The following is a 72,089-nucleotide window of genomic DNA, read 5'->3' on the forward strand; positions in this document are numbered from 1 at the left end:
CTACGTCCCAAAACATAATTTACATTATATAAACTGCATGAAGAAAAAAAGACGTAAGCAAGAAAAAATGTTTTGGATGACAAGAAGAAACCAAAATGGATGTATATTTGCTCCCAGCAAGCTTATTTTGGCAGGTATCGTGGGTGACTGCTTATGTGAGGTTTGGCAAAAACCAAGACATGGCAATGTTTCTAAAATCTGAGGAATATCTATTTAAACTCTTAGCTTTCTACAGGTTCTGGAAAAATAATGAATTTTCAAATGATATAACATGTTGGCCTAGTTAAACATACTTTCCATTTCCTCAACTACACCAAGAATAAATATGGAGTCTGTAACATGCTATTTTTTAACCCAATTTAAGAGCAGAAGAATCTGTTGCCTTCCCTTTAATTGCTACTTTGTTGCAATCACACAAGCTGATTGAATTTCTTTAAATTAGAAAAAAATGTTGCCTTTTTAATACTTTGATACTCAAGTTACGCGAAATATTTTAAGGTCTTTTGGAGTGTTCATGGTTCTGTTTTTAAATTGAGCTCAAAATACTCTTCCAGTTAACCTGACTCTAAATTAAGTGAAAATATTCATCCAGCCCACTGTAATTATAAATGGCATTATTCATATAATATATAATTATTCTATGTCAGAGGCCTGTACTCCTTGCCGCACACAATAATTCAGTCAGGAATTAACATTGTCATAGTTTTCTTGTTCATATCTTCCTTTCTGCCTATTCTGCTGGTGTTTACTGTATGAAATCAATATCCTTTAAAGGAGTATCATAGAGATAAGTAAGCCTAATAATTCAAATTAGCAGAGCCAGGACTAACAATCTGTAATAGAAAAAAAGCTGAGCCTTATTGAAAAAGGTTAACAGAATCCATCAGATTACACAATTGTACAGCTATAGTTAAATTTGTATTATACACATTGTAAATCACGGGTGTCAAACTCAATCGCGTCACATGACATATTACGATTTTTTTGGCCTTTGCAGAGCTGGGGTAGGCATGGCCTGCGTGTGACACATCCGGCCACCCAGTTTGACACCCCTGCTGTAAATGAATCATTTGTATCCTTTGAGATACAAGAGATCACTACTCATCTCTTACTATCTTCTGCAATGAAGCTTCACTTTGTCTTAACTAAGCCCTAATTGCTAACTAAGCCCTGATTAATTGACAGTGCTTATGCAGCCTCACTGCTCTGATCACGAAATAAGGGGAAATGCTCTTTATACTAAGGCCCTACTCATATATATAAAATAGCAGTTTTATTCATGAAGTTAGTATGGCTCGTAAAAAGGATCTTAGCCTGGCAGAAAAGTGGATGCCTGATAACCCTCTTGTGTGCACCCAAATTCCCGCAGCTTTCCATGCAGGGTACTTTGACTAACCCAAAAGTTATGCAAATATCCTTTCAATGTCTTCTCATTCAAATTGCTGATCATCATGGGAATTTTGTAAAATCATGAGCGATCTGACAGCTGGCTTGCCATGATCTACTGGCCTTCTTGGAAACTTTTTGCTAAACAAAAGATGGAGCCTGGAAAATCCTAGCAAAATTAAGACTTTTGTTTCCTCAGCAGAAACAAAGTGGAAAAAGATTTGAGCCAAATCAGACACATGGGATGGATATCCTAACAATCCTTTGCCTCTCTCCCCTATAAAAATGAGAGAGAGAGAGAGAGAAAAGGGAATTTGGCTTCCTTGTTTTGCTTGGGATTCTCTTTCCTGCTTGGGTAGCATCTTATGCCAGGAGGGCAGACTGGCACTGCCAGAACTAATAGTTCTTCTTCCTGTCTTCCTTTCCTCCTTTATCCAAAAATGTGTACTCCTTGTTCTTCCCAGAGCCTCACCTTTCATTTTCTTCTCTTTTCCAAGCAAAGCTGTTCCTGTTTCTAAACATGGCCACATATGTCATGCATATGTGGGCATGTTTACATAGGAGTATGTATTTTAAACCTCCAGTCTTCTACGTGTATCTGGAAGCCTCAGTTTTTATTCTTCTTAAAGGCTCTTGCCTTGATCAGAGGCATTGCAGTGGATTTAATCTCTTTTTTATTATTTATTTTACTGCTATCCTTTTAAGGGGAATTCTATCTATGCTCCATTAAACTTAAAAGTTTATTAGTTCCATTGCCAGCTTCCTTCTTTCTCTGATTTTCCTATCTGGTTGTCTTTTTCCCCTTGCAATTATTTTAATACATCAGCTGCCATACTGCATGCCATTTCCTTTGGGTTATTATCCATCCATCCATTCCTTAAACTTGTACTTTGTTGTAAGCCCATGACTCTTGGCAATCTATAGCATATGTAGGATAATTAAAACTTAAAATATCTATGGTATAATCTTAAAATCAGTACATTATGAAACCCCAGCATAAGCAGGAGACAATGAAACAAATGAATGTATCACAGTCCATTGAAACCAAGCATTGACTGAAAATCAGTGCCTTGTAACTTCCCTCACCTCCTAGAAGAGATCAAAAGACACTGTTCCCTATAATATCTAATGTGTTGGGTTGATTCTGACCCTGGAGGTACCCAGCTTGTTAAGATGTGCTCACTGACAATTTCTTCATTGCTTAGCCTTTAGATATTAATTGCTTAAGACTGTGTTGGCTTGTTGATTGAAGGTTTTGAATATTAAAACGCTGTCAAATTGTCTTGTATACCACTACCTCATATATTCTTTAATATTGATTTATGGATATCTTATCTCTTCATAGCAAGATTATAAGAATTATGATCTAATGATCAAAACCCAATTTCACTTTTTGGGATACCTAATAGGAACCACTTTAGTTTCACTAGTATGCCTGTTTGAGTTACCCTATTTAAGTTCTCAGAGCAGTCCCCAAGCTTTCTTCCTGTAAAAAATAGAACTTTCCCTGTCCAGTCATGTCTGACTCTTAGGCATGGTGCTCATTTCCATTTCTTGGCTGAGGGACCCATTGCTGTCATAAGATATTTTCCATGATCCTGTGGCCAGCAAGACTATGCACCAAAGGGGCACAGAATGCTGTTGCCTTCCCATCGAAATGGTACCTATTTATCTAGTTGCATTTGCATGCTTTTGAACTCTAGGTGGGCAGCAACTATGGCAGGAACAGGAGTTCAGTTTGTAGTGCAGTGCTCGGGTCTTGAACCTGAGCTGTCAGCTTTCATCTTTAACCATTGAGCCATCACGCCCCTCTTTCTTCCTGTACTTCTGTTATAAAATAGAACATTCGCTAGAATTTTTTTTATTCAAATCTCACATTTATTTCATACTTTTTTTTCTGAAAGAAGCAAAATGTTCATACATCTAAAATAACAGACTCAGTCATTACAGTTGGCCATCTATCACTCATATCCTATTAATTTTATTACAATGTTAACTAGAATGTGTCATGGAGCTTTGTCTATGTGGTCATCAAGAGTCAATTACCTCTGTTGTACATAAACTAATTAGCTGCATATCTTATAAAAGTTGCACTTTTTGTAGTATCTGGTTTATATTTGACCACTGTATAAAATATACCATTTATCTTTTATTTTTTATAGAATAAGTATCCAGATGTTGTAGCACTTCCTGAAGGATTACATGGAGATTACATGGTCTTAAGAAGCACTCAACTTCCCGAGTAAGGCAACTTAACTGATTCATATTGATCCGTGGGGACAGATATCTATAGAAGCTGTGGTGCAGGGGCATAATAGCAGTAGCCATATTTTTCTCTTTCAAAGACCCCAAGGATATTAAAGCAATGTACTTAAGGGAAAGCGAGAATAATTGTGAACCTTGCTGAAAACCAGGTTCTTTTACAAGCCGTAAAGAAGCACATTTCATATCTTGTATTTATCAACCGTAGTATAGCTTAAAATATTGAAAAGCCATGGGGGAAAGTGTAATATTTTTCCCCCCCCAATAAAAAATAAATTCAAAATAAACCTCTCCCAAACATTTTGAATTGATTATTTTTTTAAAAAAACTATACTTTTTTAAGATGCTGAAAAGAAATCAACACAATCAAGAGAGAAAAGCATCTACATATCTACATATAAATATAAATATAAATATAAATACATATAAATATAAATATATAAATATCTACACTATCTAAAACATCCAAAACAATAAACTTAGAACATAGAACATAAAGAGTTGGAAGGGACGTCAGAGGTCTTCTAGTCCTGCTCGAGTAGGAGATCTTATATCATTTCAGACAATTGGTTGTCCAGTCTCTTTTTGAAAGCTTTCAGTAAAAGAGCGCCTACAACTTCTGCAAGCAAGCTATTCCACTGGAATAGCTTAGTTCTATCTATCTATCTATCTATCTATCTATCTATCTATCTATCTATCTATCTATCTATCCGTTCGATTTATATGCCGCCCTTTTCCGGAGACTCAGGGCAGCTTACAATGTGTTAAGCAATAGCCTTCATACTTTTGTATCTATCTGCTTAGTAGGGCTTTCGGGCCCCCCTAAGCGGTGTTCTTTTTTATACAAAGTCAACTTCTAGGTTGCTTCTCTCCTTGGTTAGTTTCTAACCATTGTTTCTTGTCTTGCCTTTTAGTGCTTTGGAAAATAGTTTGACACCCTCGTCTTTAATATAACTTGATAATACCATAGAGACCATTTGGTTTAAAATACTGTTGGTGTCTACTACTGTCCACCCAAACTAGGACATGTAGAAGCTGCTCTCTAAATACAACTTATAGATCCTTTTGAAAAGGAAATAGTAATGATGATGGGTTTTATTACAGCATCTGTAAAGAGACCATTTTTCCAAGCCCTTCCAGAAATTCCTATTTCTTCTTAAAGCATGAAAGAATTCAATAAGAGTAGCAACTATCCTTGATTTGGTATCATTTAATAGGAAAGATTATATCTTGGATATTAAGAGAAACTATATTTATTCAATTTCTATAGCCACCTGACTCAAACAAGTGACTCTGGACAGCTTACTTATTCTAAAATTATAAAACTATTAAAAACAGTAAAGCAGTAAAAACATTCACAAAAAATAAATACAAACAGTTTATTTTAATAAAAAGAAATAAATAATTCCATGGCAGGACAAGCAAATGGGAAATAGAGCTCAACATAGATGGGAGTTCTAAAAAAATAATGAAACTAAAGCAATCCAAATAAAGCAAGGTAGGGAAAGGATCCATGGCATAACTTGTGGATTCTTTTCTTTCCCCAAGGGGTCTATGTTGTATCTGTGTGAATCTTAGGAAGTTCAGGATAAGACAGAATCACTTTCTTGCTACTCTGTTCATATGACCAGGGGACTTGGATGGCAACATTCTGAACCCCTGCCCAACTGCCTCTCTCATAGGGAGAATTGGGAGAAAATATTTTTCTCCAGAGCCCCTGGTCTCACCCCATCCTCAAATTTGGTCCAATTTTGTTGAGTATGCAGAGTTTTTGTACTGACACAGATACCAATCTCCTTCACACAATTTCTTTCTAGTTGTCTTTTAGTTACAACTTTATTAGGGAAAAAAAACCAAGGGAAATCAGAAATAGCCAATATGGCTGCACCAAATCTAATTGTGGAACTGTCCTTTTTCAACCATTTTCAGGTTTTCATCCACCAGAAAACGGTACCACTATATTTTGTACTACCAAGTTCCAAATTGCCTTTGCATGAGATGAGAGTATTTAAAATAAAGTCTTTTATGCAGCTAATTTTCTCTACTTTGTGAGAGTATGTCCCTCTCTATCTGTATGCACTTGTTTTAATTATGTTTTCTGACTTTTATAGATTTGAATTAATGATTGTTTGGAAGATACAGGTAGATGAAAAAGGAAATGTTATACCAGTTTTGGATCTTTTGAACAAAATACCACTACAAGGTAAAACTTTGTCACAACCATCTTCTTCAGTTTTGTTTTTATTTTGAAAATCTTCTATGTTTACATTGTTGACTGCTACTCAACAGTCTCTCCTTTTGGAAAAACTCCAAAGATACAAAAAGATATAAAATAGTCCCAGTGGTTTGAACATTTTCATTCTTGTCAAGCCAGAGGCAGCAATTTTCATGAGAAAATTCTCAGAGTATAGCTCTGCGTGTCCCAAAAATGCTTTTTCAAAAGGCAACTGGACTTTGTTTTTTTCTTGAGGATGTTTCGCTTCTTATGCACAAGCTTCTTTATTTCTAACTGAATGGTGGGGGGGGGGGGAATGAAAGGTTTGATATTCCTTGCTGTCATCAAATCATTAGCGCTCTCTCTGAGAGTCATCAAGGTCACTTGGTTTATCTGTTCCTTCAGGGTCACTTGAATCAGAGTGCAAATGGTTGTGGAATCTTCTTGGAGCTGTTGAAAGGACTGTGTTATAAACAGGAGATAGGTGGTGTCTATCTCTTGCCTGCTGTTGGGTGAGGGCTGTTCAATTTTAACACGGACGGTCTCTTTGACCCCTCTTTCAAACCAGTGGTCGTCTCTGTCAAGAATGGGGACTTTGCTGTATTCAAAAGTGACCTTTATCTTTCTTAGATGAGAAGTGAAAAGTCTTCAAAGAAAAAACAAAAATTTCAATTGCCTTTTGAAAAAGCACCTTTAGGACAACTCTGACATGGATGAGCATCTCCATGTAGATATAGCTCTGCATCCATTAAGATCTGGGCAGCAGTTAGGCTTTTTTCAACACAATTTCTGACACCAATTGCTGACAAAGAAGAAAGCAGGGGTTTGAAATTCCAAGGTCAGATAATTTGTACTTGAAATAAATTTTAACTCTCTATTTCATCTCCTCTTATAGGCACTCTAGCTGACAAATTTGCATCAGATGCTCCACAAGGTTTCAGAAGTCTCTTGCATATGGTTGGGATACAGACCTCCATTGAAACTGTGATCAATTCAATTTCTGAAGGCAAATGAGTCCCAGGAAAGCCAGTTACGCATCTATCATTTTATTGAATATAAACATTAAGTTATTTTCCATTTAGAAACCATACCCATAAAACATGCTATCTGTACAATTATGGCACATATATATAAATTGTCATGACAAATAAATACAGCTTTTTAAATACAAAACGTCAAATCAGATACAAGTAGAATGCATTTCATTAAAAAATTAACTTTCTGAATCAAAGTGGTTTTTCCCCTTCTACATCAGTTCCTAAAACCTCCTCAGATCAGCCTGATAAATTCAAGTCTAAAAAAAGTGGCAGTTTCAGTTCACAGCTGTATGTATATATGTAACAGTGATTCTAGAATACAGAACAGTTTGGTAGTAATTAAAATTAAGCTACAGGAGCATCATACAGTAGCACACCTACTACTTCTTCCATAAACAGTGATTGAAGGCAAATCAGGTTTATCATACTCATAAAATAAAAATGAGACATTTTAATTTACAAAGCATAAGCTGAAATTTATTAACCACATGCTCCATGAAGAATGAGTACAGAAAAGAGCAAAAATGATGGCACTGATCTGCATATAACTTGCCTATATATTCCAGTATTATCTTTCCATATTTAGATTTCCTAGAATCAATTGTTTTAAATGCGACCCAAGTAGATAAGTAGCTATGTAAAGTTTTCACTGTTCTTTTAAAGTGCTGTAATAGGTTTTTTTTTTAGAAAAAGCGAAGTTTATATCAGTTTTTAAATACAAACACTCAAATTGAGCATTTTAATCAATATTTGCATCCCATGCATTCCTAATTATAGACAGTAAGATATAACAATCTAAGTTAAAAAGCTTGGTTAATGAGCACTCGTCATTTTATATCTGCCAATGCAGATTTAATTAAACTTAGCAGCTTACCATGTCAGCCCAACCCAAAATGGTTCTATCTTAAGTTTGCCAAAAGTAGAATTTCTACTCAAAATTACAAATTTTGTTTTCTGGAGGTAAGTTTTGGATTCACACATGGAATGCCACAAAGACTTGCATAGAACAGTGAGCAAAACAGCATTATATGCAAGATTTTTAGCTTATCTTGCCCTATATGCATTTTCTAGATGCAGAGTTTGATCGATTGCTGATTGCATATTGCAGGTGATATCTATCAAAATCAAATGCCCATTGCTACACAGCTGTTTGTCATTTGTTATTATTTCAAAACATTTTGAAATTTCAAATGCTTCGCGTATCTCTAGTTACTACTAATTGCTTTAAGAATGGTAGCCTTTCTGGAAAATGCTTCATATTATAATGTGAATATTTCAATAAAATATTTTTGAACAATTTTAGCAACATTCACAGTTACCAATAAGTTTAAAAGTTGTGTTCATTTAATTGTGCATTACAAATTTATTGGATTCAAATTCCAGAACTATGCCCTTACCTGACATCGACTGACTTGCAGCCCACAAGCTCAGGAGGGCAAGATTTAGAATTAAGATGAATAAATATCACAAAATACAGGGTTTTTTTAATTAATAGATCTAGGAGCAGAACTTGTGAGAGATACTCATAAATATTAACATTAAACTTAATATCATAATAGCAAATGAATTGGAATCCACACAAAATATCATTATAGATTTTTAGGGATACTTTCCGACAGATACATATTTTAGTGATGATACTCGACAGTCAAAAGATAAGATTGTGCCACTAAAAGCCAGGCTGTAAAAAGTGGTAGGCATCCAAGAAGCAATTGCAGAACTCGTTCTTACAGAAAGGAGGGCAGGGGTGGGAGAAGACTCTTCTTGCCCGCTGTCAAGCCCACCAAAATCACATCTACAGGAATTTGCATCACTAACATAATTCAGAGAGCCTGTGATATACAGCTTTCTCTGGTGCAAGACACCTTTGGCGCCAATCCAGCGATTTTTCAATAGCTGAAGCAGCTTTGGTTTCAAGTTTTTCACAGCATGTAAGAATCCTTTGTCTACCTACGTTAACATTTAACTTTTACCATTAGACATTCTAGAATTTCTCTTCCTGCTTTAAAATAAAATATAAGTAGTTACCTAGAATCCAAAATTCTGAATTCAGAGGTCCAATTACACAGTCTGCATTAGAAATGACATGGCATTGCCTCTTCAAATCACCCTTACTGCCACTGTGCAGCACAGCAGGGAAAGACTAGGCCTTCCACTGTAAAACCCAAGGCATATTTCACTATTTTCTCTTTGTGTGTGCAAGAGGTGGTTTTTTAAAAAACCCTAACAACTCTTGCACAGAGAGAGAGATCTCCCTTTGCTGAGAACATTTAATACCTCAATAATGTTGAGCTCAGGATAAAAAAATCCAATTGCTACTGAACTTGTATGCTCTAGCAAAGCAAATGGCTGCTGTTGAAGGTCTAAAGAGAAGCCAAGCAAAAATGCAGACAGAAAAATAAAACTATTACCCAGAGAAAATTTATGGCAATATTTTGAACTTCTCAATTGTTACCCATTGAAGCCTCAGAATGGCCCAGGCAACTGAAAAGGATATTAATGAGGCATCTAAATATTAATGAGGCATATGCAGCAAAGAATTGCTGAAAATGGTTAATTGTAATAGTAACTGTTTACATTACATAATTTCTAAAACCTCCTGTTTAATAAGGGAGCTAATTTGCTTTCATTGTTTTTATCATTATTCAAAAAAGGGGGGGTTCTTTATACATTAAATCTTTTTAATAAGTTTTGAACAATTCGGAGAACAACTACATAAGATCACTTTGAACATAAGAGACAATACATATGCAAGCAGCAGTCTAAGAAGCATTAATCTAGAATTATTTCTAATCAAGATTTTTGGAATTTGATCAGATCACCTCATTTATTTTAAACAAGTGATATTCAGCGATTCATATATAGTTATAGCTGCATTTAGAATTTTAATAAGGATACTGGTTTTCTGCATTTGAATAATCAAATTCTCTTCTACAGTCATAGAATAGTCATTTCATTCAAACTAATAGTACATGTCTCTCTTACAATAAATGCATTCTTCAAGGCAATCTCGGGGTTTTTTTGTGTTTCTGAAAGGTAGATAAATTGAAAGCACAACTGAAAATAATAATAAAAAAACCATAACTTAATCTTCCTCTGTGTTAAATATTTAGCCAGTTACATTTTATGGAGGACTAGTGTGCAGTCTTCATTTTCTTTTAAAAGATTTGACATTACTGAGTCATCTTTGGCTTGTGTCCTCTTCAGATAATAGTTCACTATCTTCCCATCAAGCTTATATTGATGACGAATGCTTTCATATGGCTTCAGGTCTAAATCCAGGACAGAAACTGAAAAGGTAAATCTCGATTTTGATGTTAGAACCACTGGCCTCTGCTCAGAGCTGAAATTTAAATAAGAACAATAATTACGATTTGGTATTCCAGAGAGGGAAAAACCATCTTTTTCTGTTCATCCTCATATATGAGAATTCTACCTATATCCTAATGGTGACAAGCTATAGCTGATGTTGCATTTTAAAAGTACTTGTGGTTTTAAGTAAAATACAGCTTTTCCAGTAGGAAATGTACAAAAATTTGTTTGAAACTTTTCCTACCATTTTATTTCAAACTTTCCTAAATGATTATTGCTTTCAGAACTGCTTTGTGAATAAATTACATGAGAGGTTAACCATAAGGTTATCTTAAAGTAGCAATTTTCACATAGCTTATTTTGTCACTGACAACCTAGGAATAAAGAAAGTTATTCTGATTCTCTAATAAATGCATCTATATTCTAAACTTGAATAAAGACCTAGACATTTGTGAACACAGCAACGTACACAACTTTGCATCTATTATTGAAATTATATCTTGGAATTTCTCATGTTGTTGGAATTGACTGTTTCTAAAGTTCTTTGGAAAGTAAAGACACTTATTTCTGTTACTGTTATACAGGACAGGAAATATGCCAATTTTCTTATTCATGTGCTTCCAAAATTTAGCAGTTTGAAAACATACAATTAATAATTACACCCCCAGAAAGCAACTTGACTGCTAATACCAATTCCAGAGGTACTTCCCATGTTTTGAATGTCTGGACTTCAAAATTTACAGTAGTAGCAATAATACAAACTAGATTGAAAAACCAAGCACTTCTCATGTCTGCAATATAACACCACTGCTGTGAGAGCTACATTGGTTGCTGGTGTGTTCCAAGTATAAAGTTGTAAATGGCTCAAAACTAGGGGACATGACTCTTTATCTTTTCCAGACAGATTTTGTCCACTTGGTCCAAATGAGGTCCCTACTTACTGTGAAGGTCAATAGGAAGGGGCATAAGAGCAGGTACTCATTGTGGGGTCTTAATCCCTCCCAAGGAAAGGGTGAGTCCCACTCTCACGGCCTTCAGAAAGCTTGATAAAGCTTGCTTGTTTCAGAAGGCTCTTAGAGGCTGATTGGTTTTGCTTTTATTGACTCTGACATACAAATGGCTCAATTCTTATGAATGCTTACTGTTGATATTTATGCACTATTGTTTTACTGTTGCTCTTTTAGTATACCACTTGGAACCTCTTCAAATGAAGTATATAAACAGTAGAAATAAATATAATCTTAATTTTTAATAATGTGATTGTGTTTAAATCAAAGATGAATATGCAGATAAACCTTTCTAGTTTTATATTTCTTCCATTTCCTTCAGATTATTGCACACACAGAGATATAAAAACTTACATCTATGTATGCAATGGACTATAAATAATACCAGTAAATGAGAATATTTACAGCTCAGGATTGAAATGAGGGGTTCTTGGTGCTCTCCGAGCTTGGTTGTTTTCTTGAAGACGTTTGATTAACCCAACTAGCACTGATGCTAGCACTGATGACATTACCCAATTTGGATAATGAAACATCTGAATTTAAGTGAAACTGTACTTTGCATACAAAAATTATATATTTCCTCTTGAAAAGCTGCAGAGCAGAATCACTACCTTTTATCCAGATATCAAACAAAGGTTTTTGAGGAGAGTTCATCTTTCCACTGTGCAACTCTTAAAACATCAGTTGACCGAAACATGGCAGCCATCAAAAACCAGGGCTTCTATGATGTGCTAAAATTAATGGCCATCATTCTAAAGATTGCTAAATCTCACAAAATTCCAATATCCCTGTGTGACCCCATGTGAGTAGGGCCATGAATTAGTTGGTCCAGGTTAATGGCTATCATGGAGGCTGTGAACTACCTCTAACCCTGGGATCAGAGATGGCAGACTGAAATACCCTAGAACCATAAGCCTGGGGGACTCTACTGCCAGCTCAGTCCCAGTGGGTGGGCAGGGATACTGCTACATTGCAGGGAGGAAAGGACGTGAGCAGTAATCCTCACTCATGTTACTTACTTTCTATCTTTCCTGTGTGGAGGATTACTATCAATATAGGCAGTGACTAATTCAGCACTTTCTGAATTGATACTTGTAGACAGGTAAATATTGGGTTTTTTAAAAATAAATTATCTTAGACATTACCATTCATCTTGTTGACAAGGTGAAAGCACAATCATTATGGAACAGTCCTTTGCTGTCATTGCAACTCTGTACTGCTGAACCTGTAACAAAAATCAAGTCTATAGTCACCTATCAGGCAACAAGAACTGAAAAACTGCATCCAGCCAGCCAGCCATCCTTCTCTTATTGTCTGTCTGTCTGTCTGTCTAATCATCTAGCTATCACCTATCTAATCACAAAAAAACCCTTCTCACTCTTATGGGTAGTTTGTATCTTTCTCAATCTCAGATCATCTATCAGAGGTCTGGGGGTCTGAGGGTTCTGAGCAGTATTTCAGCTGTTCCTAGCACTACATTCTTCTGGACAGAGAGCTCTAATGTCGCTCCTTGGTTCTGTTGGAGCTACTCTCCCCACTTAGGAATCACAATCCTAAGTGCCTCTATTACCACTGGGACCACTGGTGTTTAGTTTCCACATCCTCTCTAGTTCCTCTTTCAGACTCTGGTATTTTCCAGTGGACCTTGTTAATCTACGTGACATCCGAACTGACACAACTCTCCTAGTTCTTCTCACTTTAAAATTTCAGATAAACTGGTGAAGTTTTAAGGGTTAGGGTTAAGTAGGTGCCAGCTGGGATTTGGACTCCGGTCTCTCAATCAAAGGGTGTCACTTTAACAACTACACTATCCAGTGTATATATACCTATGTATATTTGTGTGTATGTGTGTGTAGCTATTACCCTATTTAAGGATTTATATGAAAACTACATTGTAAGTTCAGTTAGGAAAAACTAATTAGAGAAAAAAAATCTGGTTTTAATGCAAAGGGTTCAGGATGTTGCTTCTTGTGAATAGAGGTTATTAAACATATTTCTATCTCAATTTTACTTGATATATTTATATTCTCAAAACAATATACAATATTTGAAAGTAAACGCAGTAAAAGCTTACACAAGGATAGGATTAAATTGAAATGGAAATAAAAGTATTACACACAATACAAAATCAAGAGTACATGCCTAGATAGTCTTTTAATTTCCTCCGCTTTATCCCACAGTATTTTGTTGAAGAGGGTAACTGGTGTTGGTGTTAGTAGACAGCGATAGCTCAACAAGGCATCTGTGTTGTTTCTATTTTCCAAAGGACAATATACAGTATGCTACTAACTTTAGTTTAGTTCCATCATGCTACATTGTAATCTTCCTGTGTCTTTAGCAAAAGCGTAATGCTTTTGCACACGAAATTGTAAATATGTACAATTGTATATATATGATTGATTTAAAGAACTTGATTAAAAGAACTGAGGTTGTCTTGTCAAAATAAGGTACCTTTGCCAACGCATATGCTATTGTTCCATCATCCTCACTTGAGCGATCTAATAATTTCTCATAGAATGATTCATTATAAGGCCCATCAATCTGTAGTACGTTCCTAAAAAATACATTCAGAAAATAAAGTAAAATGCAGAGACCCAGAACTGAAAGCAAACAGATTTCTGTATCATGAAACAACAGCAACAAACTTATTTCAGTTGCTATTTCTTTAGCACAGCTCCCACAGTTCAAGTGTGTCACAATTAAGGCTACTGTCCCCTCTAGTGACCGCTGCCTAAAATTACATGAGACACTGAAGAAAGCAACACTGCAAACTAAGAACTCTCCAAAATAAATATTTTGCCTTTGGTTTTGCAGTGACAGGACGACTGCAAAAGATTGTTTTGTCGAATGACTGCAATAAAGGTTCCTGCCATGCTATTTTCAAGGTTGAAGGTTCTTACCACCCTACTTCCCACATTTAATCATAAACTAGCATTCCATGTTCATTGAATATCCTCAGATCTCACTGAGTTTTTAAGGAAGAAGAATCCTCTATTAGATTTTCTTAATATGTTTCTTCTCCATATTATAGCTTACTTAACCAATGCCTCCCCCCTGGTTTATTTTGAATTATTTTGTTCCCCAAAAGTGTACAGCATATAACTATTAATACTATAAGCAAAATATGTACAGTGTATGTAGAAAGTCTACAAACCGTTGTTAAAATGCCAAGTTTTAAGATTCAAAAAAATCAGACCAAGATAGATCTATTATTTTCCCCCCTAAAAGATTTCAGTTTCTTTTTCAATTTAATTGTACAGCTTATCTGTTATGTGAAAGATGGAAAAAAATTGAAGTGATTTATCTTGGTCTGATTTTTTTTTACATCTCAAAAACCTGGCATTTTAACAGGGGTATGCAGACTTTCCATATACACTGTACTGCATAAAATATGTACCACAGTTCTACTCCAAGAAGTTCTAAATTCTTGAAAAGTATACTTAGGCTATTTCATTTTTAATTTATATGCCATCAGGGTCACCGGGAGTTGGGTAGCCTTATTTTAAATAAATGAATGAATTTCGACCAAATTATTTATAATATAAAATTTGAACAAAGTAAATAAAGCATATAAACAAAAAAGACAAAAATGCATTTTTTTTAAAAAAAAAAAAGTAGATTTTGTACTGTGATGTTTGCTCAATATGGTTTGATAAGTCACCAATGATTGGAAACAAATATTCTTCCTACATCAGATCTATTGTCATTCTCATTTTCTTTAAAGTTTAGGCATATTGCCTATATGATTTGAGCATGTGAAAAATAAAATATTTATAAATAGCAAGGATAGTTTTCATTTTTGAAGAACTGCAACTAAAGGAAACCAGACAGCCATAATTTTCTTTGAAAAATGCAGAAACCTTAATTCTTAAAATCAATTAGAATAATAAACACTTTGCAGTGTTTTTTGACAGTTGTTAAATAAAACTGAAGGAAGAAGGCACCCCCCAAAAAAGTTAAAATTTTTAGTTTTTGATTCAGATATGTCAGGAAAAAAGCTATTTTGGGATTGAAACTCCAATTTCTATTTTTTACTTTGCTAATAGAGAAATCAGAGCCTCATTATTATAACAAAACTACTAAATTTGGGGATTTTAGGATACAAATTTTAGATTTAGCAGAGATATTATAGTTGAATACTGTACATTTGTAGACATAACTGGATAGTACAGTTTAGGGTCAGGTGACAAGGTCATTCTCAAAGGTTTGAGCTCTGGACCTAAACCAGCATCAAGATGCTACGCGTTTTGAGTTCTAAAGGATTTAATGAGCCGGACTCTCGGCACACAATGAGTTCCAAACAAGTAGCCAAACGGGAAAAAGGCATTTTAAAGTCAACACTGGGAGCTTCCGCTATACTAACTCTTAAGTATAAAGTCATACTCTAAGACTGAGAGGGGTTAAGATACTATTGTTTTTAAAAGGTGCTGCATACTTAGGTCTCCTCTGACCATACTAATTTGCTGATCTGAAACCCAGTATCACTTACCTCTCTTTGGGAAACTCTTCCAAGTATTGTTCAACTCTGTTGTACAAAGGATAAACCCCTTCTATATCCAGTGTATCCAGCATTTGAGCCTGAAGTGTTTTGTAAAGGAGACATCCCTTTGGCAAGCCAGAAGTCTCTATTTTGTTTTTAGCTAAAAAGAATAAGTTTCAAACAGTTTTTACAATGGATATATCAATCTCTCTGACCAAAAACAGCAGAGAATCGAAGTGTGATCCTTCTATTATAAAAACACAGATGTCAAAAACTGGAAAAAGAAACTTTGCAATTCAGTTCCTTGCTCTACTTTGAAAGAAATCTTCCAACGGAGAAACTGTGACATCAGATTTGTATTGGCATTTCCCTATACGAGAGAAGGTTTTACAAAATGATCCTAAATAGCATATTGTAAAACATTGTCTAAGTTCGTTCAGAATTTGTGGAAGTTCGTTCAGAATTTGTGGAAAATGTTCTTAGAACATTTAGAAAATGTTTAGGGCCTGGTAAACATTTAGGGCCTGGTGGCTCAGCAGACTAAAAGCATTGTGATTAACACCAGCTGTCTGCAATTACTGTAAGTTCGAATCTCACCAGGCTCAAGGTTGACTCAGCCTTCCATCCTTTTTAAAGTAAGTAAAATGAGGACCCAGTTTGTGGGGCAATAAGCTGACTTTGTATAAATATACAAAAGTATGAAGGCTGTTGCTTAACGCATTGTAAGCTGCCCTGAGTCTCCAGAGAAGGGCGGCATATAAATCAAATTAAAAAAAAAAAGGCACAAAAATTCTTACCATTCCGCACTAGCTCTTTACCGAAAGCACTGGCTTCGCAATAGCTCCTTCCTTGTGAGCTGGGAACTGTCTTCAATTCACCTGCTTTACAGGTATCTGTATTACTCAGTAGAATCGTTGTTATTACATGGATCAACTCTTTCAGAATTGTCCTTGTACAATGAGGCCCACTGACCAGGCCATTTGAAGGAAAGAAGAAAGGTTTCAGGTGGCAAGCAAGTTCATTCAAATCTGAGAGCGAATCCTCATTATCTTTGCAGCCATAAATTAATTCACCATTCTGTAAAAGAAAGGAAGTTAATTAATACCTTTAAAATAGTAACAAAAATAATTCAACTGTTGCAAAAGGGATATCCCAACTATACTTTCTGATTATACCCACTGTACTTCATAGGTGGGATGCAAAGAACAATAACTTGGCTTGCAAGATAGTCTCTAAATTAAGATCCTAGCTTGCATAAAATAGCATGAGTTTATTTGGAGGTAAAACTAGATTTTTTTAAAATCACAGCATATTAGCCAATATGTGAAAAACTTAACTGGTCCTGATCATACCATTATAAGAGTATGCTGCAGATGGTGACTATTGCTGGTAATTTAGTCTACATTTTTTCTATCTGAAAGCCTCAGTTGAACAAAGCCATGATAAGCACTGGAGCTTGATATCTATAGGTGATGACCTAGTACTGTACTGTATAGATTTTGCAACTCAAAATACAAGAAGAATAAATGTGAAATACATAAATTAATAAAGGGAGGGGAAGAAATGTTGTGTTTTCGTGAAACTATAAGAAAGGAGCAAAACAGATTTGAATAAAGGTCTAAACTTGGGGGAAATGATCGATGAATAACACCCCTGCAGTCTATTTCAGCCTCTGCCACTTATCTCCGCCACCTGGAACCAGCCGAAAATGGGACATACAAAGGCCAAAAATGGGGCACGCGGAGGCCAAAAACGGGATGCGAGGAGGCCAAAAATGGGGCGTGCAGAGGCGGCAATAGGCGGCAATGGGCGATGGGCGTCGACAGTGGCGATGGGCGGTGGCAATCCCCGCAGCTTGGAACAGCTGATGGGTGATATTCCGGGAGACAGACCAACCACCCATCAGCTGCTCGTGCTAAATCAGGCTGCGCTGAACCTGATCAGGCTGTTTGCTGTTTGTTGCAAGGAGGCAATTTTCTGGGAGGCAGAGGCAGATTTTTTTTTCTTGTTTTTCTCCCCAAAAGCTAGGTGCGTCTTATAGTCCGAAAAATACGGGTACTGCTATATACATATGTTAGGGCAATCTGAATTAAAATTAGTGTGTGATAATGCATCTTGCAACTGAAGAGGTGAGAGTAAGTAATTCTTAACTGGAAACTACTTGATCAAGCTTTTACTCAGTGATAAATAATAGATCCCTATTTAACTACTTGATCATCAAGACAAATTACATGAAGCAGGAGAAATACATGATTTGGAAAATGAAAGCAGCAAGTAGAGAGAAAGTTTTAAGACCCTGCCGAATTCACTGCTTTCCTCATATTTCTTTCTTCCCTAATCACAGCAAAGAACAGCTATCAAAGTCTCTATAGATTTCTTGTTCCAATACTAGATATAAAAATTAAGATGTAATTTACAAAAGGAAAAAAATCATTAAGAGCTGTAGACTAAAATCAACCAATATTGGAATGAAAAAATCCTTCTGAATATGAATGTAGGTCTGCAAATGCTAGAGATTGTTACACTGATTTCATCCATCTTATGGAGGAGGAGGAAATGGGACTGCCAACCAGCAACAATTTGATCAGAAATGGAGATTGATGTTCGTCAGGGATTCATTCACTATTAGATATAAACAAGAGCCCTGTGACACAGTGGGTATATGCAGCGTTGCAGGCAAACTCTGCCCACAGACTGGAGTTTGATCTGACACGGCACAAAGTTGACCCAACTTTCCATCTTTCCGAGGTTGGTAAAATGAAGAGCCAGACTATTGGGGGCAATATGCAAATACTATAAACTGCCCAGAGAGTGCTGTAATGCACTATGGGGCAGTATATAAGTCTAAATGCTATTGCTATTGCTACTAACAGCTGGTTGAAGAACAGCACAGAAATTGGGGGACTGAAACTGATCTAGAAGATGGAAGGAAATTGAACGGAGAATGAAGCAGGACCCTCCAAACCTTGAAAAAAATGACAGGAGGGAATTACTCCATCAAAGAAGCACAGTGATACTTTGTAGATCCCAGCCTTCCACAGCAGAAGATAATAGAAGCTAAGCTAGCATATTCAACCTTAACAAATCAAGTCACACAAATTGTAGTGGGATTTCTGATATCCCAGTTGAGACAGGATCAACTGGAATGAAAAGAGGCTGGTTACGCTAGTAATCAACTTGCATCTAAATGCTGGACTTCAAAGACCTGAAGCAATGTTGTATATGTAACTTAGTTTCTTGTAGTACTTCTTTACTTAAAAAAAAAAACCCAAAGAAGAAGCCTAGTATGTCTAATCTTTGATGTCTGTGTCTTCCAAAGGATTATAGAAATGCTAACATGATGTAACTGATCCCTGCTCAACTTTAATCCAAGACTGTCACAAAGGGGCATATAGACTTCCAAAAATGTATGCTAATTACAGCTTCTAACTAGTGTATGCTTTCTTAAATGAGCTTCGTAATTCTCAACCAGATCTATCATTTTTTATACTTCTGTCCAAATTTGCAGACTCAATTCACTCTTCCCCGTCTATAGCATTTCTCTACTTTAAACTTCCAAATCATGTTCATTAAGCATATTTCTGAATTATTTTCAGAAAATAAAAAAAGGGAAAAGGATTATTTCAAACAACATCAGTGTAAGTAATTTGCCCAGTAAGCAAAGTGTTGATTGCGGTTTTATTTAAATCATGGAGATGGGAGCTTGGACTTTCAGAAGCTGCTTCCTAATTAAGCACATTAGAACAAAAATAAGAAAGTGAAGTAGGCTGGATGAAGAACAAAAGCTTCCCTGAAAAATTCAGAGCACCTTACCTTAAATATTTTTAAATTATTCTGTGCTTCATATAATAGGCTTCTCAAGGCAAAGTGCATTCGCTGTTTATTTCTAAAATATAAAAAAAACAATATTTAAAATGAAGTGTAATCAATCTATAACTAAAATAAACTTGTTTACTCTGATTTATCTGATCTACTTTCAAACATATTTTATTTCTAACTCTATGACCTTATGACTGGGACTATTCTCCACTCTAATACTTAAGACAGTTCTACTTAGAAGCTATTTGTAAGACCCATATTTTCCACATTTTTTTCCTGAAAATTGTTCCAATTATTTTTCCAACTACCACATTATTAGCTTCTTTCCATAACTTTAACTGTATATATCATGCAGCTCTGTACTGATTAACAGACGGAAACTTTCCATGTTATGAGTAACGTTGTTAAAATTTCATATAGCAGCATAACTTTTTAAAATAAGTAGGAAGAATAACAGCTCAATGAAGGAAATATATATTAAAAATAAGATATATACTTTCTTACCCTGAGAATAGATCTAGCGGACAATATTTACTTAGATGTTTCCATTTTCCTTTTGCTACCTGTTGACAAACAGAACATATGACTTCCTAAATATGCATTCATTTATTTCTCGAATTTCCAATTAATTTAATTTCCAGAACTGTTCAATCTGGGAGTTCATCAATATCTCCAGATACTTCCACTCATGCCTTTAGTTTCCCTGACCTCCCAGCTTAAGAAAGTTACAATCTCTAACATTCTGCTTCTTCACACTTTTCCCAACAAAAGCATTTCCCTCCATTTACATGCCAGTGTAGATTAATGTAAATAAAATGGCCTTCACAACTGAAAAAGGAATGAGTTTTGACTTATACATAATCATGTGTACCATATTCAAATGGAGTATTAATTCCACTCTATCAAAAGCTTACAATCCACTTAAATTGTACATTACCTTTAGATGCTGGTGCATGCAGTAACGACAAACTTTATATTTTATATCTTGTGAAACATGACTGGAAAAGGGGAGAAACCCACATTTTGGCTGCAAGAAAAAGTGCAGTTTAAAATTTAGGACATCTTTGCTTTGTATTTAAAAGTAATACCAACACCCCCCCCCCCATTCACTCCCAATAACGTAAGGTTTTTAGGATCTTTCAGCCTTTCAGTGAACTCTTATAAAAAGCAGTACACAAACTTTCTAACCCTAAGACACACAAAGAACAGAAATATTTATTTTACTCTTGCTACAAAATGATTGATACATTCCCAGAAGTATTACTTAATTATTTGGCATAAATCTAAATGGCTATAACACTTTTAACTGTTCAAATTTTCAAACATTTAAATCTGCATAAGTGCCACCCAAAAAGAAGAAGAATTTCAATATATTTGATGTCATTAAGGAGGAATACTGTAACAAAATCACTCTAACAACACTGTTTCATTCTATCTCCCTTGTGAGAAGTAGCCATCAGGACGGGTATACAAAGTGGCCTACATTATAGTTCTATTTTAAAAAATTATGCCTGATTAAAATGGGCTTCAAAACTTTCTATGATTTTAAGTAAGTTGCAAAATGCCATTTCATCTTTTATAGTTACTTCCTCTAATGGAAACAAAACATTGAAATTATGTTTCTACATTGTTTAACATTTCATTCTGCTAATAAAATTAAAGGGTATAAAAGCAACAATGTGAACACAAAGTATTGATTGTATCGAATTCTTGATGTACTCACCTTAATTTCTATACAAAGTTTAGGGCGATGTTCAACAAAATGCATCCTGGTGAGATTAGGAAGGCACAAAGCATAACCACTAAGAGCATCCATCTCTTTATCACAGCGTGATTCTAAAGAAAAAGGATATTAACTGAGAAAGATTTTTAGAAAACATGGCAAACATTATTCTTCTCTTGATAGTTTTAAAATAGCTAAACAATAATAAGCCATTGGCATTTCAATTTTTTTTTTATTTGAGAAAAAAACCTCCTGTAGTTAATAGTGTCATTACTGGGTTTCAATATGGGAAACCCACAATGAAATCTCTACAAATTATCAAATAAGCACAGATTCATAGAAATAGTTGAGAGTATATAACTTCTGCTTTGAACTTTTTCAAGGAAGGAAGGGTGGAATACAAACACAGAACCTACTATTGTGCTCAACACACATAAACTTTCCATGCTATTCAATACAGGAGTCTAATAACTTTGTTATTACCTTCCCCAAACTGCCAAAACAAATTTCAATCAAATGCATTTCTAAGTTGAATGCTATTTGCATTTTACTTTTTATTCATGTTTTCATATTTGCCTTTTATTCAAGTTCAATAAAAATTGTAAGAACTCTTGGGGAAAAGTAATCGGATATTGTTTTGTTCAATTATACAAGTGTTCCAGCATCTATATAGCAATTGTGTTGAAAAATTCTCTGAAGTACTTATTTGAAAAATACAAGATCTTAAAATTTACGTTGGATTTGGAATCATGATATGAATATTGGCTGCACTGTAGATAGGCTTACATGTCAAGAAGGTTTGAATTATCAACCTGTTTCAAAAGTAAATAAGTAACTTCTAATCAATCCTGGGTGATTTGTAAAAGTTTAAATGATTAATCAATTCAGCCCTGATTAAGTCTGGAATGGAAGACTAGGAAATCCTACATTTATAGGCAAGCTGGAAGAGCGGGGCGGGGGGATTAGAAAGAAGGCAGTGGTAGGTCACTTCCATATTGATACCAAACAACCAATATAGACATGTTTATTTAATCACAATCAAATTCAAGTCAGGAGAGTCTTTGATTTATATTATGCTGGAGAAAGGTGTCAACTTAATGTAAAAACAGAAATAAAAAATAATCTGTACCATACATAGTATCAAATATGCAATGTATTAGCTGTAAAGGTGAATGTTCCACTCACACATATGTGCTAGTCGTTCCCGACTCTAGGGGGCAGTGCTCATCTCTGTTTCAAAGCAAAGAGCCAGCGCTGTCCAAAGATGTCTCTGTGGTCATGTGGCCGATATGACTAAAGGCCAAAGGCGCACGGAATGCTGTTACCTTTCCACCAAAGGTGGTCCCTATTTTTCTACTTGCATTTTTTACGTGCTTTCGAACTGCTAGGTTGGCAGAAGCTGGGACAAGTAACGGGAGCTCACCCTATTACACAATGCCAGGGATTCAAACTGCTGAACTGCCAACCTTTCGATCGACAAGCTCAGCATCTTAGCCACTGAGCCACTGCATCCCTCTTACAGTATTAGCTGTAAGAGATGTTAATTATTCATCCAAAAAATATAATAGGTACAAATAAATGATACCCCATTAACTAAAGAAATTTTGATTCAACTTTGGGGAAAATATTTAAGAGATGTACTTCCTGTTGCAGCAAAGCCTGTGTGGGATTTTCTATTATTTTGCAACCAAATACAAGTTGAACCAGCTTTAGCATCAAACAATATACCATTATACTGCTACATTTTTCTCTTTTAAAAAGGCAAGTTATTCTGAGAAGAGAAAATGTACTATTTACATATTTGATGGCCTTTTTTGCCTCAATAACTTTTGTCCTGATGCTTTTATTGTCCTGAATAACTTTCCATAGATACCACCTGAAAACTCTAAAATAGAGGCTTTTATGTCTGAGGGATCTGTAAGTATATATTCACAATTACAACCATAATGAAGTATTTGTGTCCAAGTTAATTATGTGTTCAACACTCAATAACAATGGAAAATCCAATTCCAACATAAAATGAGGGACAGAAGGGGAAAAGAGAAGCCAATGTATACAAGTATCTAGACGTGTGTGTGTGTGTGTGTGTGTGAATAGATCAAGCTACACAAACATTTTCAGGAACATACATGGCATCTAAGAGGCCTTATAGGAGCAAACTGGTGCCCCTATAGAGCCCTGGTGGTGCAGCAGACTAAAGCACTGTTATTAACATCAGCTGCCTGCAATTACTGCAAGTTCAAATCTCACCAGGCTCAAGGTTGACTCAGCCTTCCACCCTTTCTAAGGTAGGTAAAATGAGGACCCAGATTGTGGGGGCAATAAGCTGACTTTGTATAAATATACAAAAGTATGAAGGCTATTGCTTAACGCATTGTAAGCTGCCATGAGTCTTCGAAGAAGGGCGGCATATAAATCAAATTTAAAAAAAACTCCAAAAATTTAGTTTGAGAACAAAGGCTGAATTTGGCATAATTCAACTTGTGTTGAATTAAAATTACACTAAATATAATTTACCTTATTGTTCCATACAACACATTAACTAAAATTTGTTAGCAATTTCTGGAGGGATTCAAGAACTGAGTTTCAGAAGGCAATATACAGTTCTGAAATCTCAGTTTGCTTAGCTCCACTGTAGGAAAAGATAGTCCTTGACTTATGACCACAACTGAGACTACAATTTCCATTGGTAAGCATGCTGATTCTTAAGTGTGTCATGTCCAATTTTATGACTATTTTTGCCATGTTTATTAAGCTAATCAATGCAGTTGTTAAGTGAATCATATGGTCATTAAGTGAATGTGGCTTCCCCCATTGACTTTGCTTGTTGGAAGCTGGCTAGGAAGGTCGCAAGTGGCAATCATATGCAGCCATTGTAAGTACATGTCAGTTGTCAAACACCCAAATTTTGATCACCGATGACGAGGATGCTGCAATGGTCATTAACTGCAAGGATTGGTTGTAAGTCACTTCTTTCAGTGCCATTATTATTTTGAAAAGTTGCTAAAAGAATGATTATAAGTTGAGGACTACCAGTACTGAAGGCAACACCAATGTTTATTCTAAAAACTGAACAATTAATTACATAAGCAAGATCTGTTTGTCCCATGATTTAATTACATCATTAAAGATTTTGGGGCTAAATACAAGACAAGAATCATGTGGTTATAATCTACATAAAGCTAATTTTCTTATTCAGCGGTAGTAATAATCCTTGTATGGAAGATTTCAAGGGAATAACAAGGCAATAAACGAGATTGGGAAATTGAAAAAAAAACCTAGAAGACAAAGGCAAACCACATTTCTGTACTTTTTTTTAAAGAAAACTGAATCAATTTGCACATGAGTTCAGATGAGCCAAATTTCAGAAAACACTGTTTCAATTTTATGTTCAAATAGCTGTGCCATTGTTTTAATTTCTTACCTGGCCTCTCTGCCTGGATCTTTAAGCAAAGTTGTTTCACAAAATCCAAAGATAGCTGGACAACTTCCTAAAAGATTTAAAAGGTGTTTAAATATTTTTATTATACTGATGGTAATTCCTATTGCTATAGGTAAGCTGTGTAATAGAGGTAGTCCCCATTTAGCAACTGACTTGGATAATGATTGTTCACAAATACAATGGTAATAACATGTAGTAAACATGTATAAAAATCACTTTCCAATTTTCCAACTTACACCCACATTTTTGTACCTGACAGTAAAGACTGAGAGTAACACTAGCATTGCTGCATGATAGAACTTTAAATGAGAGCAACCAGCAATCTTCTCTCTCTTCCACTCTTCTCTCTCCCTCCCTCCCTCTCTCCCTCCCTCTTTATCTGTCATGTGGTTTGCTTAGTGACTGTGTAGCTAAGTAAACATTTTGCCAGATTCAACTAAGTTATTTTTTTATATCAGTCAGTAATAATTGAAGCTGCCCTATAAAACAATTTAAAAACTATATAATAAAGTATGTTTACAGGAGAAATTGCTATATATATATATGCATAGCAAGGAGACAATGTTTTCAAATAAAGATGATTGCTGAGTAAACATGCCTTGAGGAACCTTGGGTGAAAAGGTGAGAGAGAAGGGGAGAATACTGCCTTAAAGTTCAGTGTTCTGTTCAATTCAGTTCAATAGTCAGCTTTGAATAATATACTGTTTGCCAAACTCTCCCTAGAAAAGGAATACAAAAACTCTTTCAGTTATATCAGGAGTGTCAAACTCAATTTCATTGAGGGCTGCATCAGGGTTGTTTTTGACCTTGGGAGGCCAGGGTGGGCGTGGCCAGGGTGGGCATGGCCAGCTCAACATCACTCATGTCAGGGTCACCTGTGGCGGCCTGAGTGCTCTGCCAGCAAAAATGGGCTCCCAAGCTCCGTTTTTGGCTGCAACGGCCTCCTGCAACTCTCTGCCAGTGAAAACGGAGCTCAGGAGGGCCTCCTGCAGCCCTCCCTAGTTCCGTTTTCGCTGGCAGAGGCACCACAGGCTGGTCCTTTACTGTTTCCAGGGTGGCCCCACAGGCCAGATCCGGCCCCTGGGCCTTGAGTTTGACACCCCCGAGTTACATAATATTCTTAGTAATATCTACTAACTTTGGCAATAATTCCTGATTCCAATGCTTCTTGTACACTAAACATTATTGTATCTGTCTCCCAACCTTCTTTACTAAATATTTATTTGGTCACAATTTCAAAACCAATCAAAATTTGAAAAACATTTAGCTCCTCAAGTTTATCAGTCAAGAGCAAGTAGCCACTAAATGCATGAATCATCTGAACTAAACTTTCCAATTAAAGGACAAGACTAAAGAAGATGTCCCCCAATTCCACTCCCTTTCCTGGCAGCGGCACAGGAGGGTATCTTTTTAAGCAAATGTGAACTTTAAATATGTTTTCTGTATTTGTTTCCTTTTTAATATTTAATAAATAGCCTTTTTGAAGAAGGATTGAAATCAATTTTACAATACCTTCAAGAATAGGTTTATATGTTGGAGAGAGTTGATTTGTAATCTGATGTCAATAATGAATTAGAAAAATAAAATGAAAGTTAGTCTGGTGAAAAGAAAAACATGCTCTAAGTCAAAGACAGTTAAGGAAATGTGGGAGGTTAAGTAAGGAAAGTGGTAGTAATAAAATGTGACATCATGTGACAGCAGCGATTAGTGATGGCAATCCAGAGCAGTTTTGTAATCCCAAAAGATGCAGGTCATTAAACAGAAAGTGTCAGGAGTCCTGGGTAAAGGAACATGGGGATACCGCAAAACGGCCGAGGGACGACCTAAGAGGACTGACACAGGCTGTGCTTAAATCATGGGAGGAGGATGCAGGCTGTGTAGTTGTGACCCAGGCACATAAACATCCAGATTGCAATCACATCACCATGGGAGTGCTGCAATGCGACCAGTCGTATGTCCACTTTTTTCAGCATCACTTGAACAGTCACTGAATGAATGGACATAAACCAAGGAACATTTTAATGTTCCTACATTTTATGTGCATTTATGTATACAAAAATGTATCCTACATTTTAATGTTCTAAAAACATTTGCTTTAATTCTGTATGTTTTTTATTTTACTTCTATTAGTAGCTTTAAATGCATGTCTTGGTAGAAAGTACAATATAAATAAATATTAAGATAATGAGGGAAATATATAAGGTAAGCCTGCATTCTTGTCCTTTGAATTCTGTTCTTATCAATTACATGACTGAGAGTTTTTTTATTTATATTTGATTAATACCCAATTTACATCTTATACCTTTTCATGTAGAAGTAAGATACAGGTAATATTTTTATTCACAAATGTTTTCACCTAATCATTTCATGACTCACAATCTCAATATTTTTAAAAAGTTTATCATGTACAATTTCTACCCCATTCCTTAAAAAAGGGATAACTGTAAATGATCAATGGCAGAATCATGAAAAGCCACATTCAAGCACTCTTCCTCTTGCTACTGTAGGAAACTTAGGGCAACTATTCTGAATGTATATAACAAAATTTTGGCCACTGCTCTATCTTCTATATATCTGATCTGAATACAAGTTAAACTATATACTTTTTCTTTCTGTCAAAAAATATAAATAAAATATTGCAAGAAAAAAATTCTGCTTATTTAAAAAGAATTATAAAATAATAATTACCCCATGATGAACATATTTCTCCCCAAAAAAGTGCTTCATGATGTGTTTGCCAAAATACACTATGTTCTGAAGATGATGAGAGATTTCTTCTGGTGTCTAAAAAAGCAAGCATAAATAATTAGTGAAACAAAATATACATTAGTAATTGGTAGAAATTCTAACTACTATGGATCAAATAATTGTCAATTTCAAATGTGCAGAGAATACAACTCCTTGTATTAATTGTCAAATCAAATACAAATTTATATCACACTACTTTTCCTTATCAGCAAAGGAGAAAATATTTACTTTTAATATCATTCACACCTCTAGCTAACATCACCACTAAGACTAGTTTTCTCTCAAATTGTATTTCTCTATAACATACATATTTTAGATGCACATAATCAACACACTGCAATTACTATTTGCCTATCAAATAATTCAGTGCAAGAGAGACCATTTTCTGATAAACTAGGTGTACAACTTATACATCCTAATAATACGTGTAGTATATTATATGTGTAGTAGTATATGTAGTAGTATATATGTAGCAATTTGGTAACAATGGCAACCAAAGGAAACAAAGATATCACTGATTCATAGAAGAAGAAATGAATAAGAAATGGCAAAAACTAAGATGTAAAAATATTAGTTAAGTTTTATTGAAAATGCAAACTAAATCGGCAGCTTCTCTCATACATTTTTAAAAAGCTAACAACATGTATTCTTAGGTCAGCATTATGATTTAATGAGCACTCTTTAAATCCTTTTAAATTAATTCCTGAAGATGTCTTTAACATCTCAGTAATATCAGCTCTAAATTAGAAACATATTAAATGAAGAATATGTTTTGTTCCATGCATGGGACACTATGGCTAGGTGGTCCAGCTGGACTATTCCTAGTGAAGTCACTATCCAGCTGAAGTGGAACCTGGAACATTTGCACTGTTGGCCAAGGCAAATCCAGAAGACATTACCAGGAGAGAAGAAAGGCTACTTCATCTCACCATCACTTTCTCTGCAAGGTAGGCCTGTGCAACTGCCCCCCACTCAATTTTTCTACTCCTTCCTTTTTCTTTGCTGTACATCACTGTTGCCACTGATGTTCTTGGAATCAAATGCACCATATCCATCTGGCTGCCCACTTCATACCTGGTATTTCCACACCTTCCTTTCTTTTGCCTCTCCTTATTTACATACTGCTGCATCTACCCATCCCACTCATCCATTCACTCTTCCCTCTATTTTCCCATGCCTTTCTTTTGTCCACCTAGTTATTGTATACTGTATACAAACTCTAATATCTTTTTTTTTATTGTACTTATTTCAGAATACCAGTGCCTGGAACACATATGTTCTATGACCATGTCCATATGAAACAGAAGTTTCTTCCTGGTCTTTGATTGCCCAAAACTGCCTGTTCTGTGTATGGCTCAATCCTTGCATGGAACATTTTAAATGATTTGATTCTGAATACAACTACATAAAATGTCTATTTCTGCCTAAATATTGAATTAAGCTCTTTATCAGATATATTGATATAAGAGTTAGAGACTAGCTCCTGGCTCCAGAAATCCTTTCCTATAAAAAGTTTTATCTACAGTACTTTATTCTTTAGTACTTTATTCTTTTAACAAAATGACAGCTATTCATCTTATAAAGACAGATTCTTCGGTCTGGGTAACGATCAGGCCTTACTTCTGCAGAATTATGTAAACTCAGACATTCTGAAATAGATCAAGACATAAGAGTCAAGGTGAACAAAATCTGTCTCTAGTATAAGAGTAGCATGGTAGGTATAGCAAAAGGATAATGCAATATAAGAACAAAAACAAAGCATTTCCTCTGAAAGGGCAATCCTCACAGAGTGAAAATGCTGTATTTACTTGACAGAGAATGTGTTTAATTGGCTACTTAAGCAAGCAGTACATGAAATAATGTCTCAGAAGATGCAACACCTCAGTAGACTTGCCTGGACTCAGAAATGAAGTGTGACCGGCCCTAATTACTGTAGTATTTCAAGGGAAGATCTCAAAGGGAATTCCAGGTTGAAGACATTGTGGAAATTTTTCACAAATGAAGGCAATGCCAACCACTTTCATATTGCTTCTAAAAAAGCAGCATGGATATGTCCATGAAATCACAAGAAAGTCAACCCAAAAGAGATTTTACTTAAATAGAATAATACTTACAGAATCTACTTTAGGCAACTTTACTGAAATGATTAATTAAATGAATATAAAATGTATTACATAACTAATACTTCAAACATGATTTTATACAGGCTTTATAAGAAAGCTTCAAATTTTGTAAACATTCAAAATATAAATATATGTTTTGGTTTTATGGACAGAAGTCAATGTCATACTAGCAGGCTTTTGTGTGTCTAGGTTAAATGTGGATAAGTAACATTTCTGAAGCTCAATGAAAAAATAATTGCTTCATTTAATTTAAGAGGCTAAGACTAAGGATTCAGCAAGAACTCAAAATCCACTAAATCTTAATCAAAAGGATCATCATTATGCTGAACTGACAAATAAACTGAACAAAAAATAAAAATACAGTAATTTTTATTACTCAATATTGTGAGTACTCCAAAAAGAATATCTGTTCTGCGCTTTTTAAAGAACATCGGGAGCTTTATACCACTTCTATCAGCTTAAATCACATTTACAAATATCTCCATTCCAAACTATATTTATAGAGTCTGCTAGGATACCCTTTAACAAAACACTTTCAATTAGCACAGTAAGGACAGCAGTAATTAACATTAGAAACAGAGAGGCTGTTCTTTTCTGAAATGTTTGTAAGAGGAAAGTCAGCCTCATATTTGTACTGATCCATGCCTACAGAGACAATAGCATCCACCAAGACAAATAGTACATTCATTAGTACTCAGCGTTTCACTGAAAACACTGTCAATCCACCTCTTCTGGAAATTTACAGTTTGTCCAAGGCAACTGCGTGCTTAGATAAATCTAGTACCTGTAGCGCTTCAGGCCACAGAAGATCTCTCCTATCAAAAAAATAGCAAAATAAGCACAAATTTGAAATATGGCCTTCTATATGATTTTCAGAAATTAAGGTCAAATTAAGTCCTTTACCTACAAAATAAGGGTGCCAATTATTTTTGAGTTTTTGAATTTACTAAAAATTTAAATTAGCATGAATGAAACCCGAAAGAGAAACTAGTACAGGAGCAAAATCTAAATACCTTGGTTTCTTAAGATGTCACTGCCATGGATATCTGGATGGGAAAACTAAGAGCATTTCCCCACTTGCACTTAACCAATATCTAGCAACCTCTTTTTTCTTTTTCTTTTTGCACTGTCCTCAAGACAATTTCTTTTTTCAATACTGGCCTGAACAAATGCTAACTTATTTTAGAATCTTAACATAAAATGATGAAATTAAAAGTCCCTTTTGAACTTTATTATTGGTTTTATAACTGGAACATACATGAAGAACCAAATATATGAGAGAGTGAACTTTGAAACAGGGCAATTAAACAGAATTCTAGATTGGTAAACTGTAGCCATCTCATTTTTTCCTTGCCCATGAGTTCCTTTATAGAGGGCAAAATCCAACCTCAAGTGAGCAAGATTCTCAATGGATTATTTTTTCCTCTTTTCTTCTTTCTATAGTTTCTATTTGTTGCACTGTTCTCATATTAAAAATTTAAGTGCTTAGCAATCATTCTAAGTTTTAGGATTGTTATGTGTTTAGCATATCTTAGTCATTTTTTTTCTTACAACATTAATAACTACAATTGCAATATATTTAATATATAGCTAAGAATTCAAAAGAAATTGTGGAGGCTTTTTATAACTGTTCAAGAAACAATTATTATTTACACTGCTTTAGTAAGATTTACAAATCTGTATATATTGGGCATAATCTATAAGAAAGAAAAATGAATGAGTTTGCCATTATATGCAAAAACATAATGGAAATATACCTGAACTTGAACATTTGCATTTTTAGTATTCAATATTTTTGAATTCTAGTCTGTTTGATTATGTTTAATCAAGAGTCTTACCTGGTTCTTTGCCCAGAACCTTGCTTAGCATCACTGAAACCCTCTTATCAGGGAAGAAGGAGAAGAGAGGAAGGAGAGAGAGGAATAGAAGAAAGGGAAAAGGAGAGGAAGAAAGGGAGGGGAAATAAGAGTAGGAGAGAAGGTTAGAAACGGAAGAAGGAATAGAGGAGGAGGGAAGGAAGAAGAAGTAGATAAGGAGTAGGAGAGGAGGAAAGATGAAAGTAGAAAAGGCTAGAAGAAGGGAGGGAAGAGAAAGAGAGGAGAGGAGAAGAAAAATTGTTGTAAAACAAGGGAGATAAAATGGTAGAAAGGCAACCCCGAGAATGTGCAAATTTATTAGGATGAAGAACAACTTAATATGAAAGTTAAAAGGGAATATATATGGTTAACAATGGATAAGATAACTAATTGAAATAATGTTAAGAAACTAGGATCTGACGGCAGATGCTGATGCTGTTTATATAATAAATATAGAAATATTAAGATAAGATAAAAAACTATGGAAAATAGTAACAAAAATAGTAACTATGTAAAATGAAATTGGATATGATAAGTTGTATAAGATATGATATGGCCAATACTCAGACATTGCTGATTAATAATATTATAGGTATTGTCATAAGATATAAGCTGTTTCAAGTAAAGCTGCCTTTGCAATAGACTGATGGTGATTTTGTCAACCAGATCAGTCATAGCCCAGATCAACAAGGCCAGCGCTAAGTGTTGGAGTTCCTGCACATCTGATGATAAGTGGGTTACAGGACTCAGGACTGGGAGCTGAACAACCAAGGTCAGTATATGCAGGGCTATTGGAAGAAAAGTTGCTTACCAGTTGCAAATATACAAAGACTAAAAATAAATACCCTGTTTCCCCCCAAATAAGACATCCCCTGATAATAAGCCCAATCGGGCATTTGAGTGCATGGCAATAAGGCCAAGCGCTTATTTCAGGGTTCAAAAAAATATAAGACAGGGTCTTACTTTTGGGGAAACACGTTAATTGTTTTGAAGCTTGTTATAAACAACACCTAGCCAAAGGGATTTTTTTCTTCAATTCAATCATGTCCAATTCTCAGAGACTGCCTGAACAAGTCCATGCAGTTTGCTTAGCAAGGTTTTTCCTCCTTCCTGAGAGAAAGTGACTGGCCCAAGGTCATCCATCTGGCTTTATGCCTAAAACTAGAACTCAAAAACCTTCTGGTTTCTCTTAACTATGACACCAAAGTGACTCTCCCTGCACAAGTATAAATGATGCCAATATTGTAATATCAAAGTTAAGCACCAACTCATTTCAAGAAACCAAACAACTGATACACAGCATAGCTGCAATTATAACTGAAGATCTTGGATGCAAAATCAATCAACAAGAAATAAACCAAATGGTGCATCAGCAAAATAGAAGGTGGGTTGGAAAATAAGATCAAAATGAGATAAGATCAGGTGCAAGCAAGTTAAAACGGATGGAAGAAAAGAAACTGAAGAACAAGACCAATACCTAATCAAGAAATATGACCTAGAGCAGAATTAATTTTCCCAAAGAGCCACATGAGTAACTGGAACTGTTGTGGAGGGACAATGACGCCGTGCTGCCTCCCCAACAAGGCTGCATCACTCCCCAACGAGGCTGCATCACAACGAGGCATCCACTGATGCCATCCCATCCCCAATGCTGCTGACAACCCTGCCCTCCAATGTTGATGCCAATGCTGCAAGCCAGATGTGCATTTTCCCTGGGCCTGGTCTAGAGACATGATCAAAAAAGCACTTGAAATAATAAAGCAGCAAATAATAGCCATAGGCAAGAAAATCAGCAGATGCAAAGCTTGAATTGCACATTACAGGCAGAATCTCCAATTTCAGTTGAATCAGAAACTTTACTACCAATCCATCAATAGAGAATGCCGTTGTTTGTAATCAGTCTAGGCAATCTCCTTGCAGCAGGTAACTAGGTTGTCCGCTGCTTCTTCAGCTTCTTTACAGAGATAATATTTGCTGTCTGTTGCTGTCTTTCCAATTCTGGCTTTATATGAATCTGTTTTTAATGTTTGATCTTCTGCACTGAGAAATAGCTCCTCTGTCTCTTTCTTCAACTTTCCTGCTCTTAGCCATTGCCAGATCTTATTATCTGATCCTGAGCTGCAACTATTCTTTATTGTTATTATCTGCTTTGCCTAATAGTTATTTAATGCACTGCCATGTAATACTTTGCCTTGTCATAATTTTTTTCTCTTCTTCATTTGATCTTTCTTATATGCTAATTTAGTCTCTTTGGTATTCAGTAAGCCTTCATGGTATAATATATGGTATAATATGTTCAATACACCTTGTTCATTGTCCTTCCGATGTCTTTTTTTCTTCCTTTAACTGTCTAGTGTACTTGCAACATTCCACCCCCACTTATGCTCCATGGTAAATAGAGCCTGTCAATGTCCTTGCATGGATGAAGGACATGATTCATTGTCATTATTTTTCTGGTCTTCCTGTCCAGAGCTTCTGCTTCAGCTTGAGTTGAATGCATCATTCCAACTGGATATTTAATGACTGGAATTGTCGGGGTGCTAATCACCTTGATGTTATTTCCACCAATGAGTTTGAATTCTAAAATCTTCTTCACTCTTCTGGTGTATTCACTACTAATCTTCTTCTTCATTTCAGTGTGCTTGAGCCTGGAGGATGTCCTGGTCTATCACCATTCACCAGTAAATGTCTTCCATTGTTCCATTGATCTTTGCACAGAGTTTCTGATGTTTCTACTGATTCCTGTTATTTTGAGGCACTTGATTATCCAGTCATGTGGCAGGGAGTTGAATGCCTTCTTGTAATAATCCAAACTATAGTCAAATTGGTTTTCCTTCTCTTATAGTTTTTCAAAATCATCTTGTCATAATTATTATATTACTATTTTTTATTATAATCACAAAATGTGAAAACACAGCTGCTAATTCTTTAGCTGGTGTTGGCCTGCATATGCATCAAATACCAAGAATCTGGTATGTCATAATTTATTGGCATAGTATAGGGGCAGATCCAAGCAGAATGGCGTTTTGAAATTGATGGATGGAAATTTTGTCAATGCAGAGATTTTCTAAGTTTTATTATTATTATGATTCACACTGAGATCAGATACATTTATAAAGCAGAATTGGGCTTATTCACAAATTATAAATGTTTGTTGGTTCACTAGAAGTAAAGATGTATAAGACTTTGAAACAACAATGGATTATTGTTTTTATAGATTATACAGATAGGCTTTTCCTAATAACTTAAGCTATATATCAATGATTTAAAAATGGTTCTTTTGGTGAAACCATTTGAACCAATTACTGTGAAATAATATTTCTAGAAACATAGAAGCTATATTTCATGTGTTCATGTGTTTTTTATTAAGGATTATCAAAAGATACTTTTAACAATATTTCATTCTGTATGTTAATTTACTAACTGAAAAATATAATTGATTAATTGGTTAAAAAGATGTACCTGTTGATAGCCTTATATTTCAGCTTAAATTTTAATCAAGTTTAAGATTTTATGTTTTTATCTAGAAAGTCAGAAAACAAATGATATTATACAGTGCAATTGCACACAACTGTCCTACTTTCATATACAATGTGAAATAAATAGCATCTCTCTTTAGCAAAATAATAAAAAATAACATTGAACTAACCTTATTTCGGTTTGGAGGAAATTTCAAGAAGCGTAGTACTATGCAATGCTAGAATGTAAAAAAAAAAGTGTGAAATTAATATGATTTAATAATTTGACCTACAGGCTGCTATCAGTTTAAATAAAGGTGATTAAAATAAATCCCTTTTCTTTTAGATTGAATATAGGGAAATAAATTTTATCCCACATGCAGCTTTCAGATGATCATCAGAACATGACTTGTTCCAGTCAGCAAGTGACTAAATCAGAGTTCAAAATAAGTAAACTGTGCTTAAGGACAATCCTTATTCTGGACTTCAAGTGAGTTAATTAATCCCATTATACCCTAGGATTGAAACCTGGCAAAATTGTGACCATTTCAGCAATGTTACATTCAGCTAAAGTCGTGTGATTGTCATTTTGCACATTCCCCGTCAGGTTCCCAGAAGGAACCTGCAAGAAGTTGGAAGTCATTCCTATACTATACTATACTACTATAATTAAATATACTCTTGGTAGGAAATGGCATTTGTTAGGTTAATAAATGGAGAAAAAAAGCAGCAGAACCTGCTCTGAACTCTTCAATATGCATGTTCGACCTCTATTATGAAGCAAAGAACAGAATTAGCTTAAGGCATTTAGAGCATAAAATGCAAACTCTATACACCCTTGGGTTTTGTTTTTATTCTATTCTTTTGCTATTGGGACCAATGTCAATAAATACAAATTACTTTGTAAAATACATGTCTCTAGGTATAATTATTTTCCATTACTCTACATAAGCCCAATAATGTATATACAAATTATATTGTGACTAGAAAAATAACCAAAATTAAATGCTGGCTATTAGTTGATCATTAACATTAATCTTAGTTATATCATGATGCATCTTCATAATGTATACAGTAGGTAAATCACTGTTTATATCATTTCCTTCTATCATTTCCTTCCCAATCCATGTAAAGAGTTTCAAGGAACTATTACAAATAGCCACTTGGGGATGCAGCTTCACAAATCATGGGATGCTTTGCAAATTACTCAAACTATGTTTTAATCACAACAATTTCACTAATGATGGCTTCATCTGTTTGTTCATGAAATAAAATAAACTATGGCTTTACAAATCACAATCGGATGCAAGGTTCAGCTCTACCAAGTATGTTTTATCTTGACCCTCTCAAAAACTTGACAAAGAAATGATAACATTGTAATGTGATTTTCAATGAGAAAAAAGTTATCATAAAATAGCACATTTCTATGCTTTATAACCCAAGAATATTTGAAAGAAAATTTATATATGGAAAACCTTCTATCAGTACATCCACACAATAACCTCCAAAAACTAAACAGAATAGAACCCAAAGATCAGATTCAAAAATTGGGCCAATCTTTTCTACAGAGAAAAAAAAATCAGACAGTTCCCTCAGTGCAAGCCTCAGGGAGACGCCATTGGGCAATGGCTCCAAAAATTGGTGACTTTGTTATTCTAAGCCCTTCCCTCCTTCTTCCCAGACACATGAGCAGAGCATATGCAGCCTGCCCCATGTTTCCCAATGCACACATCCCACACAGATACAACATGAGGGGAGCATAGAGAGACATTGTAACAGAGAACCAACTACAGATGATTGCTGATAACAGGACTGGAAAGAATTCCAAAAGCCACATTGTACATGTTTGTCCCACATTTGTTTCAAGAAGGACTTTGAAAAAAGAAACAATTATAAGAATGCCAGGAATCCTTTAATGCGTATTATTTATTGGCTAACCCCTCATTTAAGAAATAGTTTACCTCTTAAGCTGAGATGTAATCATGTGTCAAAAGTCATGCAACATTCTTGGTAGTTTGACAAAATGCAAAATGCCTGTTTAAGCCCAAGACATTAACCTCTACAGTACATTAATTCTTAAAAGAAAAAAGGAGAAGGTGCCAAAGAATGAAGTCCTGACATGGCAGGTCTCAGAAGCTTCCAACAGGGGCCTATGCGTTATTTTGACTTTTCAATAAAAAGAATTTTTCTTAATATTTTTGGATAGAGGAACTTTGACCCAAACATAAGAAATCATTTGAATAGGGTCATACCTCTCCTAGGACATCATAGCAGCTTGCTTCCCTACATATTTAGCTTGTGATGGCAAATGCAGTTGCTTCAAAAGTATGACTCAGGCACTTTGCTTTCAGCTTTGAAGGACTTGCTTTCAGCCTCGTATTTCTACGCCAACTTTAGGAGTTTTTCCCAAGAAGAATTCCGGTAAGAATTATTAAGGACTCTGGATTTATGACGGACTAGAACAACTTCACTTTCCAGACATCGGGTGGAGGTGAAACGTTTTTATCTGGATCAGGAGTATCGCTTGCCTCCAGAAGTTGTGGGAGCTTCATCACTGGAAGCTTTCAAGAAGAGGCTAGACTGCCATCTGTCAGAAGTGGTGTTGGGTCTCCTGCTTTTGGGGGGGGTTGGACTAGATGACCTGCAAGGTCCCTTCCAACTCTGTTATTCTATTCTTCTCTATTGCGGTTCCTCTGGGTATCAAGGAGACCCAAGGCACCCTTTCTCAAACAGATGACAGTTTGCCTCCCGGTTTCAAATCTTGCTTCAATTCTGGATTCTTTTAGGGAAAGCAGAACTGAATTATTTCAACCCCCCCCCCCCCGCCTCCAAAAAACCTGCACTTTGCAAGAGCGCGGAAAGAGGCAGAAAATCGGTTCAAAGGATGCGAGAGCCCGGGCGGCCAGAGCTTCTGCGGCGACTTCCCACCAAGCCATGTGTGTGTGGGAAGGGGGGGGGGAAGGATTGTTGGGGGAAGCTTTCTCTGAGCCACTCTGAGGGGCGCAGGGGGGAAGCTTTCTCTGGCATGATGATCCCACAGTCACGTTAGTGGGCCGAGGGGGAGAGCCGGGGGCGGAGATCCCCCCCCCCACACACACACAGGAAGAACCGGGATCGGCCGGGATTGACAGGACTTCCTCCTCCCGGCCGACTAGCGTGACTGGAGCACAGACGGAGCCATGGGGAGACGGGGGGGGGCGCAGGGAGGAGGGGCGGAGCGGTATCCGAGACCAGAGAGCCGTTGGCCGCCGCCTCGAGACAAGCGCGAGGCGAACGGCGGGCAGCGCGCGGGCAGCCTCCCCCTCCCTCCCTGGGCGCCGTTACCTGTCTGTGGGAGACGACGAGGCTCTTGTTGCCCTCCCCGTGATATCGCCATTCATTCTCATCCATCTTCTCCGCTTCCATCCTCCGGCCAATAGCAGCTTCCTTACGGCGGTTTCCGGGCGGGTTTCCTCCGGATCGTTCTCTTTCTTCTTCTTCTTCTCTTTCTTCTCCTTCCTCTTCACCTCGGCTACAAGCTTTTATCGCCTTCCTCTATGCCCGCCCACAAACCCAAATAGCAATGAGAGCACCTTTTCCGATACTCGGATCGTCATTCACCAGTCAACCGCTCCGTAGTTTTCGACACACACTAAGCTGGCGCCCGGGTCAGAACAGGAAGTTCCACCTTCCGCCATCGGGCAAGTGGAAGTCACCAACCCACGATAATAGTGCAAGGAATAAGGGGGTGGGACTTCCTTACCTAGCCATCTTTAATGAGGGCAGAAGCTTCCGCTGCCGTGGTCGCAAGGATATGGCCTGATGAAAGGGGGAAAAAAATGCAATCGATCCTCTGACTTGGGGGAATAAGAAGGCTTCGTCAGCTTTACTGAGCATGCGCATAAGAATATTGGGCGAATATAGCGAGCAGTTGGATTACTTTTAAACGGTGGGATGATCTCGGACAGTGGTTGTTGTTAGTTGCAAAGTCGTGTCCGACCGATCGCGATCCCATGGACAGCTTTCCTCCAGGTCTTTCTGTCCTCTGCCATCTCCCGGAGACCATTTAAGCTGCTTCAGTGACTCCATCCAGCCACCTCATTCTCTGTCGTCCCTTTCTTCTTTTGCCCTCAATCGTTCCCAGCATTAGGCTCTTCTCCAGTGAGTCCTTCCTTCTCATTCTTCTTCTTCTTGTGCCATATCCGTCATCAGACGTTGGCGATCATGTTGGCAATCCTATTTTTGTCAACAGCCGTTCCTTCTCATTAGGTGGCCAAAATATTTGAGTTTCTTCAGGATCTGGCCTTCTAAAGAGCAGTCAAGGTTGATCTCCTCCAGGACTGACCTGTTTGGTCGCCTTCCAGTCCAAGGGACTCGCAGGAGTCTTCTCCAGCACCATAGTTCAAAGGCCTCGATTCTTTGGAGCTCAGCCTTCCTTATGGTCCAACTTTCACAGCCATATATTGCAACTAGGGAAACCATAGCCTTGACTATACGCACTTTTGTTGGCAGGCTGAAAGGGTAATGGTTTTTGTTGGAAAGGGTAATGATTTGTTTTTCTTCGTTAACTGCCTATGTTCATATTTTTATTAAGTCATAGGATAATGCAGTCAACCTAAACTGAACCAGCAGTGAAGACGGACACGACACAGAATGTAATGCAGATAAAACTCAGTGGAATGTATAGCTGAATGGGCAAGTATAAATTGCTACCTGATGCTATTCATCTTATGTTGTCCCTTTCTAAGAGTTTAGAGAATGTAACGATAAATTTTAAAAAGCATCTAAGCTGCATCAATAACCCCAAGCCCTTAAGGACCCACTTAATATACAAGCCTTTCAGTTGTGGCACTATGTGAAGGTGTCTTACATGGAATCTTGCATTTTGTTCATCAAAGTGCACACAACTGATAGCAGTTCTGGAAAACTTTACCAGAGAGTTGTTTCCTTGCTCCAGTGCTAGTGAGTATAATGCATACACTAATATGAAATCAAATTTTGAAAGAGAAAAATGGACAGTGTCTTTACTTGCTGCAAAATAAAAGGACAGTGTTTTAGTATACATTTTCAGTGTACTGTTGTTTTTTTTGGAAAAACTTGCGTTTTACATAGATGGGCATTCATATGTGAGATCTCTAGTTTCCACTCGTTCAATTTATTTAAGAAAAACATGACAACATTAGAACATCTGGCATTCATGCCTGAAGCCTCAAGCTATAATTCCTTCTTAATCTAGATAAGAGCTGGATAAAATGTTTATCCTGAACCTTTTCCTTTTGATGTAAATAAAGATGCGTAGTGCTGGCTACCAAGTTAGCTGGCCTTAAAAAGGAGTTGCACAAATTCATGGAAGTTATGGGATCAATGGCTCTTAGTTTTGATGGTAGTGTTACTGCCTCTGAAAGCCATCTGCTGGAAGACTAATGGACATCCTTGTGAAGTTGGTAGGTTGCTGTGAAAACAGATTGTTGGACAAGATGGGACCACAAGGATTGCAATCCGTCAGGTGATTTATATAGCTCCTCATCTCATAATTGCAATTCTGGGCAATGAATGCAGGCTCAAAAACCAACAGAACTAGAATAAATAATAACAGAATAATAATATAATAGCAGAATGGTATCCAAGGGCAAACAAACTAAAACCTCATAGGTTCAGTGATGTCAGGAAAAAGAAACATAATGATGGACTTGCCCAAGCTGTTGTTATTATTTCAAAAAATAAAAAAACTTCTCAACTAAAAAGGCTCCCAGAGCAGCTTACAGAACAGTAAAATAGTATCGGGGAACACCTATGTTTCATTTAACTTTCCATTGAAAAAGTGATTCTTAGCATCTTATAATCAGAATTATAAACAAATATGTGTCTTTAGCTGCTTGATTTATTGCACTACTATTATTGTCAAGGGGAACCAGCTAGGGGCTTTACTCAGTTATTGCCATAATTAGGGAGAAATCAGCTGGTTGTAAAAAATTTTCCACATTCTTCAGCAGTGTATCTAATTTTTTTCTTGAGCAACTGCACAGTTAAACCTGTTTAGAAATGAGCTTGGGCCAAAATATTGCAGCAGTTTCCTAGAATTCCAAGTGCTTTATTTATTTTAAGTTAAATATTTCCCAACAATTGCCCTTTGCTTATATATCTATCCCTTACTATGACTCACTTCCTGGAATGGAAAATTTAAAAAAAATGGAACAGTTTACAACAGCTCAGATATGACATCATTGCTAAAAGAAACTGATTTTGACAATGTTTAATAAATTATTTGTATGCAGTAAAAGTTCAGTGTTCACAGTTCATATCAAGAGGGGGGCTTCTATCATATTTAACATGTTAAATAGGTTAAATCCCTCTGTAAATCGAGTGTACATTATTTCAGACACTTTAGGTCATTTATGTAATTATGCAAGTGACATAATTTGCATCAATTTGTGCTACTTCAAATAATTATACTTTGATGTAAAACAAACAAATTATGTGAATTGTCCCAGTTGCATAAACATAATTATTTAAATCATATTAATTTATGTGAATCATCCAGTCTACTTCTGTTACAATGGAATTTATTGTTTGAAATGATGTCTATATGCAGTTTGTCAGCTGCCAAAATTTGCTAAATCAGAGTCCACTAAATGAGCTTTATTATACAGGTAGTCTTTGTTTAATAACAGTAATTGGAAGTGGAATTTTTGCCACTAAACAATACAGTCATAAAGTGCAACATCACATGACTAACCATTTAACAATGGCAGTTTCAGCAGTCTCCAGTTACCATTGTTAAGGAAATCACTTGAGGTTGTTAAGTAAGAACCCTACGTGACCGCAACTTCCCCATTCCTTCCCAGGATGCTGCAATAGCACTTCAAGGACCAGTCATAAATATCATTCATTCGGCATTGTTGTAAGTTTGAATAATTGCTGAATAAGTGGTCCTTAACCAAAGACCACCTATAGTCATCAATAGTGGCTTAAAAATGTCCCAATTAAAAAGTTAATGGTGGGGTCATCCCACTGAAAAGTTGTATTTTAATTAGTTCTATAAGACTGTGCCCAGTTTTATGATCTGTGATGCAATAATGGCAGTCCAATACTTTAATGTCGCTACTGAGGTTAGATAGTATATAAAGTGCCACACAGCAGTCCAAAGGTTCAAGTCTCAACAGACAAAAAGGAAGTTCATTCACTCACATTTAGATACCTTATGTTATGATTGTCAATGATAAATCAGTATTTTAAGCAACAATTGCAACTCCAAACAACTGACCAGGAAGGAGGAAGGACAAAGGAAAGAGTTCTGATACAATAGAAGAATTGTTCCTAAACCATTCATGGGTCTCTTTGGTTTTGTATAACAGTTCAGGCAGGCAGGAGTTTGACCTGTTAGTTACCAAAACTATTGCAAGTATTTAGTACTGCTTTTCCTTTAAGATTTCTTAGATGTGTTTATTCAAGATTGGACTCCAAGAAATCACACACATTATATTTGAAATTAATCAGGATTTAGCTTTTCTTAAAAAGGGGGGATTCTTGGGTGGAAAGAATTGAAAAATAAATCTGTGATAAAAATTTCCAATGATTCCCAAAAATTCTGTGGCACAACTATAGCGGAAAAAGTGTGTACAATTCAAGTTAGTGCATTTCAGAAAAGATACTGTAGGAAAAAATATATAAAGATGGTAATTGAAATGATTGAGAAATTGAAAACAATTCATGTAAGGAAAGTTTGCAGTGTTTGAAAGGCTAGTAAAAGAGATTACATTTTACTCACATTTTATGTTTGGGTCTGACATGAAGACATTGTATAGACATTTTTCTCTCTAAAATACTAAACCCAGGTCACCTGATTGAGCTGAATGGGAAAGAATGTTCAAAATGAAGTATTTTTTCAAATAATGAATTACTAAACTTGGGCATTCCCTACTGGAAAATGTAAAGATTGGCATCAATTTGAATAGTTTTAAAAGGAAGGTTGGTGGTAAATAAACATTTAGTGGCAAACAATTATCAGTGGCTACAAGACAAATTAACCGGATGTTTCTTTCATTATATTCTAATCTTTTACTGGTTTACAGTTGCTGGAAACCAAGCACTCACATCTAGCAATTTTCCACAGGCATTGTCTTATCTGTTGTAAAAACAAAATGGCAGGCCTAAGATCTCCAGCAGAGTTCTTTTGATGTTAATTCAATTTAGCTGATTTTGCATAGTTTAACTTCAATATCATGTGAAATGATTGTACAGAGTATTGTGGGCAATATAGGGGGAACATGGAACTAAGGATATTGCATTTTTGTGACCCAGGAAAATATATTGTTTAAGATACATAAACTTCAGGGAGTTTATTATTATGCAATTAATGACTCCATTCACTAGATAAATTTTCTCCCAAGTTTTTAGCACCATAAGTTAGATATTTGTTTTAAACCTATTTATCTATATAATTTTATAGAATAGTCATACCACAATGTTTCTTTACAATGGATTCCATTAAGGAGACTAAACAGAACCTTTAGAAACTTTCCTAGGGTAAATAATCCCACACAAGGTCTTTGGGTCTCTTTTGTACTATGACCATTAAACCTTAAGGCAATTAAAGAGCTCACTTTGATAAGCTTCAATCTTCACTTTAGCTAATCAGCAACTGAGAACAATATATTAGTAAGTCTGGAGTTGCCTATCTGTAAGAATTTCATAATATAGCAATAAACATCCCTGAAGAATTAAGTTGCATGAAAACATCACAAATCTTAAGTCTACAAATGCATTATTTGTTTCCAAGAAGAACACTATTATGGATTTCCATAGTAAAAGTAATAACCAGAATGTCCTTGTCCTTGTATTTGCAATGCTTACCACAAGTGATATATTACTTTACCATATTTGCTTCTTACATGATTACATATTTGACTTATTAAATATGCCTTCTAAATAAGCAAGACAAATCAATATTGAACATTTATTTATGTTTTAGCATATACAGAGTGTATGCTCACTGAGTACTTTCAGAAGACAATGTGTTACCATGACCCTTGTGATTCTCCTCCAACTCCATTGTCTACCTTGCTAAATAACTCTATCGCTTCTCCCAAACTGCATGTGATTGGAGAAAGCTCATCTGAAACACATTCTGCATGAAATACGTGCATGAAATAAAGGTAAAAGCTCTTAACTGATGAAAGAAAAATGTTTGGAAGTTGCTATTTTTCCCCAAAGGAGATTGTACAGTGTACAATCCAAATTTGACTCCAAATTTCTATACCTTCTACATTTGCAGTTCCCTCATTTTGAATCTAAACAAATCCCCATAAAAATATATGCATTCAAAATGCCCTGCTTAGCTTTGTATAGTGTCGGGCTTGAGCCAGATTTCTGCTCACATCATTGATGTGTAATTTATCCAGGGATATTTCATTGTTTGTATGAGATTGTGTATGAACAGTGGAGTCCAATGCTGCCTCTGACAGTAATCTTTTCCTTCTCTAGTTCTTCCCCCTTTCTCTGGGACTTTTCTTCTAGCCTGATTTCAGGAGAAGAATTGTAGTACAACTACAAGATTGAAAGGTTATATAATAAGCAATATCATTCTCCACCCTTAATTCCTGACTTCTATTATAGCATTGATTCATTATTTTATTTCCTCATTTGCAATATATTATTTCAAAATCCCCATCACACTTTTTTTTTACATTTCAATTTTGTATCTTAATTTCAATTATTTTCATAATTAAACCTAATTACCACTTCAGACACTTATTATGTATTAAGAAGAGATAAGATGTGGAAGATCAATTAAGTTAAAGGGTTTCAGTGTAAGAATTGAATAAGATGAAGTGTATTGTTTATAACCAAAAATGTGATGGGGATTATAAGAAATGTATTTTATAAATGGAGAAATAAGATAATTAATTGAAGCAATGCTAAGACATTAAGATTTGAAGGGTGGATGGTGATACTGTTTATATTTTAAGTATTAAGAAGAGATTAAGATAAGATAAAAAAAATAGAGAAAAAAGAAAAATTATGGCAGAAAATGAAATATGTAAATTGTATCTGGAAAAAACAAAAAAGAAGATTGGAATAGATTATAAAAATCAATATATAATTATGTTATAAGTTGTAAAAGATGTGACCCAGTCAATTCTCTATTCATAAAATATGTATGTAAAAAAAATAATAATAAAACTTGTCTAAAAAAAAGATTAAAAGGTTATAACATCCAACAAATCTGCATCTCTTCTGTAAAATAGATCTCATTGTCACACTACAGTCTCATTTTAGATAGCTCTAAGCTAGACCTACAGTTTAAAATTAGCCTACCCTTTACATGTTTTTGAGCTGGGAGTTGTCTTTCTGATCCATTGTCTGAATGCTTTATTCTTGGAAGCTACAGTCGCCTCTCTTTCCACTATATAATTACATTGACATGGGTTGATATAAATAGATATTTACCTGCCCTATCATCTGTCCTATAACCTGTTCATAACTATTTTTGTTGTTTTAAATTGAGAATTGTGCAACATATATGGATAAAGTCTCTTCTATAATTTCCTCTACCTCTCCTTAGAAACAATATGATTCTTTTCCCATATCCATCAAAATCATATTGAGGTGCTTCCTTTTTCTTGAATCTCTGACTAAATGATAATCTATATTCTGTTTTTATTTTATTTTTTTGTTTCTCAAAACTCCCTCCCTTCCAAAGTAGCTTTCCTTTAATTATCAAAAGCAACCTTTATGCATATTTCTACACTTTTCTTTTTCATTCATTCTGGCAAAGGAAATATATTTAATATTACTTCTGGACTTCAATCTTAATTATTGCCTGCTCACTTTCAATCTGATCATTATTTCCCATGAGCTCTGGTTTTAGGAAAACAATGTGTGTAGAGTTTAATATTTCAAGGTATCTTATAATGCTATACAATATAGGTTAATCAAACAGCAATATTCCAATTTGTTGTTAGTTGCAAAGTCGTGTCTGACCCATTGCGACCCCATGGACAACATTCCTCTAGGCCCGTGATTGCGAATCTATGGCACGGGTGCCACAGGTGGCACGCGGAGCCATATCTTTGGGCACGTGAGCGTTGCCCTAGCTCAGCTCTAGCACGCATGTGTGCACTGGCCAGCTGATTTTTGAGCCTTCTAGGCCCGCTGGAAGTCAGAAAATGGGCCGTTTCCAGCTTCCAGAGGGCCTCTGGGTGGGTGGGGAAGGCTGTTTTCACCCTCCCCAGGCTCCAAGAAAGCCTCTGGAGTTTGGGGAGGGCAAATAATGGGCCTACTGGGCCTATTGGGCCCACCGTTAAGGGGGTCGCGTGCGCATGCGTGGGGGTGCAGGGTGTCATTGAATTATGGGTGTGGGCATGCACGCACACAACGCCCCCACACTCCCCACGCTTTTGGCACGCGATGGCAAAAAGGTTAGCCATCGCTGCTCTAGGCCTTCCTGTCCTCTACCATCCTCTGGAGTCCATTTAAGCTCATTCTGACTGCTTCAGTGACTCCATCCAGCCACCTCATTCTCTGTCGTCCCCTTCTTCTTTTGCCCTCAATCTTTCCCAGAATGTCTCAATAGGTACCACTATATATTTTGTCTAAAAAAGCAATTATAACTGTATTGGTCTTAAGGAACGGACAGGGAATTCTAACAATTTATAGCTAGGTAATACCTTTATAGAAACCAATTACACTATAAAAAAAACTACACTAATATAACAATATGCAAATTTTCCATAATTCTTGCTAATCCTATTAGTTTTATAGACCATTCAACTCTATTGTGATTCCTGCAAGTAAACGAATGAAAGAACCATACAATTTATTTTCTCCAAGAACAACATATATATTTTATAGATATTCTGCTATTATTCTTAATCATGTATGATAATTTTGAAAGAATTAACTTTTAGTAAGACATCTCATCTCCCACCTAGATTACTGTTGATTAAAACTATAAACCACAAGGACATTTTCCTCAAGGAAAAAAAAGATTTTCAACACCTTTCTCTGGCATTGATTGTATAAATACTGTAAAGAAAAAAAGCACCATCTAGTGGCTAGAATAATAGTAGATATCTATTATAGCATGTATTTCATGCATTTTACCTGTTAAAGGTTACCAGATACAGTATTTTGGGGCACGCTAAAGATGTAACAAATTGTTATGGCATTAAGTTTTGGTTTCTTCTTGGCTATGGTATCGGTCTACTCCATGGGAATGAAGCAACTGACACTTTATCATATGGAGGTTTTAATTTGGTGGCACTGTTTTAATCCATTGCTTCCTCAGTATGAACCGTATCTGAGAACTTTGCTGAATAGGTCCTGAATAGGACCGAAGCCTCACCATTTTAAAAGGAAATATAATTGGCATGCCAAATGTGCCTTCAAAATCAGTGTTGATCATTACATTAATAATACTCTGTTTGTTCCAGATTACAACTGGAAAGGAAACTAGAGCATTCTTGTTATGAGCCTTGATACTGTGGAATTATTTCCAAAAGAGCCCCCTCCCAGTCCCAGATTTATAGAAACTTTACAAACAGTGTAAAACTGTTTAGTTTAGCTATTAGGGTCAGTAGTTCCCTAGTATTAACTGTACCTATTCCTACCTATTCTAATAACACTGTTAGAATATCAGGTGTGTGTGTGTGTGTGTTTGTGTGTGTGTGTGTGTGTGTGTGTGAGTCAACCTTTGAGCCTGGTGAGATAACTCTGGGCAGCTTAACAATCATAAATCTTAATTATTGTAGAGTATCTAAACTAAATCCACATTTCTTTACATTACATGGAGATAAAAAACTAATAATTTTTATCATTACAAGATGTGCAACAATAAAAGAAGACAATTATATAAAACTACTTAAGCAAATAAAATTAGATTTGGAAAAACCTACATTTATCAATGTTAGGAAGGATTGCCACGATAAAAATGAATATCCTACCAAAACTGCTTTTCCTGTTCCAAACAATACCTGTTAAAATTGAAAAGAAATTCTTTGATGATTTGAACAAATTGACTCTAAAATTTATTGAAATTGAAAATGCTACAACAATTTGAAGAAAATGGAGGGTTTGGATTACCATATTGGTTTTTATATTACCAAGCATATGTGATAACATGGTTAAAAGAGTGGACCCTTAGGCACAAGAGACTGTTATACTTAGAAGGACATGATTTACAACTAGGATGGCATGCCTTCCTATGGTATGTGTTGTGGCCCGCCGGGGGCCAGCAGACCTGGCAGCAGAGTCAGACAGTGAGGAGGCTGGGGAGGAACATGGGCCAGTCCTGGGAGCTGGGAAAAGCTTGGATGAGGGCTCTGCATTAGAGGCAGAGAGGGAGATAGACAGCAGTGAGGCAGAGGAACAGCTGGAGCCTGTTCCCAGTGTGCGCAAGCGCAGAGCTGCCAGAAGACAAGAACAACTCAGAAAGCAGTGTTGACTTTGGAGTAAAGCCGCACCTTGGAGATGATTGGCCCCTCCCATAGGAAACAAAAGAGGGGCGAACGGGGAGGGGACTTTTGCAGGAAACAATTCATTCGTTCAGTAGTTTCAAGAGTTGAAAATTCTGTTTGTGACTGTAAGCGACTTTGTGCCAAATTTTGTCTTACTCTGCATTTGGAACCAAGTTTCGTGGCGGCTTGCCAAAAGAGATAAGGTGTGTTGATAAATATTCTTTTGAAAAACTGTTTGGACAGACCTTGCTAACTGTGAATGAAAGTAATTCACAGTCATGTAAATAAAAAAGGTTTTCCTGGGACCAATTCCTGCTTCCTGCTTTTTAAGGGAGCCTAGGTCAGAACAGTATGAGAAGAATAAAATCCATAAATACTTTCAAAATCACTATATAAGAAACTCACTAATATCTGTATGGGAAAAAATAAAACCTAAAATACATTTGAAAATCCCAGAATGGTTCTCAACGATGAAAGCCTTCACATATCCATCTGGTAAAGTCTGAAAAAATTGTAACATATAAAGACATTTTGGACACTGAAAGGAAATTAAAATCGAAGCAAGAGCTTGAAGACCAGGGCATTATACTATCATGGTGGCCTCAGTTGCAAATACAATCTAGATATGATATAGATATGAAAAAAGTATGGCTTTTATAAAGGATAAACACTTTTTGATAAGACCCTGGAACTCTGATGAAAAACTAATTAAGGTATATCACTTTTTACTAAATTTAAAAATGAAGGATGAACAAATAAAAGACACAATTGGTTGGTTCCTCCAAGAACTCAGGCAGAAAAGAGACTGAGTCAGAAAAGACTCAGTCAGAAAAGAGGAACCAACTTCTTCCCTGGTCCAAAGCCACACGACATGAAATTGACTTTAAAAAGACCAGAACTATCGCCTGACTTTAACAACAGAATAATCAGAGAAGCCATTGAGATAGAAAAACGCCCACAGAGCATGAATAAACAAGATGATACCTCCCGCCTACCAGCCATTTGGAAACCCGCCCTTATTGACAAATGAGTCCCTAATACAAAGAATGACACCAGACCCATACTCACGAAAACCACACAGGATGTCACCACCACACATCCACGCAAAAAGCAAACTCAAACCCACACAGATGAGGCACAACCACAAACAGCTGCATCATTAGCCACTTTAAACCCCTCCAATCCATACATGAAGCAAACTGACACCCACCATGAAGATGTGGCACGACTACGAAGGTGAAGCCAAACAACAGCAATGCAGGTCACCAGCTCAAATCCCCCTGCAACTCAGACTAATTCGAGCACAACCAAGCCCCCATCCAAACAGAACACACCCCCATCCAATCAGAGCACACCCAACCCCCCAACCAATCAGAGCACAGCCAAGCCCCCAACCAATCAGAACACACCTCCACCCAATCAGTTCACACCCCCACTGCCAGTTAAAAGGAAGAAACAGCTGCGATCACACATTGCTCCTAGAAGCACGAAGCCGATAACACCAGCTTGAAGATGACGAATGAGACTTCTTCGAAACGTCGCCAAGACACTTCCAACTTTACGCGGGAGAAAACCCGAATAACCAAAGACCTACATATATATATATATATATATATATATATACACACACACACACACACACACACACACACACACATATACATATATATACACACACAACACACTGTGTGTGTTGCATATACATATACATATACGTATACATATACGTATACATATATGTATACGTATACGTATACGTATACGTATACGTATACGTATACATATACATATATATGCAATATTTTTCTAGTCAGGGTTTTTCCTACGGAACTCAAGATGTTTGTATTGCCATAGTTGGGTGATATCTCAAATCACCACTTTCAGGCTTTATCAGACATTTTGTGTTGTCTGCTGTGAGACTTAAGGGAGACTTAAGCGACTCTCACAGCAGACAACATTTATCAAAATGTCTGATAAAGCCTGAAAGTGGTGATTTGAGATATCACCCAACTATGGCAATACAAACATCTTGAGTTACTGTTTTCGTCATTGTAAATAAGTTGGTTAAAATGTTTAAAATTCTGGTTAAAATCCCAGCTTAAAATCTTCTAAAAATCCTTACAGAGCACTCTGCAAGGTCCTTTAAAGGTCCTTTAAAGATTTTAAGAAGGGATTTTAACCAGAATTTTAAACATTTTAACCAACTTATTCACAATGATGCAGGAAAACACCTGAGATTTTAATTTTTTGCATATGCACACCCGCAAAAACTTAAGAAGACATATATACATATACATATACATATACATATACATATACATATACATATACATATACATATACATATACATATACATATACATATACATATATATATATATATATATATATATATATATATATATATATATATATATATATAATTCTCTTTTCGTAGGTTTTTATGTGTATTTTTCTCTCAGCCAGGTTTTTCCTACATATATCAAGATCTTTATACAGTTTCTCATGACTCCTCCCTGTAACGGTATATATATATATATATATGTGTGTGTGTGTGTGTGTGTGTGTGTGTGTGTGTGTGTGTGTGTGTGTGTGTGTGTGTGTATGTTCCCCCCAATGTAAAAAGTGGAAGAAGAGCTACCCTTGGGTGTATATATCCATCTTGTCCTTTTAGCCTTTGCTGGATTACCACTTGCTACAGATCATGGACATTTGTCTGCTCAATAAAAGGAAAAAGATATTCACCGTCAACTATCAAGTCCTGATATCTACTGTATACAAGCATTAAGATGAGTACAGTAGTTTGGGGTTTTGACTATGTATGAAAGTTTTAAAATATATAGATTGTCTGTCTCTCTCTCTCTCTCTCTCTGTGTATACATACATACATACATACATACATACATACATACATACATACATACCAGTGGTGGGTTGCCCCGATTCGCACCGGTTCTATAGAACCGGTAAGAAAACCGGTGGGAGGCTCCGCCCACTGACCCTGACGTCATAAAAATGCTTCTGCGCATGTGCAGAAGCTTCTGCGCTTGCGCAGAAGAGCACACATAGAAGAGCGCACACGCGTGGCCCCATTGCATACCAGTAGTAAAGGTAAGTAGAACCCACCCCTGCTACATACATATATATCAAATTTATATTTGCTGATAAAGAAATAAATTTCTTTATCATGGATTGGAGCTGAAAGGCGAAAGGGAAGCAGTATGCTCCCTCCCATATTGGGGTAGACGAGGTGCTTCGACAGAAAAACACACACACACACACACACACACACACATATATATATGATTGATTAATATGCATTAAATGTAACCCTTTTAAAGTGTAATAAATTTATTTTTAAAAAATTAAAGGAGAACTATGAATTCTGAAGGGAGAATGCAATTTTTAAGATGTACAGTATAAAGACTGGATAGTGCCACACATTTCACAAGTAGAATCCACAAGTAGAATCCACAAGAGCAATTTTGAGTGTTTCAAGGATGCACAATAGTGCTATGTCTATTATTATTGCTGCATTAGTGTAGAGGAGTAGAGTGTTAATTTGTAATACAAAACTGTCTTCTGTCTAAAAGCTACATAATTATTTCTCTGTTCTACCTACATGCAAGAGGTCTTACACCTGTTTCCAAGAAGAGAACAATAGCACACTATGTTTTGTGTTCTTACTTGTCAAGAAAACAACATAAACTTGTCACCAGAAGTTGAATTTGCCCTGACAGAGATTTTAGTTAAGAGCCCTGGTGGCGCATTGTTAGAATGCAATATTGCAGGCTAATTCTGCCCACAGTCAGGAATTTGTTCAGGATTGACTCAGCCTTCCATCCTTCCAAAGTTGATAAAATGATGACTCAAATTCTTGGGGGCAATATGCTCACATTGTAAACCGCTCAGAGAGCACTGTAAAGCACTATGGAGTGGTACAGGAGTGTCAAACTCAAGACCTGGGGGTTGGATTCGACCCGCGGGGTACTTAGATCTGGCCCATAGGGCCACCCTGGAAATAGTAAAGGACCAGTCCGTAGTGCCTTTGTTAGTGAAAATGGTGCTTGGGAAAGCTACGTGTGGCCCTTCCTGTTTTTGCTGGCAGAGTGCCTGGGCCACCACAGGGCCCCCTGACCCGAGTGATGTCGAGCCCCCTGGTCATGGTCCTCCTGGCCCTCCAAGGTCAAACACAACCCTAATGCGGCCCTCAATGAAATCGAGTTTGACACATCTGGAATGGTCTATAAAACTAAGTGCTATTGCTGTATTTACTCAGGAGTAAGTAGCAAAAGAGCTCAAATTTACTTGTAAAAAGATATATGTATCTTGTAGGAAAGAAACCTAATATAGTGTATGTATAATTGAGGCAGAGTGTGGGAAAATGCTCTTTATTTTCTTTCTGTTTGGACTCGGAATTCTCCAACAATAGGATTTGTTTTTAACCATGCTACGTATATGAATTTGTTTTTCAGTATCAGAATATATGTGCTATCTCTAGTATTTCTTTTGTAAAATGTAATTATAATGATTTACAAGAACTTATAGTAGTTCCTGGAAAGTATATGGATACATTTCTGGATATTTATTAATGTAATGTATATCACACCTTTATTTTTACAACTCTTTTAGGATTTTTTTCAGCTTTTCAGACTAGCCAAAGCTCTGCAATATCCTGGTGGTCACCCTTCCAAATACTACTTAGGTCTGACTGGAGGATTAACTAAGGTTGCTTATTTATTTATTTATTAATCTAATTTATATACCGGCCTTCTCCCAGGAGGACTCAGGACGGTGTACAGCCAAGATAAAACACACAGATATAAAATTTAAAAAACAATTTAAGAAATATTAAATAATTTGGCCCATATCTATTAGGATAAAACAACCAGTTTTAAAAAATTAAAAGTTAAAAATCAAAAGATTAAAAATTAGGCCAGCCCAGCTTGTTGAAATAAAAGCATCTTGAGGGCACGACAAAAGGTGTGTAAGTCGGGAATCCTTTGTATCTTGGGGGGCAATTTGTTCCAGAGGGCAGGTGCCCCCACAGAGAAGGCTCTCCCCCTGGGGGTCGCTAGCCGACATTGTTTGGCCGACAGCACCCAGAGAAGCCCTTCTCTGTGGGAGCGTACTGGCTGTTGGGAGGCTTAACAACTGCCATTTCTTATGACATATATATAATTGTCATTCTCTGTATTTTTTCTTTTTATTTTCCACTATCATTACTGCTTATACCCTGCCCACAAATTATTTATCTGCCCATGTTCTGTATCCATTTAATTTAATATTTTATATTGTAATGAACTGAAACCTATGCCATAATAAACATGTTGTTCTTCAAAAGGCCGCACAGTGTGTTTTTGTTCCAACACGTTACTATAACTATTTCTCTGGGGCTATTACTTGGCCAATTCTATATGTTATATGAAAACAACATATTTGAAGGCAAACACACAACGCAAAAGTTCAAATATTATTTGTAGTGACTCTTGAGAGATTCTAAACAATATTTTGACTATTATCATCCTCTCTTCCCTACTCCACAGCAACCTGCATAAGAATCCACTAAAGTTGGGTGGCCAATATCATAAATTAAGTAAATAAATAATAAGCATCCGTTCCTAAAGAGATTGAATGCTATGTGCAAGCATCCTTCAAAGAAAAAGAAATGTCTATGAATACGAATAAATTTATGGGAAACTCACCATTATACAGTTGCTGATTTTTATGCAGATAAATTTAACAAGAAAAGCAAAGAATGTCCTTCGAAAAATACCTTCGAAAAAATAATATCTTCAAAATAATAAAAGTTATAGTAGTAAAATGAACTATTTTATTTTATCTCAAGAACACACCACAAATAAACCAGAAAATTGTTCTTCATTAAGAACAATTTAGTAATTATTGACAGTTTTGAAGAAATTAGTACTCATTCATTCCCTTCATTATATCAAGGTGGCAAAAGTAGTTTCTCCAACCAACGTGAATCTTGGAAATTTGAGGGGTCCTTCAACCCTGAGCTACAAATATTCTCTTTCATTGGCTTGGAAATGTACTTGTTTTTTGATTTTCCATTGTCTTTTGAAATGCTATTAACAAAAAAAAAAAAAAATCCATTAAATTGGCAATCAAAAATATTGCAAAAAACCCAGTATGTTTAAATGACTGCACTTCTTGCTGTGAAACACTTCTCATTACTTGAATACTGTTCCTTTTGCCAATATTTTCTTTAATTAGAGTTAATTTCTGTTTATGGATAGACTAAAATATTTCATGTTTTTTTTATTTGGGTATTTTCCTAATCAAAATATGGTACAAACCTTTACGTCTATTTGCAACAATATTTTTCAGGCATGTAAATTTTTGCATATGATGATATTTTTATACCTGGCAATACAGTTTAGGACATACTGCACATGTTACTCATGTTACTATATAAAATTCCTGTGGAAGAAGATAGAATCAACAAGGACTACTGTCCAGTGAAAAGTAGATAAGCTTTCTCATTGACAGCCTATTTCTTTGGAACAGCAGACCTCTGAACTGTTCCGTGCCCTTTCTGTTTAGGAAAGCCTTTAAAAGATGGTTTTTCTAGAGGTCCCTGGAATAGCTTTGAGAAGTAGACTCCTCTAGTATGGGGTTTCTTTTCTGTTTGTAATTTTGAGTGTTCCTTGAGTGTCAGAATGACTGAATTTGTAATTTAATTGTATCATGCTGCTTTGTTTATAGGCTTCTTACTGTGAGAAACACTGTATGTGCTCAGAGTCTTTTAGAACAGTGTGTCACATAAGCCCCAGGGAATAAAAAAGGTAAAAATCAAATAAATATTCAGTTTCCATTTGCAAAATCCATTTTTGTTCTAAACTCCAACGGTACTGAGTTCTGGCTTGAGAACAGTGCTATTCAGTGTACAAGTCTCATATAGTTACACAGATATGACTGAAAACTGAAAACATACAGTTTTGATGTTAAGAGTGATATTAGCCTGTTCCTCATTCTCAATATCGCTTGACACCTAAGCTAAATAAATGAAAATAGTAATTCCATCTTTATGCAAAAATGGAGCAATACATGCAAATAAGATGTAATATAACCTAAACCTTTCATGATTGTTTCTTGCTCGTGAAACTAAAGAAAAATAAATCTTCTGTTTCATTCTTCTGAGAAGATAAATTGTGATATTTAAGTGTTGGAGAATACTTCAGACCAGATTTGAGACTGCAGGAGTTTGCAGAGATGGTCCGGAAAATTCTGTTGTGAGTGGAAATTTGTTGACATAAGGATAAATATCACCATTTTTCAGATACTGTAACCCTAAAATAGAAATAAATCAAATGAAATAAAGGTGTCACTTATATAAGCACTTTTATTAAGATCACTGGGCTACCGAAATGTAGATAAAGTTCTTCAAATAGATCTAGACTAGCAAAGCACAAAGTGGGACGAGTCCTATTCAACAGAACAATCGTTCAACACAATAGCTGTGGAATATATAGTAAGTGGGCTCCATGCTGTTTTCAGTAATATTTCATGAGTCCATGAAGAGATACACTGAATTAAAAACAGAGAAAAAAACCCAGAAAGATGCAAATCGCAAGAGGCTTTGAACTATACTAATGTTGCTGAAATTTGCAAGTAATGCAGAAAATTCTGCCAACCTTATTTAGTCACAATAATTTTGTTGCACATATATATCTCCAAAATTAGGTTCTGCCTTTCCTAACAATAATGACTCAGTTTATATTCTTGTTATATTTGAATTTTTAGGTTAGATGCAACTTTATCTTGCTCTTTCTTTCATTTTTTTAAAATATATGTTATAGAGATACCAAATGGGAGTTTCCACATCAGTCTCTTTGGAAGGAGCCTCAGATTATTTTCTGAATGTTTGTTGAGACCCCAAAACTAAAAATGGAGGCTTCTGGGAGATTTTCAACCATTCAGTTGCACAGGAGGGAAAAATTGCCATAAAATCAAACACAAGAGGAAGAAAATTCACCAAGAACTACTGTAGTTGTCCAAAGCATTCACACTGAGATTCTCTAGCCCCTCTTCCCCGCGCTTCCCCTTCTCTCTTTTTATAGTACTTTTTTCCCTCTGTCCTTCCATTTTACCAATCTGTGGAAAAATAGTGGTAGAGGCATTGAACATAAAGCAATGAGGGCTATGAGATCTTAACATCCCCAAAGAATATTTTTGCATGTTAATTTACATATCAAATTTAATCACTTAGTCCCAATAATTTCAATTCATATCTTTAGTTGGTTTTGTTATTGTTTAATCAAATATAACACATTAATTTTTTTTAAAAAATCTTTTTTATTACAAACTATTTAACAATTAATAGAAGTCTCCTAAGTGGCTCCCTAAAATGTTCTAGAAAGTCCAAAAACAGAGGACAAAACTTAACAGAGCAAATAGAAACATTGTAATTTCTGATACAGTTGAAGCAATATGCAAATATGCATCAATAATTAAAATTTAAGAAATTCTTAAATCTATTTGTTTCTTCCTGTTGTGCCGATTCTATTTCTCCCTAGAGAAATCTGTTTTAGTAGAGTTGTATTGTGAGAGTCAAATATTTAATTCTTTAGCTTAAATCTTTAGTTTAGTACTTCACTTCAGGCTTACAAGATAGATGGACTCTTCTTACAGCTGCATTAGAACTGCGACCATAATGTCACTATAGGTGTACTGTTTTAAGGATGTGATCCAGAATACTTTTTTTAAATTTCAGGGAAGATTATGTGGTTTACGCAGAAAGAAGGAAGGAAGGAAGGAAGGAAGGAAGGAAGGAAGGAAGGAAGGAAGGAAGGAAGGAAGGAAATTCTAGCCATTCCTTTAACAGAAGGATTAATTATGAAAAGTTTTTTTGATCTGCTAAGAATTAAAGTAGCTTAGAAGTAATTGAAACCCATAAAATTAGCTTTTTAACTTTTCAGTTTTTCTCCAGGTGTGTTTCCCAGATATGTTAAACGAAGCAAGCACTGGCAAATGCTCACCCCCCCCCCCCGCCCCAGGGCAAATGAGTTCTTACGCACTTGGCATAAACTAAGTATTTAGTTTGCCAAAACTTCCTGACTCTTAATACTGCACTTGTTTACTGCAGATGGGGCGTATGCCAGAAACATTTTTCTCCCTTCTCGCTTCCAGATTTTTTTTTCCTTTCGGTTAAAGAAAAAGGAATAAACAAAATATGATTCACTATATGTCTCTGTTTTTTATTCAGTAAATACAAAGTTACTTTCAGTGAGAAATGACTGAAGCCAATGACACTTTTCTCATTAACACAGACTCCCCCCACCTCTTATTTTCTAGAGATATTGGAAAATGACTACTGGTAGTATCATTCCTCACAATTATGGATGTACATGATTAGTTAAAGAATATGCCACAAACCAACAAAGAAACTAGGGGAACTGGGTGAAGAACTTTTTGAAAGTTAAGAGAGACATTCTTTCTTAATTTCAGCCTCTACATCAAGGGTCCCCAACCCCCGGTCCATGGACTGACACTGATCCGCGGCATGTCAGCAAATGGTCCGCGCAATCAAGTGAAGCCCCATCCACAGGATACAGGCAGCACATGAAACCATGCCCCCTCTGGTCCACGGAAAACCTCTCTCCATGGAACTGGTCTCTGGTGCCCAAAAGGTTTGGGGCCACTGCTCTACATAACTCAATAGTAAATGAGTGTTAGACAAAAACTGAGCCCTCCTGTCCAAATCAGCACTGCAGACTCAAAATTCTCCTGTGTAGTAAGCTTAACATCAGGAAAATATCCAAGTAATAGAATGTGATGGAACAAAGAGGGCGGAATAGACAAAAAGACCAATAACAAAAATCTATTCTAAACGTTCTTTTCACTGATGCCAACAAGTTGCGAGAGAACCTCAGAGGAAGCTTCATATAAGGGAAATTTCCACACGCTGCCAAGGCAGTACAGTACCACTTACATGCTTCCTTTAAATGAGTCAGATGTAAACATTTACAAAGTCTTATCTTTTGAAAGACCAGTACTGGCCCTTCAAAAAAAGACACTTTTAAGTGTTTGAGGTATTTTTTTCTCTTAATTCTCAAATGGATTATTTAATTTTATCCCACCCTCCCCCTGGCAATATACTGCAGAATTGGCTTTCCATTAACATGCTTATATGTCTACAAACTTTCTGATGTGATGTGAAGTGACAACATAAATAATATAAATTTAAAAATATATGAATTATAATGAGATGTGGCTGTTGGGGTACAAAAAAATGGTTGAACACTAGATGGCAAAAAAGGAGGCACAGAAACATGTAATATGTGCTACTCAGTGATTGACCAACTTTTTGTAATTCAATTTTGCAGTCATTTATTTGAAATGCTATACAAATCAGATCCAGCAAGACTCTTAAGTTTTTATCTTCATGTACATTTGAAGAATTGCGTCAAAATGCGATTTGCTAAAAAAGTCCTCAGTTCTTGTATTTAAGGATTCTTTTAACTACCCTTTCTATAGATGAAACTCTGCACTTGTTTTGATATAGCATCTCCTAGAATTCCTATTTATGCAGTCCTAAGACATCTGGGGAATGCCAAATTGGGTAAGGCTAATGAAAACATTGGCTGAATATTTACTGAGTACACATTTAAGTTCTTTTTCAGGCCAACAAACAAAACTCACCCTCAGTGACAACATAATATTAAATAGAACACACTAGAGACAAACTTTATATGATAGCTAATTATAATTTATTTATTTATTACGTTTTTAAACCACTCCTCTCCCTCATAGATGAAACCGCAATGGAGGGAAAATTGAAGATATAACGGAAGGAATAGCTCTCTATATAATAATTTTATTATTAATACGGACCCAATTGGGCCATTGAGATGATATCTCCTGATATCATCACAAGAAAAGTTCTGATCTATATTCCAAACAATTAAACCTCCAACTATAGTGGACCATGGAGTCTAAAGATGACACAGAAATACAAGCTTTCCTTCATACTTCAGAAAAAAAAATCATTAGTAATGAGGTATCACAGATTACTGTTCAAACTGGGAATGAATGGAGATAGAGGTCTCAGGTAATTTTCAGCTATTATTTCATAGAGCAACAATATGGGAAAGAGGAACATTTGTCAGTCATTAATTTTCACAGGAAGAACAATGCAGACATATACCTGTGTGTGTGTGTGTGTGTGTGTGTGTGTGTGTTCCTCAATTTCCAGTCCTCTATAGAAGGTTTGGGAGCTGGAAGGTTCTGTACAATGTCTTAGTTCAGCGGTCCCCAACCTTTGCAGCTTGGCGGCCCAGCTAGGGGGCAGGGGGGAACTTGGCCATGCAAGCACGGGTCAGCACGCACAAGTGTCCGCCACTCACGGAAGTTGTGTTGTGCGCATGCACACATGTGCTCCAGCCAGTCATGCAGCCCAATTCCGAATACACCACATGGTGGACCACCGCCCAGGGGTTGGGGACCCCTGTCTTAGTTGTTCCCAGCACTGTATTTGTCTGGATGGAGAACTCTGATGTTGTTCCTGGGATTGTTAGAGCCACTCTTCCAGTTTAGAAATCACAGTCCTGAGTGCTCCTACCACCATTGGGACCACTTTGACATTTCCATATCCTCTCTAGTTCCTCCTTCAGTATTCTTCAGTTTTTCATATTCCTTCCTGATGTTGCTGTCATTTAGCACCATTATATCTATCATCACTGTTGTCTTCTGGTCCTTGTCTACTATCGTGATGTCTGGTTCATTGGCCAGTATCTGCCTGCCTGCCTGGAAGTCCCACAAGATCTTAGCAAGAAAGTTTCCCAAGATCTTAGCAAGAAAGTTATTCTCTACAACTTTCCATGGAATCTCTTTCTGTACATAATGCCAGCATATACTTGGTACCATTCAGGATATGCTGTTCCGGCCTGCATTTTACACCATTCCATTATGTGTTGGACTCCTCTGAGGCCTCTCGGCATACTAGTCTACCTATCCAGTGTGATAGACCCCCTTCTTCTATGGTGTTTCAGTGCTTAGTGCCTGTTCTTCTGCTAATACGATTAGTACCTCAGGTCTCTCATTTAGTCCAGCTACTGGCAGGATTTCCCAATGTCAATCATCTCAACTATCTGTCAATAATCATCTAATCCAGGGTCTTTTCTTCCCATGGCACTTCCTTTGCCTGAAGTTCCTCCCATGCCTGCTGCTGTCTCAGGCGTTCTCTCAACAGCTCCTCTTTGGGTCCCATCTTACTGATGGATTCCAGCTGGCGAATTCTGGGAGTTGAAGTCCACACATCCTAAACTTGCCAGGGTTGAGGGTTGCCCCTTCTTGGGGGCCCTGCTGTATCTACCTCCTTGTTGAGGAAGGGTCATTCATACCCTCACATAAAGCTCTTGACATGTCAATCCTCCCCGCACACCCCCAGTGAAGCATGCTGTTTTTCTACCACCAATACAAAAATGTTTATTCTTCCAGACCTTTTTAATATTATATGGTGATTTTTAGTAAATTTGCTAAATGACTAATTTTATTGTTTGTAAATGGTATTTTTAATTATAGCTTTGATATAAATAATGTTTATATTGTTATTGTTAACTTGTTATTGTTCAAGTACACCTGGATTTAACTGATGTGGAAGGATATAAAATAATCAAGTATGTTTTTTTATGAAAACATTTTGCTTCCAGGTACAACTTTTTTCTCCTTTGGACTTAACATTGCATCACTGGCTACTGCCTATTATGTGTGGAGATTTCTTCTTTTTCTCATACTTTCAAGGGGCCTATTAAAATGAAAATGATCTCCTATTTTAAATGTGTATTTTACACTATAGAATACAGCCTTTTATATTTTTTTTTCTTGCTTACTCTGACATCTGGGACAGGTGGAACAAGACAGACAAGACCCCAAGCAACATATTTAGAACAGTTTGGGCTCCAATGTACAGTAGCATTTCCTTTTTCACACAATGTTCATCATTCTACATGCATCAGGTGTACAGTAAGCATGATTATGAGCAGACTTAATGTGATGTGTGTCTCTTATTGAATACCCTTTCTAAATTACATTTTAGTAATAATGCATTATTTAAATCTGTGTTTCCAAATAACCATTTTAGTGCCGTTACATGTGAAATTATAGTGGCAGAATAATTTTTGCATCATGAAATTGGTAACAGATATTTCTACAGCCCAGTTTGTTCAGAAATAGATGTCATAGGTCAAGAGGGACTACTGAGAGGTAGGTCAGCAAACAAGACACAGGACAGATAAGTTCCAGTCCTGTATTACATATCTAAGGGATCAAATAGCATTTGAAATATGAAGAATTATGTATTAGTATGAATAATAATATACTGTGGCTAAGAAATTATATGTTAGAAACCAAGTAAAAATAACCTTTATGACTTGTTAGCAAAAAAAAATAAAGACTAAAAATCCCTAGTATATATTTATACTGATATATGAGTAACATATAACATCTCTATACACTTATATTAAACATCACACCTGGTAGTTTATGGGTGACTAGGAGCTGCGTTCCACTATATGAACTGTTCCAAGTGTCCTCCATCGCTAGCAGGAAAACCAAGCTGACTAGCGAGAGAAATCAATGGAGCTGCAGAAAGCCATTTTCCCCCAAGTAGACTGCTAAGAAAATGCTAGCCTGAATTTTGCAGTTTGACATCAGAAAATAGGGATTCTTTTTCTCCATGGCAAGCAAATTAATACTGCTAACCCCTTGGCAGGCTAGTTTTCAGAAGTATTTCAGTGATTTATTTAGAACACTTTGGCATGCATGTTACTGGCATACTATGAACAAACACCGATACATTCAAACAAATGTTCTTGATATAATAATTTTTTATCTTCCAAAAATCTTTGTGAATGTTTAAATGATTTTAGTAGCTAATACATGTTCTGTAAACTTCCAGTTTTGGAACAATATACAGGGTGGGAGAGAAGGAAGAGGAAAGAAAAAAACAATATTCTTCTAAGCACAAATATATAATAACGCTGATAATTTATCTCCACCCACCTGGTTTACATTACAGAAAAGCAATATATATAATCCTTTCTCTGGAGTTTTAATTCTGGGATTTTACACTGTTCTGGGTTTCTACTACAGAATTCAGGGGAATATATTTTCACTTATGAAAATATGATTTATGCTTGATGTATATACAGTATATAACATAGATTGATAGATTCAATTATAGCAATCATGGCTGTCCTTTTGGACATGAAGGGTGAGATGATCCTTGAGGGGGTATATCTCTGTGATGACAGAGTGATGATACTGACACTGATTGAGTGGCATTCAAAAACTTAAACTTTCTTAAATTTTATGAACTTACCAGGATTTGTAATACAAAATACTACTGACTTGCATTAACAAAAAAGAAAAAAAGAAACAAGCTCGTTCCCTGTAAATTAAACAGCTGCTTTCAAAGGCAGACAATAACCTCAGTGAGAACCAGTTTGGTGTGGTGGTTCTAAGACAATTGGCTACAAACAAAGCCAACTGGGTGACCTTGGGCTTTCTCTCAGCCCTAGGAAAGCGAAAATGGCAAACCACTTCTGAAAACAAATCACCAAGCAAACTGCAGAGACTTGTCCAGGCACTCTCTGAGAATTGGTCACAATTGAATGAGGAAAAAAAATCTCAATGTACCTTTAAGTTAAAGTGATTTTAATATATTCATGATATATTTTAAAATGTTATGCAGTTTATTAAACTGTTTTTATTAGAGATCTCCATTTTCAACAGAGTTTGTATTTACTGAATTAGAAAACAATTAAGATTCCACTCTTTCAATTCATTCTACGTGTCACTTTGAATCTGTCCAGACTTGTTCCTTAACTGCACCTTTTGCCTTGGTAATGTGACATATTAAGATAGCTTAGAGAGTTTAACAACCTATAATGCTCGTATTCATTACATACAAAACCAAACTCTACCTGATATGACAAAGGCCTTAGGAGAGGTTTTTAAATAGCTTTTGGGATTCTAAAACACTGAATGTGAGATTCTTTTTAAATTTAATTTTGAGTAGATCAGCAGCAAACATTTTTAAATATCACAGAGAGTAGGTAAATAGATTTAAATACTGGATTAAAATGTGTTATCAAATTGACCTATTTGAACTGAAATCACAATTGCTTTGAGAATACTTTTAATTGACATGAAATTCCATTCATGTAAGGTGCTGAGTGTCATTAGGTTTGAAAAGGAACAAACTTAGACAATTTAATCCCAAGAAAGCATTCACAATTATATTTTGAAGACTTGAATAATTGTTAAATTTAATATATATTGGATATATTAAAACATTAAAACGTTTAATAGATTTTTGACCAAAGTGGCCAGAATAAACCATTCAGCAAATTTCTACAATACTCAAAATTCCATGCTTGACAACTTTGGGGGAACTTTAAAAAAGTATTCTGGATATTTAATCATAGTATACTTGTTTTGCACAGCAATATTTACATCCCCAAATACAATAGTTTGTGCAGCCAAATTATTGGTTAAGTTTTAAAAATCCCTCCTATTAAAGTGTATAATGCCCAACCACATCTCCCTCTCTCTTTTCTTTCTTATGTCCACCCCCATGTTATTGCTCAAGAAGTGCAATGATGATGTAGGAATGCTATTGCAAAGTAAAAGGCATTATAAAAATAAAAAATAAATGAAATTAATTTCATTTTTATTACAAATAGCCAAGGATTTTTTTTCCAAAATATAAATCTGTAAAATAATTGCATTGACTGTACAATTTCATTTACAGTATACAATTCAGAAAACATGTAAAAGAACTGTTTTTTTTTTTTTATACATTAGCCCTTGGCCACAAAACAAAGAGTTTGGCAGTAGTACTACAACTTTAATGACTATGGGGTGAAAATCAACATATCAATTACATCATCTAACATCATTATCAAAGTGGGATACATACATACATCATTGTACAGGGAATGTTTTTTTTTTTTTTTTAACTGGAAACTGTCATCATGTTGTAGTTCTTGGAAGGGCTGGCTCTGCCAATTCTCCACTCCTCTTTACAGCTGCTTCTGCTCTCCAGAGCTTTGGCATTCTTCATGGCTGGTTTAGGACCTTCGTAGAGGACGCAGATAGACCCATCTTCTCCTATACGATAGGACACTTCAAACGGGTCTACCCAGAGAGTTAGTTCGCTGGGCAGGAGCTGGAAGAGTCTCTCGCGGCTTAGTCCAATCATGCCTGCTGCCTTGCCTATCAAGGGGTCCATCTTGTGATTGATCCTAATGCAGCGGTACCCAGAGCCTTTGGAGGGCATCAAGGGGAACCAGTGGTGCTTATAATGATCTGCAAAGAGGAACAAAGGAAAGAAAAGAAAAAAAACAACAACAACGAGAGAAGGGTTATAGCCTTGCACAGCCGGCCCTGGGGCACTCCGGAATCAACCGAACCAGATCATCAACCCCCCCCCCCCTCCAACACACACACCGCCTGGCAGGGGATGGCAAACAGGGATGGGACGGAGGGTTGCAAGAACCGATCCCGTCGATCAGAAAAAGCCGTTTGGCTAAAGTCCGACATCGAGGAATGTCCCGCTAACGATAGGAGGGCTTTGGGGGGGGGGGGGGTGTCCAGCGCGGAGGGGACCCGAAGCAGCTCCAGGGCTGCCGACCGCGAAAGGGCGAGAGAGACGCGAGGGCCGCGAAAGGGGACAGGAGGTGGCGGGATTCGGGGAATTGGGTCCCCGGTTAGAAGGCGCCTCGAGAGGTTGCCGTTGCGCTGCGGACGGGACTGGACGGACGTCCTTTTTGGGCTCAGCACAGCGGTGCCAGCGGCTGAGGGGCGCCGGGCTCCGTCTCGCTCGTCCCGGCGGCGGCACTGAGGCAAGAGACGGAAAGTGTGTGGTGGTGGGGGTGGGGGAACGGACGGGCGTCTCTCGCGCCGCCTCACCTCGGAGTGCCTCCTGGAGGGACTCGCTGAAGCAACGCAGCTCCTCGTCGCCGATGCCGCCGGGGGTCCTGAGGAGGCGGGTGATGAAGCCCGCGGCCGTGGAAATCTCCGTCTTCATGGCTCTGCCCGGGCAACTCTCGCTCGCTCTCTCTGCGTCGGAAGGGCGAAGGCGGCAGATGTTGCGGGGAAGGGAGGGGTGACCCAGCTGCCGATCGGCGCCGCCGGCTCAGCTGCTGCAGCCGCCGCCGCCGCCACCCACTCAGCCGCCGCTGGGGAGCCGAGCGCGAGGAGTAAACAGATCGGGAGACACAGACGATGAGCGGCCGTCCCCTCCGCCTCCACACACGGGGGGAGGGCGTGACCAGCATCAACCAATGAAGGCGAAGGCAAGCGGCTACCTCACAGAAACTGGGGTTCCGTCCGGCGGACGCCAAAGCACCTCTCCCGATTGGGTGAGAAATGACACGCCGCCTCGTGATTGGCCGGCGCCGTGCAAAAGGAAGCCGCTATCTCCAATTCTCCCCGCGCAGAAAGTTAGAGAGGGGCGGGGCTCGAGGCCCCGCTGATTGTTTTGTTCTCTGCGTCAGCGCGGGAGGGAGGTGTTGGGAGAGCGGGCGGGCTCTTTCCTCCGCGCGGAAAGTGGGAGCGTTCGGAGACGGAAATGTTTACAGTCCGCTGAGCGGAGGAGGGGAAGCGTTGCGTCTTCTCTCGCCAGCCAAACAGCCCGGAGTTCATTATAAATGCGCGAGATAGGTTATCGCAAAAGCACTAAGGGAGTGGGGTAGGAATTTGGTCCCCTAGGGAACTGTGAGCTAGGTGGTGCAATCAGGTGATGCAAATATAGTTGAAGTATGCGGCGAAAGCTGGATATGTCATAGGACCACTACGCCAGAGAAGCCATCCTGGGACATCTAACGGAAAGGCGGAGTAAAAATCTAATTAGAGTGCGAAGCAGGGATTAAGTTATTGGTCTAGATTCTAGAATAAGGAAACCTATGCTTTAGTTCGCCTTCAGCCGTGGAAGTTCCCTGGATGATTTTGGATTAGGCATTCTCAACTCATATCTCTTGGCGTTGTGGTGTGGGGGGAAAATAGGAGCAGTATCCATGTTCTCTGGAGCTTCTGTACAAAAGGAAGCATATAAGTCTACAGTGAATCTTGAAAATCTAAGGAAGCTGTAATAAAAGATTATTCCTCATATACCGTAATCTTTCAATTAAAAGTTAAGAGGTGTTCGGCAAGGTAATCCTAACCTCAGTATTTTGGCATAAAAATAAAAGATCCATAATTTTTCCAAAGTTTGTTGACACATTGACCACTCAGGAAATATACTGAGTATTTTTGGAGGAACATTAGTTTGCAGTCCTTTGATTTCTAGTGTCAAGTGGTATAAGGAAGCCAGATGTACACATGCTTTGCATCAGGAAAGCAAGTTTATTTGGATTGGTTAACGGCACGCCTTCTCCTCTTCCAAGGGAGAATCAAAGGAGCTGTAATTCAAAAATATGCCTTGCATTAGTTATCAGTAGTCTAGCACTTCTTTGGGGTGCTAATTCTGATGTTGCATGAGAACTTTGCACAATTTTATGCAAGTCTGGCATTTCAAAGAACAAAGGTTTTAACACATGTAAATTAATGATAAAATGTTAAGGGACTGAGAAAGAAAGAAATATTATCAAGGGAACTTCAGTTCTGTATGAGGGTCCTATATGCTGTGCAGAGCTGAGATTGGAATGAAATAAGAGATCGCAGATTTTAGTAAATTCTCAAAAAGCTATCAAACTATCATTGTTTCATGTGTTTAATCAAATCCTTTTCTGATATCTGCGAATATAAGAAGTGCCTTGTTGGTTAAAATGAAAACTACTTCATTCAGAAAGGTAATATTGGGAAATATCACAAGTTGTCTAGGAGCTTTAAGCTTTCTTTCTCTAAAAATGAAAGCATCTCATCCTTTCAAGAGTGGCAAAACTGGCAATTACTGAGTTATAGCTCTCCTCATTCCTCACTTCTGGTCAATGCCAGTTTTGAGATATAATTCAGCAGTGTCTAGAAGGTCATGGACTCCTCTCTTGTGGTTTTTGATTTACTGTCTGGTTGAGCACAAGCTTTTCCACATTTTGTTTAGATGTTTGAACAGCAGCATAGCAGTACATTCATGGCCTGAGAATTATGAGTATTTTCTATCATTGTTGCTAGAGAGTTAATCATTTGATATCTTCATTTCTTACTGCACATCGGCACCAGATCTAGACAGTTACTGGTATCTGTTGTCCTTGATTGAGATATAGGGCTACAGAGAGAGTTCAGTAATTCTTTTTTAGGCACTTAACTACAAGGAATTAAGTAGAATTTTACTAATGCATATGAGGAATATTTCAAGGACTATATTTTGTCGATATTAGGCAAGTTTTCCAAATCCTATTGTTCTACAAACCTATGAATACAGAATCAACCCCTTCAGTGCTAAGTTTCAAGAAGTTCAGTGAATAGAATAGAAACAATATTTTTCTGATTGTTTGGAATGGAATAGATCTGTACAAGAAGAAAGTGAAACTAAGTGTGAGGAGGAAGGGGCAAGCAGACAAGCAGTATAAAATGAAAGTGAAACTTTCTGAGCACAATACTGCACAGCCACAGACAGACAAGTCTTTGGATCTTTTTGTGTGTATGACCTGAGATTTATCACATTCTTTCCTTTAAGGAAAAAACCTATAATGGCAGCAGGCCGTAAAAGAGACCCAGTTTGGCAATATTTTAATGAAGTTCCTTTACCTATCGGTAAGGCAGGCATGCGTGCAAACTGCAAACACTGCAACAAAGAAATGCAAGGCCTGGTGGCCCGAATGAGGCAACATCATGAGAAGTGCTGTGATGAAGACGACCAAAGAAACACATTTGAACAGGCAGGATCTTCGGGTTGGTAAACATTTTTATTGAATCATATTTCTAAAGACTGCCTTGAACTGTCATGTTTGAGCAAAATTATATTTCTTATTATTACTGCATGTTACTGTCATTTGGTACAGTTATGAAGAAAAGCAAATATTCCTTTTGGGGCAGTGCTGTGTACAATAAGCAGAAATTGTATAAACAATAAAATAACAGCATTGACTTTTTTGTTTAGGGGAATTCATGGATTCTGGAAACTATCCACCTTCAAGATAACCATCCTCCTGTTCTACAGTTTCAGAGTTATCCATCCAGGATAGTGCTTCATTAGCATCATCATCATCAGACACCCACAGCACATATCACTATCACCTAAAAGAAAGAAAAAACCCTTCCCTCCTGGAACCACCATAGATAAGTTTGTGATAAAAACTAGCAGATTAGAAAAAGAGTTAATTGATGAAAAAATTGCCCAGTTTGTTTATGCAACGGACTCTGCTTTCCGTTTGACTGAGAACCCACATTTCATTAATATGGTTCAGTCACTGAGACCAAGATACAGTCCACCCAGCAGAGCAGATGTTGCAGGGAAACTGCTGGATAAAGTGTATGACAGAAATGGAGCAATGTGCAACAGCTCTGGAGGGTAGAATTGTTAACCTAAGTATTGATGGGTGGAGTAATGTCCACAATGATCCTATTGTATGTGCTTGTATAACAACAGAAGAAGGAAAGTCTTCCTTGCACAAACAATTGATACGTCAGGAAATGCACACATAGCAGAATGCTTACAAAAGTGGCAGTAAAAGCTATAATAACGTGAACAAAAATTCAAATGTCTAGTACGCAGTTTGGTCATGCTGCAAATGTATCCAAGATGAGAAGAAATTTAGAAGAGCAGGAAGGGAATACAAAGCTAATAACATATGGTTGCAGTGCTCATTTGCTGCACCTCTTAGCCAAAGACTTAAGTGTTCCAGAAATGAAGACTAATGTTGAAATGGCTAACAATCATTTTGGTAACAACTGGCCTATTCTGATGACAGTTTGTGAAGAAAATCGAGATAAAATAGATGGCACTGTCACGGCAAAATCCTCAACATTGGGCTTAAGAAGAATGTTGAACATATGCTGAGCATCCTGAAACCCATCTCTGAAGCTTTAAACAAAATACAGAAAAATAGCTGTTTTATTGCTGATGCTGTTGAAATTTGGAAGGAACTGAGTGAACACTTAAAAACAGAACATGGACAGAATTAAATTACAAGCATTAAAAAAATGAATGGGACAAGTACTGTTTCCAGCTCATTTTTTGGCAAATATTGTCAATATCCAGTATCAGGGTCAAAACTTAAGTGCTGAGGAAGAGGAGTTAGCTATGACATGGGTATCCAGCAATCATCCATCTGTAATGCCAACTATAATAAACTTCAAAGCTAAGGGGGAACCATTCAAGAAATATATGTTTGCTGAAGATATTTTAAAGAAAGTCACACCAATGAACTGGTGGAAATCACTTAAGCACTTGGATTTAGAGACTGTTCAAGTAATGATTTCACTTTTAACAGCAGTAGCTTCTTCTGCAGGCGTTTTTTTTTTTTTTTTTTTTTTTAATTTGATTTATATGCCGCCCTTCTCCGGAGACTCAGGGCGGCTTACAATGCTTTAAGCAATAGCCTTCATTCTTTTGTATATTTTATACAAAGTCAGCTTATTGCCCCCACAAACTGGGTCCTCATTTCACCTACCTTAGAAAGGATGGAAGGCTGAGTCAACCTTGAGCCTTGGAGAGATTCGAACCAGCAGAAATTGCAGGCAGCTGTGTTAATAACAGGGTGCACTAAACCCTTGTACTATCAAGGCGTTGAAAGAATATTCTCTTCCTTTGGACTCATTCATTCTAAATTAAGAAATCGTTTGGGACCCGATAAAGCAGGAAAGCTTGTTTTTCTTTTCCAGATTATGAACAAAGAAGAAGATGAAGATGATGAGTGAGCTACAGAGGACAGTATTTAAGTTTTTCATGTGTAGGCTGGGCTGACAGTCTAAGTTTCTTAAAATATATATATTTTGTTTAGCCAAATTAGTTAACAAACATGGATGTTTGTTTAAGCAAATAACATATGCTGTAATGTTATTGTTTCAGATGAATAAATCTATTTAAATTGTTCTTATTAAGGTAATGATTATTTTTCTCCTTCCTAAGTACAACAGAAAAGTTGTCCAAATATGAATGATTAACCTATTAAACTGGGGATAAAAAACTAATATGAAAAGTTGTTATTCTAAAAATCTTCATCTGCTTGCATATTAAAGTTATACCAGCAAGAATTAGTCTTTATGTAGAAAACTATGATTTAAATCAAGCCTTACTGACTAGTGATTTAAATCGTGATTTAAATCGTGATTTAAATCAGTTTGATTTAAATCAAATCCACCCTGCTAGAAAACAAAGTGATGACGATGCTCACCACCTCCACCATCCATTTCCCATTTTTTCTTTTTTAGAATTTTTTTTTTTGATCTATGTGGTGGCTTAGACGTATTCTTGAAAATAAAAAAGACTGATGGTCAGGTAGGTGGCACAATCTAGACAACTTCACTTGAGCTTTAGATTAAGTAGATCTTTAGCCATGCTACTTAATGTTTAAATAGGGGACTGGACATGCAGGTATATATGTGAGGAAATTTTAAAAAATGGAAAGAGCCAAATATCCTGTATTGTTGCCAAGAAAATTATAAGAATGTATGAATGCATGAAGTCACAGTAGAGCTTAACAAGAAAGATTTTAACTTTACCTAGAGATTAATTTTTTGTGTATAGTATGCTATTTCTCCATTGTTGATCTTTTCTAATATATTTTTAAAAGCAGATGAGGTGTACCAAGCTTAGTGCACACTATGGGCTCATTAATATCAGAGATATCATGTTATCTACCTTGCATAGACCAGAATAGAATAAAATAAAAAAGAGAGCTATCTTTAAATAACTTTCTCCTCTAATTTCAGATAATCTGAAAGTGACATAATCCATAGTTATGCTGGCTGTCCAATAATAAACCTTGTATGCTCCAGATGGAGGATAGACTTGAAAATGACTACACTAAATATTTTGGACTAACTATATTTGCATAATACACTGAATCATAATCTATCCAATCATTTTGAATATGTTGTACAATATCTCATTTTGTAGTTAGATTATGCTTCCAAGTGTTGTGTGCATCCAGAAAAATTGGTTAAATAAAACAAGATTCAGTTAACTATGGACAAGTGTGTTATATGAACATAACTTCATCATACCTGTTTGTCTTATGCAAATAAAGAGAGCATATGGATGTTCTCATGGATCCTGATAAATCTGAGGATTTAATATCTTTGTTTCTCATTGGGATAGCACTTCCCAGGAGGAAGGTGGTACCCAAATTGGTGATCCTCCTAGACTTTCAGTTATTGCTTGAGGAGCATCTATGAACAGGAGGCCTTATCTTACATGCCAATTCCTATTATCAGTAGGCTCTACTTATTGTCACTCTTGCTTTGGTCATTCCCATCCAAATCTCAATGTGCTTTATATAGGCTGGCCTTGAAGACAATTTGGAAGTTGCAGTGGTCTGTGTAGTCATGGATGTATATTGGTATACCCATTTTATTTGTGAGCTCCTCTGGCTCCCAGTGGCCTTTTAAGTGCTATTCAAGGTGCTAATTGTCACCTAAAACTCTTTGTGACATGGAGGTTATCTAAGATTGCCTGTCTGCAACCATTTCTGTTCAACCTACAAGATCTGATAGGGTGGGCTCCAGGTTTTCTCTGTTAAACAACATCTTCTAATGGGAACCACCCTTTTCATCAGCCTGAGCTCACCCTGCTGACTTTTCATAAGACATTGTGGACTTTGTTCTTGCCTGAGCATTTGGGATAATAATAATAATAATAATAATAATAATAATAATA

General features: G+C 36.6%; 3 protein-coding genes across 3 annotated transcripts; 1 reads left to right on the forward strand and 2 right to left on the reverse strand.

The window, feature by feature from the left end:
• Window positions 1–3,568: 3,568 nt before the first annotated feature.
• On the forward strand, window positions 3,569–7,511 carry LOC139312318 (centromere protein P-like). Its single transcript, XM_070937014.1, has 3 exons — window positions 3,569–3,628; window positions 5,760–5,851; window positions 6,759–7,511. Exons 1-3 carry the CDS (start codon window positions 3,600–3,602, stop codon window positions 6,875–6,877), a joined length of 240 nt encoding a protein of 79 aa, XP_070793115.1. The 5' UTR covers window positions 3,569–3,599; the 3' UTR covers window positions 6,878–7,511.
• A 2,373-nt stretch (window positions 7,512–9,884) lies between these two features.
• Window positions 9,885–38,530, reverse strand: IPPK (inositol-pentakisphosphate 2-kinase). The gene is made up of 13 exons (XM_070933685.1): window positions 38,193–38,530; window positions 35,060–35,107; window positions 27,372–27,467; window positions 24,666–24,732; window positions 21,242–21,354; window positions 20,456–20,545; window positions 20,023–20,081; window positions 19,513–19,585; window positions 16,497–16,776; window positions 15,709–15,859; window positions 13,671–13,773; window positions 12,365–12,444; window positions 9,885–10,243 (listed from the first exon to the last, which is right to left on the reverse strand). The coding sequence occupies exons 1-13, from the start codon at window positions 38,271–38,273 to the stop codon at window positions 10,018–10,020; spliced, it is 1,467 nt and encodes a 488-aa protein (XP_070789786.1). The 5' UTR covers window positions 38,274–38,530; the 3' UTR covers window positions 9,885–10,017.
• A 25,454-nt stretch (window positions 38,531–63,984) lies between these two features.
• Window positions 63,985–65,582, reverse strand: LOC139309575 (protein BTG1-like). The gene is made up of 2 exons (XM_070933686.1): window positions 65,243–65,582; window positions 63,985–64,639 (listed from the first exon to the last, which is right to left on the reverse strand). The coding sequence occupies exons 1-2, from the start codon at window positions 65,358–65,360 to the stop codon at window positions 64,287–64,289; spliced, it is 471 nt and encodes a 156-aa protein (XP_070789787.1). The 5' UTR covers window positions 65,361–65,582; the 3' UTR covers window positions 63,985–64,286.
• Between the last annotated feature and the right edge of the window lie 6,507 nt (window positions 65,583–72,089).

Source organism: Pituophis catenifer, unplaced genomic scaffold (assembly GCF_029215685.1).
Source record: "Pituophis catenifer annectens isolate HBS135680 unplaced genomic scaffold, rPitCat1.0.hap2 SCAF_2, whole genome shotgun sequence".
In the NCBI taxonomy this organism is placed as follows: Eukaryota; Metazoa; Chordata; class Lepidosauria; order Squamata; family Colubridae; genus Pituophis; species Pituophis catenifer.

What these genes read in the sequence shown, in the direction of transcription:
- LOC139312318 (XM_070937014.1), top strand. Translation starts at nt 3,600, where the DNA reads ATGGTCTTAAGAAGCACTCAACTTCCCGA. An exon ending in AGAAGCACTCAACTTCCCGA is followed by an intron (nt 3,629 to 5,759) that starts GTAAGGCAACTT and finishes TGACTTTTATAG; the next exon opens with ATTTGAATTAATGATTGTTT. An exon ending in GAACAAAATACCACTACAAG is followed by an intron (nt 5,852 to 6,758) that starts GTAAAACTTTGT and finishes CTCCTCTTATAG; the next exon opens with GCACTCTAGCTGACAAATTT.
- IPPK (XM_070933685.1), bottom strand. Translation starts at nt 38,273, where the DNA reads ATGGAAGCGGAGAAGATGGATGAGAATGAATGGCGATATCACGGGGAG. An exon ending in GCATGCACCAGCATCTAAAG is followed by an intron (nt 20,082 to 20,455) that starts GTAATGTACAAT and finishes GTTTGTCAACAG; the next exon opens with GTAGCAAAAGGAAAATGGAA. An exon ending in TAGCATATGCGTTGGCAAAG is followed by an intron (nt 12,445 to 13,670) that starts GTACCTTATTTT and finishes TTTTTGTTACAG; the next exon opens with GTTCAGCAGTACAGAGTTGC.
- LOC139309575 (XM_070933686.1), bottom strand. Translation starts at nt 65,360, where the DNA reads ATGAAGACGGAGATTTCCACGGCCGCGGGCTTCATCACCCGCCTCCTC. An exon ending in CCTCCAGGAGGCACTCCGAG is followed by an intron (nt 64,640 to 65,242) that starts GTGAGGCGGCGC and finishes TCCTCTTTGCAG; the next exon opens with ATCATTATAAGCACCACTGG.